Below are 72,089 nucleotides of genomic sequence, written 5' to 3'. Positions count from 1 at the left end.
CTTCCTGAACTATGAAAGACCCACTGAAAGAACATTCTAGTAAAATATATTTTCTGTAGGCCATTGATGTTCGATTGAGATGTGTACACATTTACTTCAAGAAAATAAAACAATTGAGGAATTAGTTATCACATTTAAATTTTAATTTAGGGTTTTTAAGAGGACATCTCATAAGGCGTTAAAATACAAATCAAATATTGGAGAGGAGCTCTGAACCATAAAATTAGAATATCAAGTTCATTTATTTCTAACCTCTTCCTTTTACAGTTGGTGACATTGAGACCCAGAATGGTTATGTACTCAAGGCCAAATACAAAAAAGGAATGCTTGCAAAATTAGTTTCAGGAAACAGGCACCATATTCTTTACGTTCGTCCTTCACTGTGTAAACTGAGGACTGTTCTTGCTGGGTCTTTATTATCACATCTTTGCGTGGACTAACCACGATCCACGTTATCCCGTGTCCGAGTGCGCTGGATAGTCGATGCTCAAGGAGTCATCGTATCATCGACTGCATGGAAAATTTTTACACCTTCATTGCGGAAGGCTTTCTGGGATATCACATTTTCTGCCGAAGTTCTTTATACAGATTGATGAATACACATTTGTTAACATTACCTCAGGTCCTTTTGGTTGAATTTTATCTCTGATACAATTAAAAACAAACAAAAATACCATAGCAAATTAATGCCATTAAGCCTTTATACCCTTTTGTTTCTTTTAACTGATAGATCAAGGCCCTACCTAACAGTTCATTTAGACACATCACTGGGTTGGGGGAAGCCTGTCCACTGATACTTTGTTATATTGCGATCAGAGCAATAGGATATGATAACAAACCATTTTCTGAATCGCTCTAGTTTGAAGAATTTCCAGAATTGGCCAGCTCTAAGTGGCTTATTATGTACTGCTGAGCCTCAAGAGGTTTTGTTCTCATTTGGTAGAACCCTCAGAATATTTAGAGCAAGAAATAGAAATGGTGAAAGTATCATATTAACAAGTCAAAAAAAAAAAAAAAAAAGGAAAAGCAATTGAATGGTCACATCTATGAATCCAAGAAAACAAGTTTACAGAATCCATTTGAATACTCAAATAGTAGAGCTGGAAGCTAGATGGCCAAGTTGTGTTCCAAGCTGCAAAATTGTCACATATATTTTCTTGCAGCATTACAGGAATGAGTCTGGCAGACAATCTAAGAACTTCAATGAGTGCCAACAGCCCAGATACCCACAGAGCTACTCCTCAAAGTGCCAAGAGAAAATCCATTCATCCAGCAATAGCTGTATCTGTTTGCAAATTAATTTACTTGAATAAATTCCCATTCCCCAGAAAACAAATTCAGAGAGGACACATACCCTGCTGATAATCCAAGTAAAGTGTGTTTTACAGATGGGAGATTAATACGGCCAAATGTTTGATGGCACTTTCTTTAAAAAAAAGGGAAAAAAGTATTCTTCTCACTAATAAAAAGCAGCCATTAAAATGAAAAACTAACAGTGGATGGCTGTTCTAATACAGGAAACAGTATTTTAGAAATGGAACGGCATATCATAACTCCTGATTTGTCGGGGGAGATGTTGGCATGTCCTGACTCCTGATTTTCAGTATGTGTTGTGTGTGTGCTGTGATGGACACGTGAGGCTGGGTAATGAAGATAGGAATAGTTCCAGTTAAGAGGAGATGAAGGCCATGAGTAAAGAGCTCATCCTCACAGTCTCCTCAAATAAAAGACAGTAAAAGTATTTTTGAGTTAACAAGCTATCTTTCTCTCTATGCATTAAAGTATCCATTTTTACCTTTGAATCAGTCATTGCTTACTCAAATGTGATTTAATTTCTCCTAACACCTAACAGAGATTATTCTATTGAGAAGCAAGAGAGTTTGATGGACTGAGCAGGCAGTAAGGAGGGAACTACAGGAATAGACAGCAAAAGGCAGGCGATGTGTGCATACAGGACACCAGGGAGCCAGGAAGTGAGTGAGAAAGGAGCATTAAAATTGAGATGTGAAGAAACCAAAGGAAACTGCACCCTTTTGGCCAATGTGGCATGAACCTTTTCCTGAATACCACCTGTGCCTCACTTTAATAAACTGCTAATATTCCTCAATCAAGTAGATAATATTTATAGCTCTATGAAAAGAATAAATTCATAAAATGCAAGAGGTGGGGTAAAAGATCATTTAGTAAGTGGAATATTCTTTTTATAAAACAGGTACATCTAAACTAATTGGAGCCAAAGTTAGTTTAACTTATGACAGTTCACATAGTTCAGGAAAATGTGATTTTTAGGATTGTTTTAATAAATGGTATTTTATTACTTTCAAGTGCAGACAGCAACTAGAACTAGGTTTGCAATTAGCATATCAAATGTCCCTTGGGGTAAAATCACCTCTCTGGAATCAGGCAGCCCCATAACTTGTCCTGTACCTGGCAATGTTCCTCTCCCTCTCATGTTTCCGAATACATCCTAAGCAGGCAGACGAGAGGGCTGGGGGCCATATGGACTAATCCCGTCTTGGTTGGTTCACATTCAGTGAGGTCCAGACCCCTGAGGTCACGTCTCACCCCTGCTGTCTAATATCCACATAACTCTGAGCACCAACTTCCCTGACTCCATCTCCCATCTATCTCTATCTTCTGAACCCCTTTCACATTTGCCCTCTGAAAATCCCCTATGTCCTTAATTTCTGCTGTGACTTTTTTCTGTCACCTTGTTTTAATGAAACCTGACTCTTCTCTGATGTTTTACCATGAAGCCCTCACAAGCGGCAGCTGTTTTCTCTCCCAAATACCACATACTGTTGGATCTGAAGATGAGGTGGGTGTCCTCTTTGAGTTCCACTGGCATTCCCAGACCACGTGTTCTCCCTACAAACACCCAAGTTTAATCTCGTTATCTATACATTATCTTTCCTTAATGCATCTACTCCTATCTTCAATCCATCAGTCCTTTTCACAATCCTTCACCCAGCTCATGTCTTCACTTCCTTCTTTACCCAGTTTAAATTCTACGGTCAATCTTTGTAATCACTCTCTTGCATACACTCTCGTCTCCCTCACCTACCCTCACCTTGTTGTACCTGTTTGACCACCTTCCTTAGCTAATCTTAACTCTTCCCCTATTCTGCCCCAGCACATGAGCAGTCAAACATTGCTGGAGAACATCACACACCATGTTCAGAGGCCGCCAACCTCAGTGGGCCCTGAATGCTGTCCGGCAGTCATGCTATATTTCCCTGCTTCCTTCATTCTTTCACTCTGCTAGATGACTATGTCATATCTTCCCCTCTTTCCTCCCATTTTAACTCTGTAACAATGTATATATACTTCACTTTCTCTGCCAATCCTATGAAGGCAACTGGTCATGTTCCCAGCTAAGGCTTGCCCTTCTCTTGTTCACTAAATACCATCTTGTCTTGTCTACTCAGAGATATTGCTCCAGCAATTCTCATTTCTGTCTCCTGCATGGGTAATTTTTCCCCCCTTTATTGAATAATTTCCATCAGCCTACAACATGCTGATATTTGTCCAATCTTAAAAAGGTTTCTTAATTTTCCCTCAACCCCACTTTCCTCTCTTGCTCCTTACCCCATTTCTCTCTTTTATGACAAAACTCCTTGAACTGGATTGCTACACCTGCTGACTCCAGTTTCTCTCTCCTCCTTCTCTCTTGAAACCATTCCAATGAGGCCATGATTCTGCCACCTCATTAAAACCACTCTTATGAAGGGTTGACCTTTGAAAATCATTGTTGGATGGTCTTTACATTGCTAAATCTGATGGTTGAATCTCAGTCTCCATCTGACTTGACCTCAGAAACATTTAACACAGTGCATTACTCTTTTCTTGAAACTCTTCCTTCACCTGGCTTCCAAAAAAATTTCCCTTTCCTAATTTTCTTCATATTCTTCAGCTGTTTTTCTCTCTCTCTTTTTTTGCTTTTGTTATTTTCTCCTTATCTTTCTGATCTCTAATAATGGAGTCCCTCTAGACTTAGTCCTTGGACATCTCATTTCCTATGTCTTTAGATACCATATCCACTTAGATATTTAACAGGCATCTTAAATTTGATCTGTCAAAGCTAGGCTCTTGATATTTCACCTTTTTCCTGAAACTAACCTGCTCCTTCCACAGACTCAGTTAATGGCTACTTTATTTTTCCACTTGCTCAGGCCAAAAATCTTAAGAGTTTTCTTTGTCTTCTATTTTTCTCTCACATCCATTATTGAACCCTTAAGCAAATTATAATGGCTCTACCTTCAAAGTATATCCAGTGACCCTCGCCCTTGTTCATCACAACATTATCACTCACCCCGATGATTATAACAGCCTCCTAACTGGTTTCCCCGCCGCTCTGCAGAGCGGTTCTGCTGAAACGTACAGCAAAGCACGTCCCTCCTCTGATGGAATCCCTCCAAGGGCTCATCTCTTAGGAAGGATAAAAGCTGAAGACTATTATGGCCTACATAGCCTGACCCTGCCTTAGCCCTCTGACCTCCTCTCCTCTCACTCATTTACCTCCAGCTGTACTGGCCTCCTTGCTATTCCTTTCTGTTGGCCAAGAACCTAGAAATGGCATGTAGTAAGCAATAAATAAATGAATATCAGTTGAGTCAGTCAGATTTATTGTTGCTTACCCAAGCACACACAACAAGGAAATCATTAAGGCTTAGATTTGAATTCTGAACTACCTGGCCCCCAAATCTATGTTCTTTCCTGTGAGTCATGCTGTGAGTGATGCTACTTTTACTTTTTGAGGATGGCTCTGAGAGTATCACTTTAAAATAATTACCGAAAACAGATTTTCAGCTTTTTAGGGTTCTTAGAAAACATTCTTTCCTGAGTTTACACATCAACCATAAAAGGCAGAAATTTCCGATATTTTTTTCCTTGAAAGTGTGTGTTGAATATCTTGACTCTTGAAGACGTGGTTGGCTTTTTTTGTTTTTATTTCTCATTTGGTAGCCTTGACCTGTATCTTACCTCCCACAAATACAGAAAGCAATTATCTTGTTTTTTCCTTAGAAAAGAATATGGGTTTTCTACCATTATTGAACCTCTTATAGATTTTGGTTCAAAGAAAACCTTTTGAACTTATAATAGGTTTTGAATTCATGAATCCTGAAATGAATTTATGGTTCTTGGATAACTTGTCTTAGAGATGGAGAAAGGAAAGAGGGATCCTAGCATGGAGAAACACGCTAACCGGGGTTTCAATAAATAAGCACTGATTCTTCCAGCTGCTGCCAGCTCAGAAAAGATTAGTCAGAGGGCTGCTTTCTAGTATTCATACTCGTAAATTACCCTTGGAATTAGAGGACACAGAGCCTTTTTGTAGTTAAACAGGTTACAGCCAAGCAAAAGGACACATATAACACAATACAGGTGTTTCTCTCAAAGAAAGGATGTATTTTCTTTCGGATCTAATTTTCCTTTCTTCTCTTCAACTTCCTCCCCTTCCTATAATGACTTCCCAACAAAAGCAGCTTCCTTGGAGAGGCTGCTTCAGATTCCTAGCTGTGTTGTGACTCCGGGCACAACAGGAGCCTCTTTTCTCTCCCAGCTGATAATTTTGTCAGGAGACCTGGTGTGAAGAGCATTCCTCTGTGCCAAGCCCCCTGCTGCTGAAGGACCCAGCCTCTGAGATGAACGACTGGGTTATTTTGTTCTCCTGGAGTGCTTGTTGGGTCACGTGGTGTCTTTCTTTAGAGAAGAGACTCTCTGTTGTTGTTTTAAACAACACAAGAATATGCTCAGGGGCCAATGAGGAAATTTGTTTGTGAGAAAACAATTTATTATTTTAAATAGTATTTTTAAGAGGGATAATTGGCCATTTTCTGATCTTTCTTAAGGAAACTGCATTTCCATTTCTCCCACAGACTGATTCAAGATAAATGTGTTTGCAAGTTTAATGCGACTCATGCCCTTTGGAAGTTTCCTGGCTTTAAAGATGCCTATTCTACGAGAATCACAGACTTCTTAGGAGTTCTGGAGGGCATAACCAGTAAAAATGATGGCAGTGTGGTGCCTAGAGTATGAGACTCAAATGCAGATTCCTGAACCACACAAGAGCTTCTGGGCCACTTCCCAGACCTCATTTTGGAGATGGCTCTGCTGAGTGTGACTCTCTCACATGAAATTACATGTGAGGCTTACTCTCTCCTTACGCTGCAGGAAGAGGCAAACAGGTGGAATGAGTGGCTTCATTTTTCATTTTCATGTTTAATTGAATTAGACGATCAAGTTTACTGCTCGGTTTGGAGTCTTGTAAAGACAGCCTGTTTATCCAAAAGGTATATTGGCTGTTTGAGTGGCATTGACCTTTGCAGACTAAAGAAAAGAAGAAAGAAAGAAAGGAAGGAAGGAAGGAGGGAGGGAGGGTGGGAGGGAGGGAAGGAAGGAAGGAAGGAAGGAAGGAAGAAAAAACTAGAAAGATTGGATGCACATCAAGGGGAAACTCATTTTTTAAATTAAAGTAAAAAACTCACTGTAAAGTAAGTCTTTTTGGGGGGAAGTTATTTCTATAAATATTGTACAGCTAAATTCTTAATATTATCTGAGTCATTATCTTTTGCAGTGATTTCACGACCGGGGGCATCGGAATCACGTGGTCGGGGGGAGGCTTGTTAGGACCCAGTTAGCTAGGTCCCACCCTTAGATCTCCTGGTGTAGTGGGTCTGGGATGGAGCCAGAGAATGTGCATTTCTGGCAAGTTCCTAGGAGATGCTGATGCTGCTAGTCCTATGCCCATACTTTGAGAACCACTGATGTAATCCATTGCACAAAGTTTCTTCACCCTGGAATGTTTATCATAAATTACCTGGAGGATGATATGCTTAACTCTTTGACACACATAATAGTCCTTTCTCTCTACAATTTATATGAAGAGTTTAATCATAAGGCATATTTAATATTTAATTAAAACTAATTTAATTTCAAAGAGTATTTTAGAGATGTGAAGTGGAAGACAGTATGGAGTAAAGCAATAATTCCCAGGTTTGAGAAATGTATGGATCCATTTAAGTTACTTATAATAATGCTAGTTTATGCTGTAAAAAACTGGGTGGATGCTCATTAAGCTTATGTAGCTTACAGATCTATAATTTATAAATGAATTATATTTACATATGTAGGGGAGGAGGACATTTCCTCTTCCCAAATGTGGGTTCGTCTGGCCAGAGAACGAATTAAATTCACATGAGACAGAATAGCAAGAGAAAATTAAACAAAGCTTTATGAGGAACCATGGCCCGGGGCCTTTCTTCCCGAAGGAAGAAAGGGCACTGAAGAAGTGGGATGCACAGAGTGGTTATATACCCCCAAACAGGGTGTTTCACATGTGATTGAAATGTCCCTCCCACAATAGTCAGAAGATTGCCCTGTCGGCACAGTGCTTGATGGACACAGCAGGTAATGGTCTGCTATCTCGGAGGGCATAGCAGGAGGCAAGTCTATTGTCTGGAGTTGGGCAGTCACAGGTGAGCGCAGCAATCAGTTCCTTCCCTAAGGAAAGATGCTTAATCCTTAAAGAAATGCCAACATTGGGAGGGGGAGGGAAGTTAGTTACAGGAGGTTACCAGAGAAGCACAATAAAATGCAGATTTAAGTCCTTGCCTTTGGTATTGATGAAGAGTTTCTAGAGAGAAGGTCATCTCCTTTCTTCTTCCTGGTACAGAGAGGGAGGCACCTTTTACAGATAGAGATTTACCTTACAAATGTAAATGTGTCCTAACGAAGGGCAGGTTCCATTCTTCAGAGCCTCCTTCCCTGTCCCAGTTTATCAAAAGCAATGAGCCTCAAATAATCCTGATGCCAAAGAGACATATCTTGGGGTGGCCAATCTCAGGTCCCCATACATATAAATATTAAACATAAAATAGATATAACATATAAATAAGCATGTGTACACAATAATATAAAATTGTGTTTTAATGTAATATAATTTGAATTCAAGTTGAACTAAAAAAAGTAGAAAAACAGATTCAAATTAGCAACTTTAAATTAATGTGGCTGATGATGCTATTTTGAGGAAATTAAAGCAATATCTGGATTGTGACTACAGCAGGATCTTCCTTCATCATGTCATACCATTGTCCACATTTTCCACTTCTTTTAATTTAAACTCCTGAGAAATGTTCATTCAGCCAGTGTAACATGCCATGATTTGGCCTTTCCTTGATTATTACATTATTTACTTATTAGGTCTGCCTGGGGTTTTTTTGTTTATTTTTTCTTTCCCTAAGCTCTCAACAATTAGATAGTATTATCTGGTGCTAATATAAGTATCTATTCATCCAAAACTATTTATTTTGTGTCTTTGTTTGTTTGTTTTGGAAGCACTGCTTTAAGTATGGGAGAAAAGAATTCCAGAGGAGGAAACTGCCCTCCAGGAGCTTACTGCTGGGGGCAAAGTGGGGGGACAGAAGAGGTGAAAGGCCAGACTGGAGAACCAGGACCAGCTGATCATGTGGAGTCGCATAAAGTGAGGTGCGGGGTTTGGATTTTCTTTGAATGGCAGTGGGAAATCATCGGTGATTTTCTTTAGGGGATGTACATTATTTTAAAAGCCTGGCTACTTTACAGAGAATGAACTGTAAAAGAGGAAGATTGGAATATGGATGTGGGCGCTAAAGCTGTGGCAATGCTTCATTTAACTTTTTCATCCAGGTGATACACAACATGCAAATATCCTCGTGTTAACTCAAGATAATCATCAAAATTCAAACATACATAAACTTATTTGATATGTAGGCAGAATGCAAATTTCCTACCAGTTTTTTATAATAAAAATAAATACATTTTAGATACTATAGGGAGCTCTGAAGCCCCTCAATGTAACATCAGGGTCTTTGTAACAGACTGTTTTAGAAGAACCTGTACCAACTTTGAAGTCAGACCTACTTCCACTTAAGCAAGTTGCTTAACTTTGCAGGGCCTCTTTCCTCCAAAGTGGGACTAATGGTGTTTCTTACTCGGGCTGCTGTGAGATGTTGCGGGGGTGGGGTGCAGAGTCATTGCACTGAGCTTTGGGCTAGTCACTTAACGTATGTTTACATATATTTGAAGAAAGGTGTCAAGAGAAAAAGGTAACACAAAGTAAAAGTCGGTTAAACACTTCACAATCAAGAGGGCCAGGCAGTTACAATTATCACAGGGGAGGAAAGAAGACCAGGAAATTGAGACCGAGTCAGGATCAAGGTGCCTTTCTCTCAGTCTTGTCCTCCTCCTCGTGCTTTCCAAGCATGTTATTCAATAAGAAACTCTCTCTAAGGGGGATAAAAGGCCTTTCCAACTCTCCAAGAGGAATCAGTTCAGTTCTCTGTAGTTATTCTTGCTTTGTAGATAACAAAATTTTCATTCAAGGGGCTAATCCATTGTTCTAATTTCCATGCTGAACTCGAGGTCAACCCTTGACTTGCGTCGTCCCTGGGCCACTGAACTCTGCCTCTTCATGGAATTACAGTGGTAGCAGTTTCATAACCATTTGTTAAAATCTGTGCAGCTGACTTCCGTTTGCTTTTAAATTATGCCACAATTCTAATAACTGTAATGCTTTTCTCTAAAAATGTTTGAAAGAGACGTCTCCCAATAGCCCTGTGAGATGGGAGCACCCAGATCAATTTTCAGAGATAGGGGATGAAGGATGGGGTAGGAGAGGAGGTGAAATTGAAAGTATATTCTAAACTCTTTTACTGCCCTACATATTTGAGAAAAATTTATAATGGAAAACTTCATTGTGAACACTATTGCAGAATATATATTTACAAAGACAGAAACAATTCTTATTTTGTCCAAATAACACTAGGTCTGTTCAGTTGCTACGCTGTCCTTGCAATTACTTCTGTGATGACAATGAATAAACTTAACTCCTCCACCAAATATGCTTAAAGATAATTTCACACCCCAGTGCAATGCAGCTGCTTCTGCCATGGCCAGTGTTTAACAGCTCAGAGCAAGAGCACATGGGAGCATCCGAAAGGAAGCACAGCAGACTATTTCAATTTGAAACTACGGCATCAAGAATATTGTGTGTTATCTCCACATTCAGATGTGTTTTTCCCCACTGAACAATTCGAAAGGGACGAGAAGTCCTAGTTGTGGTGTGTTTAGCAAAATGTTTCTAATAACTTTCTAAATGAGTTGGGCTTTGCGAGATCATGATACATTTTGCCTGGAGTCTTTTTCTCTTTTAATTTTTAAATTCAGGTATGTTTGAGTGTGTTTCCATTTCATGTACACTTAGCCTACCAAGCTGTAGTATTCGAAGAGTTATTTGATGTTGGAGAAGTCCTATACATTTTTTATAAGCCATGTTAAGCATTTCTCTTTGAACCATAAAGTTGTATTTTTGCTGTTTCTAAGTGGAACTCAGACTGTAAAAATAATGTAGAGTTCTTAAATGCAAAATAACTAAGAGGAGAAAAAATGTATCTCAAAATCTTTTGTTATCCAGTAAGAGGATATCCACTGACAAAGAGCCAGAGGATGCTTCATTCTTTAATATCCTCTAGAAACTAAAGGAATTTGTAAAAGACCCGTCATCATAGCAATAAAGCAAACAACCAGTCACTTGATTGTTGTATCAGAAGATCCATGTAAAGTAAAAAAAGGGAGGGGGAGGAGGTAAATTGTCATTCAATATCACTCATGCATTTCTCTCTCCCAGCCAACTTTGTTGATGGAATCTTTCACTTTTGAGATAGCATATTCTTTCTTGAATAAAGGGATTGAAATTCAGGGGCTAATTCAGTTTATTGGTCCCTTCTCCTTCTCTTTCCTTCTACCCAAGGAACTAGTCACTGTCTTTTACTGATATATTTAGAAAATGTAAAACCTAGGATAAACCAGACAAGGGCTTATTCTTGGCATTTTCAAGGAACCAGGTTTTACTATTAGTGTATAAAAACAAAGCTTTGAATGAACTAGCTTAAACATTTTCACTGATGAACATATAAACTTTACGATGGAGAAAGTGAACCTGCCTGCTCTAATCTAGGACAGGCTTTGACAAGTGAAAACCAGAGAGCTGTTCCTGCCGTGGGAATGTGGACAAGATAGGAAAACTGGAGATCAAAACGAGGCCTACCCACAATGAGAGATGCCCTTTCAGTGGTGGTCAAATCTGGCTTTTGTTTTTGGCACTGCAGTCATTCTTCAAAATGTTCTTTGGAAAGTCGGATACAGGAGTTATGGTCTGATTGGGGAAGAGAGATTATAGGAAGGGCAAAGTTCTTCCCAGTTGACTTCTTTCTTTCAACAACTGCTCCTAGCCAATCCCAGTGTTCCTGAGGGGCTGGTTTGAGAACCACTGTGACCAGTGCCAACTTTCATTTTACAGGTGAGGAAATATGAGGAAATCTGTTGAAATGCAGCAATTTTTATCCATGTGGCACTAATTAATATTTTTTGGCAGAAACTAAGTTATTTTACACTGCACTATGCCAGAGGTTGACAAACTTTCTGTAAAGGGCCAGATAGGACACATTTAGACTTTGTGGACCATATGGTCTCTGTTGGGACTACTCAACTCTGCTGTTGTAGTGAGAAAGCAGACATAGACAATACAAAACAAATGGGTTGGCTGTGTTCCAATAGAATGTTATTTATGGAAACTGAAATTGGAATTTTATACAATTTTCATGTGTTACAAATTATGTTCTTATATTCTTTTTCTTTTTTCCAGCCATTCAGAAAAGTAAAGATCATTCTTAGTTCCCAGGGCTGTATAAAAATAGCTGTCAGGCCATATTTGGCCTATGGGCTATAGTTTATCACCACTGTATTATACCACCTGTTTATCCAGCTTTAATTGTATTTTCCATGCACTAACTTAAAATACTTTAGACTTCTTTTTGGATTCATTAAAAGTGTCCTCGATTTTCCATTGATGTCTCCCATTCAACCACTCTACTGCCCTGATCGGCATATTCTTTGCATTTTCTCCCCCAGCCACATCTTATTTCTCCATTGGTTTATGTGAGGGTTCAGAGAGTTTGTTGAAAAGTTACAGTTAGAATTTTCATGACCGTTTTGCCACTGAGCGTGTGAATATATACTCAATTACAATCAGAGCTAAACTCAGTTCAATTTCCTGTCCATATCCAACCCTCCCAATTTCAGTGATGCTACTGAGTGAGAAGACTTGATTTCCTGCCCTTTCAATGCTCATGATGCTGTTGCAGGATATACTCTGCTTCATTTTCTCACATGTTGTTCTCCTGAACTGGATTTTCCTAAAAGGTTGAGGGTCAATAACACCAGAGGGAGCAACATTTATAGTAAGACTAATAAAATAATTAACATTTATTCAGCAACTATTATGAGATACAATACTACGTAATAGTTAAGGGTGTAGAATCTATCTGTGGACCTCCCGGGATAATCCCAGCTCTGCCACTTATTAGCTGCGTGAAGTTGGGCAAGTTATTTAAGTTGTTTCTGCCTCAGTTTCCTCATCTGTAAAATGATGATGAAAATGACAGTATGTACCTTATAGAGTTATAGAACCAAATGATTTAATATATGTGAAACTCTTTAAACAGTGCTGATGAATGGTAAGTGCTATATAAATATGACAGTATTATTATTTTGGGCTATATATAATTTCATATTTACTCTTTTCGTATTCCCTCCCAATTTTTCTATTTCTCCACCGCATAGGTAAGCACTATTAACTGTTCAGTGTGTTAAAATCTAGACATTGTCTATGTATATGATGACAATAATAGTTAAGAATTATTGAATACTTGCCATAGAAATCAGGCTCTATTCTAAAGTCTTTCTATACATTGAATAACTTAATCTTTGTAATAATCTTCTGAGATAGATGCTATTAAAATGTATTTAAAGATGAAAGGACTGAGACACAGAGAAATTACTGTAGCTGGTCCCAGGTCACATACCTGGTAAATGGAATCAATCCTGAAAGCAAAGTAATTAAGAGTCAAACCTGACTAGATGTAGGTTGAAAGTTCATATGATCATATAACTGAAGTCCAAGTGTCAGGTGAATGCAGGCTTTTAGAGTTCCTGCAGTATTAAATCTAAGAGGCATGTCTTGAAACCTAGAAGAGTTAATGCTAAAGAATGACAAGAAAGTACTGCTTCGCATGGTGGGTACAAACGCCACAGAATTTATTACCTTAAGAAGTTGTGGAGGCTTCTAGAGGCTTCAAGAGGACACAATAGAGATGTTTAGGATTTCTAACCTGACCATGTAAGTTGCTCATTTTGGGGGAGGGCAATAATATATCTTCCCCCCCAACAAGTAACATTACTTGTTACTTCTCTAGGTTAAAGAATGACAATATAAATAAAATATGCGACTGACTTAGAATAGTAATTTTATATTATTTTTGTCTTATTAATTTCATGCTCACATTTTTCTTTTTTAAACTTTCTCCCTTTGGTTACACTCTGATCAAATTCGGGGCTGTCGGATCAGCAGGAGGTGGCAGGACACTCGTAAACATATTGGATCCCAGCTTAACAGACTCTAGTGTACCAACCTCATGGAGAGCCTCTGTTCCCACGTCACCCACAGCTCTCCTTGGCAAGAGGCAGCCTCAGAAGATTGACAGTTAAGTTTGTGTCAGAAAGGATTGTTTTGGGAACATCTACAAAAATGTAAACACCCCAGTGGGACAACTTCAGGCGTCTTCAACAATCATGGGTTTGAAATCTAGAGGCATATTAATGTGTTATTTGGCTCAAAATGTTTCCCACTATGTTTTCTTACAGTTTATAAAGACTGCAGCTTCAAAAGACATTAATTAATCGCTGACAATTTTACCAGCATGTAGTGGGAAAAATGAGCAAACAAAAGCTAAAACAATTTTGGCTAAATAATAGTGTTGTTTAAAAATACTTTTTTCACCTTTAGGTATAAAGCATTTCATTATAGAGTTTTCAAATATTCCCAAAGATTTACCCATATTTCAGCCTACAAAAGCATAATTTTCTTCTTTTCCTCTTGTTCCCAATTATCTTCTCTTTTACAGTAAAAGCCAGGTAAAGATAATCTCTTAAAATAATAATTGGTTGTAAATTAGTCATTTTGGTGGGTTATCTTGCTCCACAAACCTGCTTTCATTTTGTGGTTCCTCCTTTAATGAATGATATCACTCGAGCTAGAAACCTTGGAATCAGTTTAGGAGTATCCATAGCCCACCAAATCCACACTGGCAAGTTGACTCTACCTCAGAAACGCATATCTACCATCTTATAGTCTCTGACCTTACCCAGAGCCCGATCATTACAGGAATTTTTAAAGACAGCTTCCACGCCACTTCTCTTTGAAAGCCTTCCTTAAGTCATCAAAGTAGAATTAATTACTCCCTCATCTATACTTTTATGCCATATCTTTTTTAAAAATTAAAACAAAGATATAAGCAGGCACTAGAATTAGACGTGGGTTTGAATCTCAGCTCTACCACTTATGATGTGCAGGTGATTTCACTTCTCTGAGCCTCAAAATATATCTGTAAAACATGACATCATGAGGTTTTTAAAAAGATGTAATGAGCTAGCATAGAGGTAGGCATATTATAGGTGATCAATAAATATAGTTTCTTCCCAATACTCATTACAAACTCTGCCATCTGTGATATAATTGATCACAACTGGGTGTGTGATTGTGTGTGTGTCTTGTGTGAGCTCCCTGAAGACAGGGACCTTCCAGTATATAGTTAGCGTTAATAAATATTTGCTGAGCCTGGTCTTTTCAGTTAAAGATAGGTTGAATGACTTACTTTATTAATTTTTTACTATTTTACTGTTATGTTTTTCTCTAAGAATTAAATGGCAAAGTCAATATTTGTGAAATTATCTGAGCTATATCTATTAAAATAATCAAAGTGAGAACAATGAATAAAAACATTAGCAGCATTGGGTTTCCTTTTCTTAGGTCAGATGTTTGGCATCATAAAAATTGTATACATATGCATGTGTGTGACACAGAAACTATATACATATGTGTGTATGTAACTGTAAAACTAAGTTATTTAAAGATAGGTATTTTATATTGAAAAATATGAGCCTTAATGTTAAAATTATAAGTCAAAGTTCTAAGAGCCCAGATCCATTAATATTAGAAATGAGTAGTAGAATCTGATGTCAGGAACTAATGACACCATATTATAAGGAACATATTTTAATTAAAAGTAAAATCCACAGCCTCTTTGCTATGAGTACTTTCATGGTTGCCACCCAGGAGTGAGAGGAGGAATGAGGAAGAGAGCCCCATGCAGCATAATAGAACTTCTCCAATCTAAACGAACTTACTTCAATAGAGACAGTTAACTTTAAGTGTACTTTAAAGAGACTCCCAGACTGGCTATCATCATTTTCCGAGGACCTGGGCCTTTTTCCTGTAGCTCTATCCCTTTTTTCTAGTAGGTCTCCAAAAAAAAAAAAAACAGTTTCTTGAGGGCCAACATCATATATACCCTGCTACCTCCTGTGTCTTATTCAGGCTGCATATTCCCTGAGCTCCAATCGCCACCCAAAAATCTCATTGCTTCTCTTTCCTGTCTTTTGGTTTGTGTCTTTACTGCATGGACAGCCTATTTCTCCTGGTGCCTGAACTTTATTAAACCAGTATATCTATGTCTCTCTAGTTGTCCAGAGAATGCTACACAGATGACTGCATTCACATATGATTTCAGATTTCGAAGGAAAGAGAAACCAATTTGTGTCCTTGTAAGCAAGAGCATCTTGTAATAATTTATTATCCATTATGTATTTCGGCAAATTTTTACGTTGCTAATATTGTACACTTGGAGAAAAGTTGGAAGGAGATTAAGAGGAATTCCCATATACCTTTTCCCCACATTCAGCAGCTATTGTTTACTTTTTGTTCTGCTTCCCAGGTGTGTGTTTGTAAGTGTGTCTCTATACCTACATATATAGTTGATTATATATCTATATCTATGTAGTTGATTCTCACTATTTGTAGTTGTTCTGTTCTATAAAGGCACCATGAACACTGAATTTGTGAATACTGAACCATAGCTCCTTGGGGAAATACAATATTAGGTTCCTGTGAGTCTCTGGTCACAAGTGTTTTTTTTTAATCAACTGATCAATACATAACTTTTGTTTTATGTGTGTTTCTGTTTAAAGACATCTTATTTAATGTATAATGTTTTCATTAACATTGAACTTACGACCAACAGCACTATAACTCATGCCTGCAGGAAGCTTATTTAATGCACATAATTTCTCTGTAAGACACACAGCCTGCTTGAGCTTAGGAACGCTAGACAGCACTTCTGCGCTGCAATTGGGGGCCATTTCAAACAGCAAAATCGCCAATGAAAAGCACAGAAATGCAAAAAACATCACTAAATAGACCATGAAGAGGAGACTTGTTTACAATATGAGAGCTGAAACAAGGAGGTAGAGTGTGTCTTTGTTCCGTGTCAGCTGGGAACTTGAAAGTTAAGAGACTCAAATTTTCAGGCTGCTCTTTCCGTGTCTGGGAATGGTCAATAAAGCACTGTGAATATCTACTTTAGGGTTACAAATAAATTTAATGAATAGGCAAATTCACAAATACAGAATCTGCGAATAATAAAGATGGGCTGCATATATATTTGATGCATATATTTTTGTATCGTATCTTTTCCTGAACCTTATAAGAGTAAATTGGAGACATTGCATCTATTTATTCATAGATACTACATTGTGTTATTTCCTGGGAACAAAGGCATTCTCTTTCCCCTATATAACCACAGTACAATGATCAAAGTCAGGAAATTTATTTGTGATATAATACTATTATCTAATCTACTTTCCATATTCAAATTTTACCAGTTGCCCCAATAATGTCCTTTACAGCTATTTCCTGTTTCCCCGTGGTCAGGTAGCCAATGTAGGATCACGCATTTCCTTTAGTTGTCATGTCTAGTTTTCCTTGGTCTAGATCAGGTCCTTATTCTTTCTTTGTGTCTTTTGACCTTCATATTTTTAAAGAGCACTGGCCAGTTATTTTGTAGAATGTCCTCTATTTGGGCTTGTCTGGCTGGCATTTCTTCATGAGATTGGCATGTTACATTTTTAGTAGAACTATCACAGAAGTGATGTTGCATCCTTCCCAATGCAGCATTTTGGAGGCACATGCTGTTGTAGTTTTTCACTTGGTTAAGGTGGTGTCTGCCAAGGTTTTCTACCATTTTTTTCCCTTTGAAATTAATAAGCAATTTGAGGGGGAGGTACGTTGAGACTATACAAATATCCTATTTCTCATCAAACTTTCACCCACTAGTTTAACTATCTTCCTATATTTGTTAGTTGTAACATAAGGAAGAACTTCCCCTTCTTTCTCTTTTATGTACTCTTTAATTTATTTATATGTAAATGAATTTTTGGATTTTTATTTTATTCAATGGGTTATAAGCCATTTCCATCAATATTTATTTTAACATTCAAATTGCCCAAAGTTTGGCCAGTGGGATCCCTTTCAAACTGACCTGTATTCTTTTGATGTGTCAACAGCATCCTTTGAGAACTTTCTTACTTTATGGTGCAGCAAGCATGTTGTAGGCTTTTCCCCCCAAAATCCTTGCCTTCTTTTAGTGGAGAATGGTCCTTAGAAACCAAGATTTGGATGCTAGTTATGTTCAGTGCTACTGATGGATCATTGCCTCTGGTCTCTTCATCAGATAGCCTATGAAATATACGTGTGTGGATGTATACATGCCTACGCATGCACACACACACACTCACACATATACAGACATATCAGATACATCCTTTCTCTCTTTCTGTGATTACAATTACTCACGTTAGACTGTTTGGTATTGTTCCTTATGTCACTGAATGCTCCATTCTTTTTCTCTCTTCTTCAGATTAGATAGTTTCTAATACTGATGTCTTCAAGTTTGCTGATCCAATGTCTTCCATCTCTGATCTTCTGCTAATCTCATTCACTGATTTTTAAAATTTCAGATAATTTACTACTGAGTCTTCATTTTTCATAGTTTTATTTCTCTGCTGAAATCCTCCATCTTTTTTTTTCTACATTTTCCTTTGAGTCCTTGAACATATTTATAACAAAATAACTGCTTTATATTCTGACATCTCTGTGTATTTCAATTGGTTTCTGATGACTAATATCTCACTTCACTGTAGATCATATTCTTCTATGTTAGCTTTTCTAGGAATTTTGGTTTATAAACAGAATATTGTGAATAAAACATTCTAGAGAGTAAATTTTGCTATCTTCCCTGAAGAATGTTTATAATTGTTTTATCACAAACTAATCTGGCTGGACTCAAACTCTAAATGCTATCTTCCTTACAGTTGACAGTAGCTAAAATCTCTTTTCAGTCTGCTACTTTCTGCTAAACATTCAGGAGTCTGAGCTATTTTTAGATCAGGGGTCAGCCAAGGATTTGGGGAGATTTTAAATGCAGAATTTTGGACTTTCCCATACTGTGGCTCTCTCTTTTCCATGTTTTTCTTTAACATATTCTAGGACTATGGCAGCCCTGAAACCAAGCCAGTAAGACTCAAGCCTTTTGCTTAAGGTACAGACATCCCATATTGTATGGATGAGGACTTCCTTCAGAGGAAAGCTGCATAAATGCAAACCTACCAAATGCATTTTCTTATTTCATAGGTTGACTCTTTTCCAATTTCTTTCTGCTTCTGACCACTTGTTTTTTCAATTTTGTACAGTGTTTATAATTTTATCTGCAGGAGTTTTCATCCTTTATAAGCTACTGCCATCACCAGAAGCAGAACTCCACTAACTTTTAATGAAATAATATTTGTTGTTGTTTTCTAATTCTAAAAATAGACATTCCTTGTAGAAAAATTAGACAATACAGAAAAAATAGAGAAAATAATTTGTAATGCACTTACCCAGAAATAACCATTATTGACATTTTGAAATACATTATTATAGTTTTCTCTCTCCCATTTTCTCACACCCATACACACACAAAATTGGCATATGTCTACTACTTTGTATCATGATCTTTTTCATTTATCATATCATGAATAGTTCCATTTGATTATGTATATTTTGTAATGACATTTTAATTATTAAATAATATGCTTTCTTATGGATATACATCATTTATTTAACCATTGTTGCGGATCACTTAGATTGATGCCAATTTTCCTTGTATTAAATAAGGCTGTGAAACACACCTTATACATTAATCTTTTATGGTATGTTGGATTATTTCATTAAGATTGATGTCCAGAAATAAAGGTAGTACATCAAAAGTATAAATATTTAAGGATTCTTGCTCATCCTTGACTGTTTTCTAGAAATTTTTAAAACGGATTTATTACACTTAAATTGGCTGTGTATGAGAGTTTTGCCTCACCGCAACTTCTATACATGCATGCATGCATTATTGTAAAATATTTCCAATTTGACATGGGAAAAGTGGTAACTCATTATAGATTTAACTTGCATTACTAACCAGATTGAACATTAAATATGTTTATTGGCCACATGTAATTATCTTCTAAACTATCTATTTATGTATTTTGCCAGTTTTTCAATTTGGGTGCTGTCCTTTTCTTATTGATTTGTAAGAACTCTTTATGTCTTATTTACTAAGATCGACTATATGCCAGACACTGAGCGACTGAAACTTTGTGGTGAACAAAATCATACATAGTTTTCTGCTTCTTGAATCTTACACACCAAGGGTTATATGAACTTTACTTATATTCATTAACTTTTGTCAAAAATATTTTCTATCAAAGTACTCCATGAATTTGATAACAAATCGAGCAATATAGAAATACTAGTTCTACTTCCCTCCTCATTCCCAGTTCCATTCTTCAGAGGCAACCTCTTCTGGTGCTTAGTTCCATGGTTCAAGAAAGCATGCTTGTTTTTCTCTTTCCTTTATGTAAAAACACTAGACAATATCTAATAACCTCTAATATAAAAGGTAAATCTTTTGTACTATTGCCTTCTTTCCTCCTTCTCTTCTCCAAGTTTCAGATTTACACTATTTTTAGTTCTCTATTAGTTATCTTTGCAACTTAAAATAAGAAACTTATACCTGTGTTTTTTGTTGCATGAAATTTAAAAGTGTAATCTTATTTTGCAATATGAAGACATTATCTTTTCTCCCTTTCTTTGCCATTCATGTCTCATATCAACATGAAATGAATTCTATTTTTTATACAATCAAATGTTTAAAATTGTGCCACATTCAATTTGCTTCATATTTTTAAGTTATTTTTTGTTGTTCTCATATCTTGGAGAGCTTCTTGATTCTTAATTATAACTGTGTAGTATTGTATTGAATGGCTATTTCATAATAAGTGCCCCATATATAAACATTTACATTGTTTCCAATATTTTGCTATTATAAGGTTGAAATATATGAAAATTACTAGTTTTGGATAAAAAGTAATGGAATATTGGCATTTTCACAAATCAATCTAATAAAAAAGTGCCATCTTTAGAATATATTCCCAGAAGTGTAATTTTGATGAATTTTGAAAAATTTTTCTCGTATCATTTTGTATGAAGGTTTCTACTTTTTTCAAGCTTTGCTAGCATTTTTGCTCAAATTTTGGAGTTTTGATGATTTGAAAGGTGAAAAAAATGACATCTAATTTTAGTTATAATTTGCATTTCTGTTACTGTGAATGAAGACGAGCATCCTTTCATTATTTTTAAGGCCATTTTTATTTTTATTTTTATTTCCTTGCTGAACTGTATTTATGTCCTTTGAACTCTTTCTTTTTTATTGAAATATATTTGACGTATAACATTATGTTAATTTAAGGTACACAACATGTCAATTTGATATATTAATATATTGTGATCTGATTGCAATTATAGTGACAGATAGTACCTTATAATTATCATTTCTTTTTTTGTGGTTGGAATAATTAAGATCTAGTCTCAGCAACTTTGAATATTATAATACAATATTATTGTCTATATTCACTACATTTTGCATTAGATCTTAGGACTTAGTTACTACTAGTTGAAAGTTTGTACCTTTGAACAATATGTCTCATTCCTCCACCCTTAGCCCCTGATAACTACCATTTTACTCTTTGTCTTTATGAGTTTGGCTTTTTAGATTCCACATATAAGTGGTATCATACAGTATTTATCTTTCTCTGTCTAACTCATCTCACTTGGCATAATGTCCTCAATGTCCATTCATGTTATTGCAAATGGCAGGATTTCCTTCTTTTCTTTTCATTCCATTGTATATATACATGATGTCTTTATCTATTCATCTGCTGATGGACGCCTTGGTTGTTTCCATAGCTTGGCTATTGTGAATAATACTCCAATAAACGTGGGAGTGCAGATACCTCTTCCATGTCCTGTTTTTATTTCCTTTGGATTTATACTCAGAAGAGGAATCGCTGGACTGTATGGTAGATCTAGTTTTAATTTTTTGAGAAGCCTCCATTTTGGTTTCCAGGCATTGCTGCTCCAATGTTATCTTGTATCCAATGAGCTGATGAGACTTCTGATGCCAGATTGCTTCATTTTCCTCTGAACATAATTAATTTATTCTATAAAGAAGCTCTTAGGAATTTCTTTTTATTTTTAATGTTTTGCAATTTCATGTATTAAATGTCTCTTTGTGTTTCTGTTTGTCTTCAATCTGAAGAGTGTCCTTTTCAGCTCTGGGAAATTCTTGTCTATTATTATTTTGATATCCACCCCTTTCTACTTTCTTTCTCTCTCTTTCCAGAATTTCTACTAGCTGGACAATGGACAACCTGGATGGGCCTTTTTTTCCTCATCTCTTCCTTCGTGTTTTTTGTCTCTTTATCCTTTTGTGCTCTATATTTTGGGAGATGTCCTCAACCTTATTTTCCTGTCATTCTTCAATTGTACAATAATATGTTTAATCTCTGAGACCTTTTTCATCTTCTCTAATTGTTCCTTGTTCATAGCTTTATGTTTTTGTTTTATAACTATAATTCTTCCTCTGATCACTCTGAATGTATTCAAGGTTCTCAACTTCATTTCCTATTTTCTTAACCTCCCATAAGACAATTTAAAATGTTTGTTTATTTTGTTCTTTCTCTTGTATGCTGCTTACTTTTTTTTCACATACCTGGCATTCCTTATTTCTCCACTCACATTTAAGAAAGATAATAGATTTTCTATGCTGCCAGGAAGGTAAAATGCTTTTCTAGATATTTTCTCTAAGGAGCTCTGTGTAGGGCCACTTTGGCAGGCGGAGGCACCTGACCCAGGGGCAGTAGTCTGTAGACCCCATTCTCCAACCCAAGGTCAACATCAATAGCATTTTATTCAGCAGGAGAGGGAATGGAGGAAAGGATGCTTGCCATGAGAATCTGACTTTTGCTCAACATTGGTTTTAATTCCTTTAGAGAATAGCCTTTAGAGTTTTGCCTGGGGAGATAATGCTGGCTGATTGTGCTCTGCATTTGACTTTATGGGATAGGGGTAAGACAGAAGTCCTGACTACTCTAATTGCCTCATATGTAACTCATTAACCAGTTTCCTGTAAATATAACTATGTTATAATATATGCTTACCAATGTCATTCCTTGGATTCATGCTCAATTATGCTATGTCACAGAGGTGCTTGGAATCTGGCTGTGTGTGTTAATATAATTGCTTTGAACTCTCTGAGCTTCATCGCTAATTTATGAGTAGGTTCTGTTCATTTTTTATTAATCCTCTCTCAGCCTTCTAAATAGTTAGAAGTCTTTAACTTTACCTCTTTCTCTTTCATCTTAGGGAAAAGGGACATTCATTTCCCCCAAAATGAAGCATCAATATCTTTCTCCTTTTTATCTTGGATTTTGGCTTTTTCTTTACAATTCTGGCAAACTGCCTCTACATTGAGGACCTAATTTCAGTGATCCTTCCAATTTACTTTTGGCTTCACAGAAAGCTTAATTAACAGGAAATCTATGATGAAAATGTAACACAGAGGACGTCAGAGGGAACAAGCAAAAATGAATTTTAGACTAGTCTACAGATCACTCATCAACAAGTGATCCTTACTAGGATCATCAAGACACTTAGAGACTCACAGTCTCTGGAATTACAAAACAAAGCATGTCTACTCAATAATAATAGGAAGAAAGAAAAACTGCTGACACTGTTTTTGCTAAAAGTCCTGCTCTTCCTTGTTTCACATATGCACAATGTGGCAGTGTTTAAAGCCTAAATCTTCTGAATGAGCCCCTTGGTCGTTCTTTTTCTCCTAGTCTCCTTTTGTGGTTCCTGTTGTCACTGCATATTCCACTGCTGTTTCCCTTTATTGCTTTTCTTGATTTTAGTCCAGTTCTGAAATTTCTTCCAACAGCTGCTTCTCTTCTCCACCAAAAGTGCCCCCTTGGAAATCTTGATAGCTATTCCATTGTATTCCTGTCTTAGGCATCTTCCTATCCTACATCTGGACACTGTTCACTCAGAGATCAGAAACTCCATGACTGAGCAAGTGTATAAAGATCCAAATTCAAGGCACAAAATCTGTTAATTCTCAACAATTAGTTCTAACCATTAGCTCATGAAATAAAATGCACGTCAATATTAGGACTCTGAATAGAATCGTATACTTGGCCCATGCAAAAGGACGTAATATGCCATGCAAAATGTTGAGCACAAAAGTGAATGCAGAACAGTATACGCTGGACAGATTGTGAGGTTTAATTTAACGATGTAAGTGGATAGAGGAGTGGTAACAGTATAACATCACTTATAAATGATGCTAAGAATTTCAGGCTTTGCTGCCTGTGGTTCCCTCTGATGAGAACTATTTGTTAACATGGCTTGTACTGGTGTCAGACAACCAGAGGGCACCTCTCAGCTGTCAATTTCCCTAATGAAGGAAGAGAAGAGCATGCACTAGGTTTCTGTATTGACTTTTCAAGAACTAGTGCAACCCTCCAGGTGCCAACCTATAAATACTTTTGAAAACAGGGTTTAGAGTCTCTTTCATATCACTACTTTTAATCTATTCACACCAATATCAGCCAAGTAAATAGAGCAGAACATCAGTAACAAAGCATGTTTTTGACTGTAACACTCTAAAATTTAACTTTATTGTGTATCTTTATATGGCTTTGTGTGGAAAGTTGGAGAGGGTTCCCATGACTGGTAAAAACCTTGTCTCTCTGAACTGCTTCATTTATACAGATTCTTTCCATAACAATTGTATGATTTTAAAAAATTAAACTACCCTTCTTTGCCAAGATGATAGCAATCTTTTTTAGTCTGTCTTATAATTTGTCTCTAAATGCCTGTCTTCTTAACATGCCGATCATTAGAGTAATGCATATTTGATGAAAACGGGTAATAAATAACATTTCAAAGCCTATTTCTAGGCATTGATTGATGTACATATTGTTTTGTCTGCTGTGTTTAATGGCCACGTCTTACTTTTTCTAGTTTTTTAACAGCACCCACTGAGGAGTAAATGAGAACTGACCTGTTTTGAAATCCTCTTCCAGAAATAAAATTCTCATCCTGTTATTTTTGTGGCTGGGGAGGGAAAATGGCACACATATTGCCATTCATTTGCAAATGCAAGTCACCCACTTGAAAGTCTATTCACTCGGAGGAGGGCACGATCTATCAAACAAGATCAAGGGTACTTTTTATAGACTCACAAACATCTCTCTTTATGTACATACATAAAAGGAACTGATAAGAATAGAATTTTCCTCACTGGAAAAAGTCCCCTAAGTAAAGATACTCAGTTCTATGAAATTTATTGATCATAAAGGGGAAATGCTCTAGCAAAAGTGCCACTAAGTGACTCGGGCTCTATTGATACGTAACACGGATATGGCTTGGTCCTATTGAAAAATTCTCTTGTGCGCTCTTTGGGAAAAACCAGTTCAGACAAATTCTTAATGGGCACTTTACCCATTCTTATATCACGTGCGGATAGTCACTTGGCTGTTTTCCCAGGGATATTAAACCCCCTGGGAAAGGACAAGGCTTTGCTTGGGGTCTCAGTCTGTTTCTGCTATTGTCGCCTACATGAAGCCCTGGAAACAAGTCTGGACTCACACTTGGGCTCCGTTCTTGCTGGGTCCAAGCCACAGGTCAGTGTGACCACTGGTAAGATTATGTGACAGCAAAATGGAAAACATATAAGTCCTACAAATAGTCTGACTCAATCTTTTTTTTTTTTTTCTCTTTCCGGCACCAACTATTCATTTTTTTCCTTATAAGAATAATCTGTGAGTTTGAGTGTTGTGCAATTGCTGGGTTCGTTTGTTTATTTTTTTCCTGCTGACTTACTTTTTTTTGCAATTTAATATATGTCAGATAAGGGAACATTGTCACCTATGTCCAGGAAAGAAGAATAAAGAGGGAGAAAAGAGTCAAAGCTCGTGCAGATACGTAACAAGCCTGTGTGTAAATTAAATCTAGGAAATGGTCACCTATATACAGAATTTAAATAGGTCATCTCAACATTACTTCACATTCTAAAATATCTGAAAGCTGCCAAGAATTTCCTACTTTAGTTGATTGCTGACAATGAGATAGGTAGGTAAGATTTCTTAATTTCATTTTTTCCTTTTGGAAAGATGTTTGCTTTCTTAATTCTTATTTAATCCCTGTATTGGATAAACAACATACTTTGGTGAATATGGTGTAGGAAATTATTATTCTGGGATCCTTCCATGAAATTGTTTCCAAACATGAGCCAATGAGGCTCTCCAGTCTCTCTTTGTTCACTATTCTCCTATTTTGCTACTTTTCCTCCTTTGGCCTATAAGCCTCTAGATATAGCATAGATTCCACGGACACTTTTCTCTTCAGCTATCCTCATGTAATGATGTAAAACAGTTTAATTCACTCTTCGTTTGTTGGTGTTCATTTATTTGCTAGCCTTTTCTCAGCCACAGTCAATTTCCATCATTCAACTAATCCATCAACCAATCAGATTAAAAATTATATATTTACTGTTAATACATGTCCAATGCTAGGTACTGTAGTGAATTTCAGAAAAGTCTGATATTGTTGTGGTCAAAAATGGACACTTTACCATATGTGACTCTCACCTGGCCACAGAGTTGATTCTCTGGAAATCCTGTGTGTCATGCTAGAAATTCACAGCTATCAGATCTATTTGCATTCCTAAAGTGTGCACTATCAGAAACAAGAAAGTGACTGAAAAACTAAGCATTTAGGTTCAATAGCAGTTTAAATTTTAAGGTTTTAATGTTTTCAAAATATACCCATTAGTATTTGATTTACGTTTATCGATCATCAATATGTACTTAAAAATGATAATAAAAATTCTGGCAGGGAATTTGTTAAAACAGATAATGTTTTTAGCTTAAACAATGTGAAGTTTAACAAAGTGTTAATTCAACTACCATGGAAGAGAATAAAGAGATCTTGGAAATGTTAGATTTTCCCTTTTAGGTTAAATTAGAAAAGAAATATTTAAATACTTTAAGGCCTCAATCGCTGAGGTTTAAGGTTTCAAGTTGGTTATCTCCAGGGCCTTGGAGGTATCATTTTGACTGAAATGAATTTGGTGACACAATCTAAATTGATGTCCTAAATAACAATTCTTTTGATTGTATAAGATGCCACTATAGTGTATTACTGCTCTATTATTGTCAAATTAGAACTTCTGCTTAGAAAATAAGAATTATGCCTGCTTATGTGTATAATATATATGTAACATATATAAAATATAATATTATATAACAACTCTTGTGGGGTGGTCCATTGAAGTTGCCCCCTAGAATTATACAATAAAATTGAAACACAAAAGAAATAATTTTTTGTGCTGTCAGTCTCAAACACTAATTCGAGCAGGTGCTTCCTTTCTCTCCTAAGAATGCTTTTTTGCTGTTGTTACACTTTAAGCATCATTGTCATTTCCACTGAGGCCTTAAGAGAAGTATTGATTTTCATTACCTTTTGTCATTAGATCTTAGAACCCGACCTACCTTGAGTGAACTATGAAATTTGAATATGTGATATGAACATGTAGGTATATTCGCTTGTAGGAAAATTGTCATCTTTCTGGCCAGAAAGTACATCTCTCAGAACTGTGATACTATCTACAATTATTAAACAGTCTGGGGTAAGCAAGGCAAAGGAAGAACAGAATAACATCCAACTTGTAATCATCATCTAGGATAGTAACTGTCTTAAGTGGTAAAAAATTACTGGCAGTGCTTTCTAGAGCCATTAGGAGCTTGCTGCACCCTGGAGTGCTGTGAGCCATAAAAGCAGAGTGGAGATAAACACACCCTGGGGTGTCATAAGCCATGAAGCACAGATGTGTTCACCCATATTATGATAACCATTGCTTAGAGAAATCCTGTTTTTAGTAAAAGAAGACAAAGAAGGAAAAATGCGTTTTCTTATTCAATAAAGATATAGCGATTTAATCTCTCATTTCTTAAGCATCTGGGGCAACTAGACTGGTAATTTTTACATAGATATATCTTTCACTTTAGAAGCCCCTTTCAGTATTTCAAAAGTTCCTCTTAAAGTGAAGCTTTAAGACCTGACTGTATGTTATGTACAATGACTGCATAAAGCAAACCAAAACTTCATGCTTAGCATTAGAGAGGCTTTAAAAAAGCTATCTGGTTGATCAATATTGCTGGACTTCAGTTAAGTTCCACTTGATAGAGGAAAAAGAAATAACAGAGTTCCAATATATTTTTCTCAATGTGGAATTGATGTAGCCTAAGATTTTAAAAACAAAAACAGAACCACAGAGCTACGGTAGGAATTTGCCTTTCAGTACAGTGTGTTATTCAGGTCAACAATATGAATCTACCTATTTTATGATTCTTGTTATTATGAACAAACAGACTTACTGTTATTATAAGCAAAAAATAAGATGAGTCTCAAAATAAGGGAGACTTGAATGCTAATGGCTCCTAATTCTTATCAGTTCTTGAATGTTCTGGTGTTGAAGTAGGTCTCTTCAGATAGAATATGTTGGAACTTTTTTCTTCTTCTCCCTTTGGGTTCTACTTCCTGTACAGTATGACATTTGTATAGATGGCAGTGACTTTAGCAGATGTGTCCTTGGATTTGTGCTGAGGGAACTAGATGTGACTGGATTCTACTTAAAAGGATGTGTAGAGGATCTGGGAGTACTCAGGAAAGGAAGAGCAATGTAATAATTACAATGTGAGGGTGGGGAGAAGCTTTCTAAATACCCAAAAAATCCATGATTTTCTCCATAATATACTTAGATAAAAGTATGTTATCTTGGACTAATAATAACAATGTTCAATGGCCCAAAACTCTAGAGCAGGATGTTTAAACTTATGACCTATGAACCACCCTGAAACTATATTAAGTTCTGTTGTTGTTGTTTATTCATTATTTTAGAACTTAGTTCTATAGGTTTGTCATATTTTCAAGAGTCTGTGACTCAAAAGTGGTTAAGAACCAGAATAACTCTAGGACACAAAGTTTGTGTTGTTTTCTAAGAAAGCATTGTGGAAATGGAAGTGAGCATTCAAGGTAGATTGGAGAACAGAATTTGACTGCTATTTGAGCAATTCATTCCATGGATCAAGGATGAGATCTCCCATCAGAAAGGTCAACAGAGAGTTTCTACTGGACTCTGTAAAACATGACCATTAAAAATGAGTTGTCACTTCTGGTTTCCGGTTTCACATGCAAGGAGCTTAGAAGTCACCACTTCATCCTAACAAGAAGTAAAAAGCTGAACAAACTGAAAAATCAACAAATCTTCTTAATCCATAAGAGTAATGATGTCATAGGGCAACTGCGGCACCCAAAATTGGAGAGAAAGACAGGGTAATACAGAGAATCACAACTTACTGGAGCAGAAACTCACTAGTAGAAACATCTGTGGAAACCAGTGCCAGGGTGGGATAATTTGAGCTATAATTGATGAATTGCTGGAGGCTCAGTATGGACAAGTCTGAGGGTTGTAGGCTCCAGGGGGGACAAGTCACAGGGGGCCCCCCTACACTTTGTTGATTTTATCTCCAGGAGTTCCACCAAGTTCTCACAGTAAATACCAGAGAAAAATGGCCACGTGCTTCTGGCAGGGGGAGAGGGGAAGAAATTTTTCTTTTGAAAATTTTATTTTAAAATGCACATCAAAATACATGAGGCGAAAACTGACAGAACTGCAAAAGACATATATGAATCCTCTATTATAGTTGGAGACATCAACGTTCCTCTATCAGAAATGGACAGATCCAGGAGACAGAAAATCAGTAAGGACATAGTTGAGCTCAACAACACCAGAAATCAACTAAATATAGTTGACATCTATAGACTACTCCTCCAGCAACAGCAGAATATGCAATCTTCTCAAACTAACATTCCTCTCGTGGAACATTCACCAAGGTGGACGACATTCTGGGTGGTACCAGAGACTCAGGTGCTGTATGTTTCTTCCTGACTTTACCTGTCCTTCCCTCTTCCTCTTTCTATCATCAAAACTAGTAGGGGAGGGGGGAGGGAATTATATGAACTAAGAAATGCAGTTTTCCAGTCAACAACTTAACTGTGTCCACACTGTGTAGTAGGTTTTGGTGATGCAGGTGTGAAACTGATGAATGCAGAATTTACAGTCTGGAGGGGAGTCAGGCTAATAAAGGGTCACTTACCATAGAATGCAAAAAGTTGTGATGGGAAACTACTAATGAAGTTAAGCATCTTTTCATGTGCTAATTTTTTAATTGAGCGAAATTTCTTTTGTGAAATACACCTTTGAGGGGTTCTTTTTGAGGGGGGGGAGGGCTCATTTTTTAATTGTGTTTTTGTCTTCACCTTACTAATTTGTGGAATTTCTTCATATATATATCCTGGATACTAGTTATCTGTCACTGTAGTAGGTTGAATGATGACCCGCCAAAAAATAGTCTATGTCTACCTGGAACCTGTTAACTATGACCCTATTTGGAAACAGACTTTTGTAGATATAACAAAGAATCTCCAGATGAGAGTCTACTGGATTAAGGTTGGCTTTAAATCCGATGGCAAGTGTTCCTATAAGATGAGAGGAGAGAAGTGAGAACGAGAGAAGGCCATATGAGTATGGAGGTAGAGATTGGAGTGATGCAGCTACAAGCCAAGGAGTGCCTGGAGGCACCAGAAACTGGAGGAGGCAAGGAGGGATCCTTCCCTAGAGACTTTGAAGGGAATGCAGACCTTCCAACACTTAATTCTAGACTTCTGGCCTTCGTAACTGTGAGAAAATGCATTTCTGTTTGTTTAAGCTTCCCAGTTTGTGATAATGTGTTATGGCAGACTTAGGAGACAAGTATAGCCACATATGTGTTTCAAATCATATGATCTATGAATGATGACAGTCTTTCATTCCTTTCCAATTCTCCTACCTTTCATTTCTTTTTATTTCTTCATGCACTGTCTAGAAACTTCAGCACAAGCTTTCTTTCACTGCTATGTGCCTAATGTCTAGAACCGTGGCATATTCCTGTGTTCCATAAATAGAAAGGGTGAACCTACAGTAAATATTACATCTTATGTTACATTTTACTATGCAAATATCATTGAAAAGATTGTCCAGAACAAAATGGTAATCAGTGTCCTGCTTACAAGATATGTAGAAATGTGAGAGATTCATGTCTTCCAACTCTCTCCCAACACGTCTATTTATTCATTCAAAAAATGTTATTAAGGGTTAGCATCCCATACAGTAAATGCTCTCAGCCAATGAGCTGACTATAAAAACATCCTGATTTAAGTGGCTAGACCTATTGCAGTGAAATTGTGGGAAAGTTTTGAAGAATGCAAGTTTAAAAAGGCTTAGAGCATTTCAACGTAGTGATTGAGGAGGAAGGACAGAATGGAAGTCTTTTGACATTGTTAGTGGCTGCAGCTAAGCCTACAGGTCTAGGAGAACTGACTACAATCTATGAATAGCACTGATCCTAAGAGGAGCAGCTCCTAATTCCAGGAGGATGACTCCTATGCTAATACAGTATGTCTATATTCATAACTAATCATTATGTATTGAGTTGTCTTCCAGGCCACCACCTTCTCTTTCTCAAGAAACCTTACCGATGCTAACTCCTTTTCAAAGATTTATTTTATGACTTCCTTTAATAAATGAATTAACAGATATTTATCTAATGGTTCTTGAATTCAAGGCATTATTCTTGGTGCTTTGAGGATATGAAGATATATGAGGCATGATTTCTCCCCATAATAACTCACTTTAGTCAGTAACATCATAGATACTCCCTTATTTTTTTATTCATCGTTTACACATTGGGTCACTCAACAAATACTTATTGAGCTTTTCCTGTGTGACAGACGTTGTTCTAAGTCACTGAGAATGTAACTATGACTGTTTCCTCTCCCAGTGAAAAGGGTCTCCAGAAAGGCTTCCAGAAAGAGGTTTTTTTTTTTTTTTCCCGAAGCTTACAATTTAATGAGAATAGGTAGAAAATGAACAAGGAAATACATGAATAAATAAGGTTAGTTTAGGGAATATTATTATGAAAAAATAAAACTCGATGTGCTAGAGAATGATGATAGCGTGGTGAGGAAGAGCAAGTGAAAGTTGGATTAAGCTGACTTTCTTGTGGATGTGATCAACAAACATTTAATTACAAGCCATGCTCTGCCTTGAATGGCCTGTTAATTTTTCATTTGCATATCATTGATATTGGAAAAGCATCCTCTGGGTGGATGCTTCATGAAGAGGTGGTATATGAGTTGGATATTTACAGTGAGCAAATGAAAGAAACATAAAACCTCTTGGGAGTGTATAGTCATCATCATGAGCCAACTGTAACTCAACAGTTAATTGTTGAGAACCTCTAACTTTGTCATTGGGCTCAGAGTTTTTATATCTTATATCACAGAGTTTTCTAAGGTCATCATCCTGTGGTTATAAGGTTACAAAATAATGTATAAGAAATAAAAATTAACCTTTAAAATGAAAATACAGTCACTAAAGAGTAAAATAAGGTATAAGCAGTGAACATTCTAGAGGGCAACATTTTACTGTTTTCTTTTAGTAACTGATTAATGCATCAGATGGATGAGTTGAAAGACTTCCATCTACATAAGAGTTTTTACCCACCTGGCAGTTTTAAAACCAAATGAAAGAAGCTGCTTGAGTATGTTGCTGCCCCGTTCCTCCCTGGGTCAACTTCATAGCAGCCAAAGTACAGCCAGACTTGAGCAAATTGAGGGTTTGTACTTTCAAGCCACTGCTAAATTATTCATTTTAATGGAAGTTATAGCATCAATCAGAGACATAGTTTGGATCTCCAGCACAGACATTATCTCAAGAAGGTTCTTACTGATATGTGTCAGACATGTTGTGCTTCATATTAGCAGGAGAGGATTGAATAGGCGTTAGGCAGTTTCTCAAATCAAAGTTGAAGTATGTGATTATGTTGCTGAAGAACATTTTCAGTTTCTTTTGCGTATCTCACATGAAAACAATGGTGATATTCATACAGCTCCCCAAAACACTTCTAAAAGTTGTTAGCATTGTAAGTGCGTTGCGACTTTTAATCAGACACAAGTGAGCAAATTTCATGAGGTAGTCATGGCTAAAATACCAAATTTTATGGTTTGTCACAGATTAATAAGCAAATAACACTAAGCCTGTGCAAACTCTTTTTCAATAACTTGAGAGATTATCAAAGATTACACAGGGTATGTTTAGCAAAAGAACAAAAACTAATAAATATGAACATCATTCTGTGAGCTGTGCCTCATTAATTCTGTACACACCAGTGAAATTGGAGTAAAGCAAGCAATATTCATTGTATAATAAACAGGAACTTACATAGAGGGGTTTTTGAAATACTATTTTCCATTAATAAGTTAAGAGAATAAACGAAATTGCTATTTTAGTAAAGTGAATTGTTATTGTCTGCATTTGGCACTTAAAATACTGTTGTGAAATAAAGAATTAACCTCATCCAAAGAGAGATCTGGCCTTTGCCCTGGGCTACTGAGAGGTTGTGTCTAGTTTCCTGCAAGGTCCTGCCTCATGGGAGTATTTTTGTTTGCCTGGAGGCTTTGGTCATTGAGCAGACTAACAATGTGATTGTTGATGGGGTCTTTGGGTCATGCCATGTCAGTTCTGATGTCCTCAGGAACTGGAGACTAAAGGTATTAGCCTAACCTCTGGGGAGCCTGGAGACTAATGGTGAGCCATGCAGGCAGTATGTGATCAAGGTCCTCTGGAGACCAAAGGCTCAGGTGAGCTTCCCTGGTTGGCAATACTCCATGTGTATCGTCACACACTGCAGCTGGGAGAAGGTGATATTGTCCAGACTCCACAGGAAGAGAATAACTGGAAATTCCATATTTGACTCACGCCAGGACTTTGCCTTATGTATCTCTTCCCTTGGCTGATTTTAACTAGCATCTTTTCCTTGCAATAAACTGTAATCATGAGTATAATAGATTTCAGTGACTTTTGTGAGTTTTTCTAGTGAATTACTAAATTTGAGGGAAGTTTTCAGAAACCCCCAAATCTGCAATTGGTGTCAGAATTGAAGGCAGTCTTGTGGGGGCTGTTTCCCCAGATCCTACAGTTTGGCTAACTCTGGGTAGCTATCTAAGACCAAATAAATAATACTATAACAACTAGAATAACGAGATAAAATCAAATAACGTACACTCTTACATGTATGCACACATACAAGGTAAAACAAAGGTACGTATATTTGTATACTTTGTTAAATTGTCATTTTTGCTTGCCCCAAATCTCTTCCACATGTTTTCTAATAACAAAATTCCTCTTTCCTAATGGTTATACATTCTGTACCCACCCACCTCCCTGTCCCAGGGTAGTCACATGACCAGCTTGGTTAATCAGAATCCTCCCTGAGGCCCTGACTCCTAGAATAAAATTATTGGTTTATATGATCAAACTAGACCAAAGTCCTCACTGAGGTTTGTCTGCTAGGCCTGCTGGGAAAAGATCTCTCTTTTTATCTAGAGTTGCCGCAACAACAGAATATGTGCTTGGAATTCTGGTAGCCTTTTTGGCTTCTTTGCTACTGTGTACTACTACTGCCGTGTAAAGAGGTGCTACTTTTAAGGATGGAGACCCCATAGAGGAAAGAAATATGAAGAAACAAAGAGAAATTCAATGACGCATCTTGATTTCTTGGGTCCTGTACTCATTGCGTTTCCTAAGTATCTGAGCCCATGTTTTTTCATTCTGCTTTTTGCCAGAGCAGGTTGAGTTTTTGTGCTTTTTCATGTCACAAACTCATAGTGGATATTGTTGGCAATGTTTATATATATATATATAAAAGTTTTCAATTTTCAATTGTGTATATATAAACACTACTGACAGTATCCAGTATGAATGTGTGTATGAGTGTGTGTGTGTGTATATATATATATATATATATATATATATATATATGATTTAGATTTACAATAAAATGGAAAAGAAGATACAGTGATTTCTTATATACTCCCAGCCCCCACACAAGCATAGTTGGAATCGTACAGCATTCATCCTTTTCAGATTGGTTTCTTTCACTTAGTAATTTGGATTTAAGTTTCCTCCAAGCCTTTTCATGGCTGGATAGCTCATTTCTTTTTAGTGTTGAATAATATTCCATTGTCTGATTGTACCACAGTTTATTTATCCATTCCCCTACTGGTGAACATCTGGGTTACTTCCAAGTTTGGGCAATTATGAATAAAGCTGCTATAAACATCCATGTGCAGGTTTTGCGGTTGACATAAGTTTTCAAGTCCTTTAGGTAAATACCAAGGAGTGTGATTTCTAGATTGTATGGTACAAGTATATTTAGCTTTGTGAGAAACCACTAAACTGACTTCCAAAGTGGCTGTACCATTTTACATTCCCACCAGCAATGTATGAGAGTTCCTGTTGCTCCACATCCTCACCAGCATTTAGTGATTTCAGTTTCTGGACTTAGGCTGCTCTAATAGATGTATAGTGGTATCTTGTTGTTATTTTAATTTGCATTTCCCTGATGATATATAATGTGGAGCATCTTTTCATATGCTTATTTGCTATCTGTGTATCTCTTTTGGTGAGGTGTCTGTCATGAACTTGGTCTCATTTTTAATTGGGTAGTTTGTTTTCTTATTGTTGAGTTTTAAGAGCTCTTTGTATATTTTGGACAAAAGCCATTTATCAGATGTGTCTTTTGCAAATATTTTCTCCCAGTCTGTGGCTTGTCTTCTCATTCTCTTAACATTATCTTTTGCAGAGCAGAAGTTTTCAATTTTAATGAAGCCCAGTTCATCAATTATTTATTTCATGGATCTTGTCTCTGGTGTTGTATCATCACCTATCACAGGCCATGTAGGTTTTCTCCTGTGTTATCTTCTGGAAGTTTCATAGTTTTGCATTTTACATTTAGGTCTCTGATCCATTTTGAGTTACTTTTGTGAAAGGTGCAAGTTCTGTGTTTAGATTCATTTTGTTGCAAATGTCCAATTGTTCCAGCACCTCTTGTTAAAGGTACTATCTTTCTCAATTATATTACCTTTGATCCTTTGTCAAAGATCAGTTGACTGTATTTATGGCATCTATTTCTGGGCTATCTACTCTATCCCATTGATTTATTTGTCTATTCTTTTACCAGTACTACATTGTCTTGACTTCTGTAGATTTATAATAAGTCTTGAAGCCAGGTAGCTTCAATCTTTCAACTTTGTTCTTCTCTCTCAATGTTGTCTTGGCTATTCTGGGTCTTTGGTTTTCCATATAAACATTAGAATAAATTTGGTGATATCTGTAAAATTACTTAACGAGATTTTAACTGAAATTGCATTGAATCCACAGATCAGGTTGGGACAAACTTGACAGTTTGGTAACGTTGAGTCTTCTCATCCATGAACATGGAATATCTCTCCATTTATTTAGTTCTTTGAATTTGTTCATCAAAGTTTTGTAGTTTTCCTCATATGGATCTTGTACACATTTTGTTGGATTTATGTCTAAGTATTTCAATTTTGGGGATGTTAATGTAAATGGTATTGTGTTTTTAATTTCAAATTTCATTTATTCATTGTTTGTATATGGGAAAACAGTGGCTTTTTTATGTTAACCTTGTGTCCAGCCACCTTGCTATAGTCACTTATTAGTTTTAGGAGATTTTTTTGTCAATTCCTTCAGATTTTCTACGTAGAAGATCATGTCATCTGCAAACAAAACCAGTTTTATGTCTTCCTTTGGAGTCAGTATACCTTTTCTTTTCTTTTCTTGCCTTGCTGCATTAGTAAGTACTTCCAGTGCAATGTTGAAAAGGAGTGGTGACAGGGAATATCTTTTCTTTGTACCTGATCTTAGCGGGAAAGTTTTGATTTCTTATTATTAAGTATGTTGGCTGTAGTTCTTTTGTAGATACTCTTCATCAAGTGGAGAAAGTTCCCATCTATTCCTAGCTTACTGAGACTCTTTATCGTGAATGAGTGTTGGCTTTTGTCAAAGGCATTGTCTGCTTCTATTGATATGGTCATGTGTGTCTATAGTCAAAGAACAGTTACTTTGGGGAATTAAGTAAATAAAGTAAAACATTTTCACTCATTCTAGTACAGGCAGTGATGCCACAAGGGGTAACTTTGAGTGACTTTAGATTTTTTTCCCTATATCTTCCCACCAAGTTTCCCCAAATAACCAAAACATATGGGCTCTTGCCAAGCAAAAGAAGCTTTCAGAGTTTTCCTTAACACTAATGGCCATTCATAATTTCCCTGAATCCCTCTTAAAAGAAATACTGGAGCTCCTGTGAGCAATGTTAACAAGAAATTTCCAAACATTCTAAGATTTTATTTTTTCCCTTGAATTATAGTTGTAAATATAGACAGTTTTGTGCAGTCATGTGACATAGAGGTGATTTTTCCCCATAGACATCAGAAAGTTTGATGGGGTGGCAAACTTCTAGTTGAGTCTTCAAGAATTGGTATGAATTTGGAGACAAGGGAATTTGGGCAGAGAGAATTGCATAAACAAACCCATGGAGATAGGGAGATAGCCATATTTGGGTGCAGTCTGTTATAATCTTGGAATGTTAACAGGCAAATGGTGGAAAGGTGGGCTGGACAACTGAGTCGAGGCCAAGTTATGGTGGACACTGAATACAGACTAGGAAATATAATTTATTCTGGAGGGGATGTGGATTGGTGGAAATATTTTCTGTACAGTGATGACATGATCAGAACTGTACTTTAAGAAGATTAATTTTGCAGTGCTTTGTAGAATGAAAGAGACAAAAACCGGAAGATAGAGATATCTTTCTCATGTCTGATAATATATCTTTTAAATTCCTTTTTTAAAAAATGTCACATAGCAACGATGAGAACCTTAATTACATGGTGACTCCACTGTCAGTAGTGACTTTCACTTCCCATTTTCTCTGCTGATGAATGAAGGAAGCTTTAGCTGACCCAGTGAGAAGAATCACTAAATAGAGTCAACATGAAACTCAACTAATTAAGAAGGCAAAGACTTCTGTTATATACATAATCATAATACCTTCTGGTTATGTGTTATTAGTAATAATAATAGTAGAGGGAGGAGGAAAGGGAGGGAGGAAGGAAAGGGAGGAGAGGAGGGAGACAGAGAGACATAGAGAAGAAGGGAGGGGAGAGGGGGGATTGTATCAAATTATATCAAATGAATTTAATGGTAAGGGCCTTGAAAGTTTACTTTGATAAAAATTTCCCTTTATATTTTCTGTTTATCAAAGTAATAATTTGGAAGCTCTTGCATATCAATGTAAAAATCTGAGCTAGTCATTATTTCTTAGCTTTCTGGAGACAAAACAGGATTACACTTCCTGGTCGCCTTTGGTTGAGTGGGGTTGTGTGATGGTTCGGGACAATGAGTTTTAAGTGGAAGTCATATGTGTCACTTCGAGGCTGGGACATTTGATTGCTGATGTGTGATCCTCCAGAGCTCTCTTTCCTTCAGGCACAGATGGCGGCTGATCCCTCAGCCTGCATCTCTGAGACGCATTGTCTTTTACCAAGTCACATTTGCATCAACAACATATGAGAACATTGGCCTAACTGCACCCTTTACAATGTTGACTAACTTAACATTTTTCTAGTTTGATAGTTTGATAAGAAAAAATGTAACATCTTGCTGCGTTAAGCTTTTAATTTTTTTCTTTTTGCATTTGGAGATCACGAGTAAAAATTAGAAACCATAGTAAAAATTTGTAAGTTTTCATTCAAGTAATACATACACTTAATCACAAAATAGTACAGATGATTTTATGATTAATATGAACTATTTCTTGAGCTTTATATCCTAAACTTAATTATTACTCTTCAGAGGAAGCCTCTTTTTAAAATTGCTTCTATTTCAGATTTTCTTTAGGTTACTACAATCGCTCATATATTCTTTATCTTAATTCATTGATTTATCAACTTTATCTAATGACTCTGAGATATGTAAAATAAGGATTTAGCTCATTCACACTGGTCTATCCTCCACTCTCCTTTTTCCAATGTTTGGTATTTATATTTTGCTATTATCCTCCTGTTCAATTTTGTAAATGTATATAATCAGCTTAAATCATCCTTTCTTCTTTAATGGGCCATAGATTGTGTTCTGGTTATCTATCACTGCATAAAAATAATCCAAAAACATAATACATAAAAATAATAATTTTATTAATCTCAGACTCTGCTATTAGAAATTCAGCCATAGCACAGTCAGGACAAGTTGTTTGTGCTCCATGATATCTGGGGCCTCAGTTGGAAAAACTCAAAGACTGGTGAATCTCAGTTGGGTGATCTCACTTTGGGTTTATGTGGTGACTGCAGTAATAAAGTGGCTGGAGGTGGAGTCATTTCATGGCTTCACCATGCACATATCTGGAGGGTGATGCTAGTTGATGCTGGGGCCTCATCTGGGCCTAAGCCAGAGCATCAAGACAGAGTCTCTCGGTGTGGCTTGGGCTTCTGCATAGAATGGCAGCTTGAGTACTTGGACTTCTTATACAGTGGCTCAGGTCTCCAAAGTTGAGTTTCCAAAGAGAATGAAGAGAAAGCTTGTGCCCTTTTCTGTCCTACCCTTGACAGTTACTCAGTGCCACTTCTCTTTCATTCTCTTGGTTAAGTAGGAGTCACTACGGTTGGCCCAGAATCAAGGATAAGACAGGGGACATAGATCTTACCTCTTCACGGGAGGAGTGTCACATAATTTACAAATATGTTTGAAATTGCCAAAGTGACCTTATAAATATTGTTTAAGACCAGAATAAGTTGCATGTTGGAATTTTATTTTCTTCTGTACATGTCAAGTATCAGAAACACTGTGCCACATAAGGAAGGAGGTCAATTGGATTTTCCTTTCTTTCACTCCATCAAATGCTTAAAATAATATTACATTTTGTTTTGCTTTGTATTTTATATTTGAATCATGAATCTCCTGTATAGCTGTTTTCTTTTTCTCTCTTGAGTTTCTAATTGCATTTTTTGTCTTCCACAATTTGCCTTAATATTCTCCTTAATTTTTTCCCAGGATCTCAATAATACCTTCTAGTCACAGAATCTTTTTCTTTTCTCCTGGAAGCCTTTCTCCCAGGGTTGTGTGGGTTTTTTTGTGCCTATCTGGGCGGCTTCTCATTAGACCTGTGGTATAGCTGTCATGCTGAGATTCTTGTTTACTTCTCTCCTGCACTGGAGTCATCTAGACTTCCATTTTCTTGGTTTATTCTCTTTTTCTTGGAATTCATCTTCTAAGAAAGGATATCTATGAGGTAAATTGCTGTGGTCCAGGTCAAAGATGAATCTAAAGATGATGGAAACTTGAACCAAGGTCATAGCCATGGAGATGGGGAGAAGTGGTTGCATTCTTCTTGAAATGAGTGGAGCCAGCGTGAACAGAGAAGGTTAGAAATAACATTTGGGGCATGTTAAGATTGATTGGTCTGTTGAACATGTGGATGTCCAATAGGCTGTTGGATATATAAGAAATCTGGGTTGGAGACAAACTTGGGAATTGTAAGTGTAAGGATGGTATTTAAAATCATGATACTGGATAGGTTTCATCAAGGGGATGAACATACACATAAAAGAGAGAAAATCCAAGGACAAACTCCAGTGCTTTCAATTTAAACATCTTTCATGCCCTGAATCACATCCTTTCTGCCTGCCTTTTTTTCCAGCCATCGCTACAGCAGACAGCTGCTATACAGGTGCAGCCCAGCATAACAGACTTCGTCTCAGCTGCACTGTGTATCTTTTGGTTTTTCCCTGAATTCCTTTGTGCCCACTGCCTGGAAACCTGTGGTAGCTCACTTGGCCATTCCAGTGCATGTTCACACCAGGAAGTTTTGAGTTATAGTTAAAAGCCCTGAGGGAAAACCTTGACCAGTGGGATACATAAATACTCCCTTCATCAGCACTTTGGTTGGACTGTTACTAGGTTAATTTTGTATGGTTTCTCAGAAAGCCCATAGAAAGATCGAGCTCAGCTACCCAAAACAGTTATAATCAGTTCAGTAAATCACCCTTCATTTGACTTTCCCTTCTTCCCTGATTTGTGCTTCTCAGCCCACCTTTCCCTTTTCTTTGGAATCACCTGATGAAAATAACTACTTGGAGGCAAATCTTTGTTTCAGGCTTTGCTTTTGGGGGAACCTAAACCAAGGCAGCACTCTAACGTTAAGAGCTTGTGGAAAAGATGGAGAACTAACAAAGGAAACTGGGAAGGAGCACCAGGTGAGGTAGAAAGGAAACCAAGAGACCATGGTGTCCAGAAGGCAGCAAGGGAAGGGTATAAGGAGGAGGAGGGGTCATTACTGTGTCAAATACTGCTCCAAGTTAAGTAAGATGAGGAAAGAGGCCTGACCATTGGATTTAGCAACACAGGACATTAGAGATGTTGACAGGAGCAATTCGAGTGAATAAAAATGGAGGCAAAACTTGAATAATGCAGACTTAGAAGAGAATGAGACAAGAGGAACTGTGCACAATGGATAATGTCAACTTCTACAAGGAGAAAGAAATGGATAAGTAGCAGGCAGGTCTAGTAGCTTCTGGAAGAAGGTTTGTTTAAAGAGGGGAGAAATAAGCGTGGGTCTGTGTCGATCAGAAATGATCCAGTACAGAGTGAAAAGTTGATGATGAAGGAGACAGAGGGGAGGGTAAGCAGGCTAGAGTGGAGCTATCTAATTCCCAGGCAGTACGACCGGCTTTAAACAGAAGAATCTACGATAGTCTGTGAGAGAGCAGTTTGTGGGGCAGATGCTAGTCAGTGGGGAGACGTGACAGTGGGCAAATGTGGATGTTTTCTTCTGATTGATTTTATTTCCTCAGTGAAATAAGAAGGAAAATGATCAGCTGAGAATGGGAGTGGAGGAAGAGGGTTTGGGGATTTGAGGAGAATGAAGATATAAAATGGACATTGATGAGAAAGAGAGACAGTGAATAGAGTGTTGTTCTAATTTATAGGGAGGGATTTCTTTGCATTATACGATGTGTTTCCCAGATAGAGAGATCGCCTGTTTTCATGGTGAGTCAAGTTCTCGCCAACATTATTGCCAGCTCTATGCATTTATAATGCAATGGTGAGCAGCATAAAGGCATCTTAGAATTTAAATTGGGTAATGTGTGAATGCTGTTTAGACATTAAGAATATTTTTTAAATAAATAATTCTAGATACATCACAAGAAAATCTATGATATTTATTTATTTCAAAAGTTTTCTCCCCATTTCTCTGATATGCCTAACTGAATATTCAAGATGACAGCCCTGGTGGGAATAATTGACAGGCAGGCACAGGCACGTCACTTGAAGCGGTGGAGTTTGCCTCCAGTGCCTCCACGGCTGACCCTCAGCAGGGTTCAGATTGCCAGCATCTTTGACTTGGACCACAGCAATTGTCTCCTGACTGGTCTCACTACCTCTTCCCTTGCCTCTCTTTAAGCTTTTCTCAACAGACCAGCCACAAGAATCCTGTTAAAATGAAATTCCTATGACGTCGCCCCCCTGCTCAATTCCCTCCTAAGGCTTCCCACCTCACTAGGAGTAAGATCATGTGTGACCTACAGGGCCTCATCTGATTTGGACCCAACCGGCCTCTCAGACCTCATCTCATACTCTCCTCTCTCTCCCTCTGCTCCACCCACCCTGGCCTTCCTGTGGTCCCGCAAACACCTCAGGCCTACTCCAACCTGTAATCATTTGAATTGGTGTTTCTTCTGCCTGCAGTGTTTTTGTGTGTGTGAGGAAGTTTCACCGTGAGCTAACATCTGTTGGCAATCCTGTTTTTTTTTTTGTGCTTGAGGAAGACCAGCACTGAGCTAGCATCTGTGCCAATCTTCCTCTATTTTTTTGCATGTGGGGTACCTCCTCACCACTGATAAGTGGAGTAGGTCCGCGCCGCAGATCCGAACCCCCAAACCTAGGCCACTGAAGTGAAGTGTGTGAACTCGGCTTTGGGCCTTGGGGCCGACCAGTGCCTGAAGCTTTGAGTTCTCAGATATCCTCAAGGTTAACTCCCTCACCCCCTGCTCTTTGTTTAAATGTCATCTTTTCAATGATGTCTATACTAATCAACATATTTATGATGGCAGATTTCCTCTCTCTCCTTTACCCTTTGAACTTCTGTCTGTGTTTCACTGTTTCTTTTCTTTTCCACAGTACTTATGACCATTTAATATAGAATATAACTTATGCATTTATTTTGTCTCTTCTTTATTTTCTTTCTCTCCTTGTTAGTTTTGCATTCCAGGAGACCAATGTGCATGCCTGTTTTGTCCACTGGTACATCTCAAACATCTGTAACAGTGTTTGATTTATTAATGGTCACATTTGACAAGTGAATGAATGGATGCTCTGACATCTCCTCCTATGTCTGCCACAACCTGTGTGGCCTTCAAGTCTGGACTCAAGTATGGACTTCATCAAGTAAGGAGTTTGAGCACCTTTTAAAAATCAGTATAAAATATGTGAACTGAGCCTATTAGGATATTCCAACTCTAAAATTTTATCATTTCTGTTTATAAGACCAAGCTTGGTAAAAGTTTTCTGTGTTTCCTGAAATTATGAAAATTAGTGAAAGAATATGTTTCTGGGTGTTATATTTGGCTTAGAAATCTATACTATAGTGAACTGAATAAAAGTGAACTGTTTTATTTTTGGTGTATGACTGAGAAATGAAATCTACTTCTTTGCTTCAAATAAGCTTCGGATAAAGTTTCTAGGCTACTTTGCAGAAAACAAAATCTACTTTGTAAAATGCAATTTTAAAATAATTTAAGGTACCTTTTTAGGTGTTATGGAGCAAATTTGCCAGTATCCTCTATTAGACTTTCAGCAATAAGCAGTAATAAACTGAGATAAATTTATCTCATATATCAAATTTAGTATTACAGTAGAGAATGCTTTCAAAATGCCCAAGGGCAAAGAAAAAAATATTTTCATGAGTTTCAAGGTGCTTTACAAAGTTTAGGTGTGTCTATTTCTGCGTTCTCTCCAGAAATTTTCATCTCATTATAATTTCCACAAAAATGCTTCCTTTTCGAATTACAGTTGCTTCAACTAAAAGAATTTGAGCATGGTTAAAAGAGAGGCCTTGCAAAATTCAGTTGACCATTATCCAATCTGACAATTTCTGATAAATTTAGGACTATGGTGAGTATACACAGTCCTCGAGTCGTTACACTAGAAAGGCTATCGTTTTGCTCTGTATTCTCTTTTGAACTATGTCTAAAACCACGTCCATACAATTGTTGTTGAATTTGAGTAAAAAACATAATTCCTGGTCACATTCTCAAGGGAAAAATAAATATGACATTAATGTCAAGAATAATGTTTCTAAGACTTATTCTTTATGTAGCTGAGTGATACCGATGACTTAAATTAGTTTTGCAGCCTTCTCTGGTTCGCCTGGAGTCGTATTGGGGCCAGGCCTGTTTGCTTCTTTGCTAATGTCTCACTAAATGTGTTAAAGAAAATGTGCATTCCACAGAAATGACTCTCTGTTAAGTATGACTTCTGAAACAAGAAATATGTATACTCGTGTACATAATACTTAATGATGCTTTTAAAAATGTGTCCTTGATCTTACATCATTTTAGAGACAAGTGTAGAGACTATGTATTTGAATAGTTGAACATCCACCATGATAGAAAGAGAATGGTTATAAAGTTAAAGTAAAATGGAAAAAAAATATAATGAATTTTAATTAAATTGAATAAAGAACAGGAGACAAGAAAACTGATACTGTTAATACCACTGTTGAAGAGGCTTTGTACAATGTAAAATTTATTTAGATACGGAGTTGATCAGATTCTACTGGTTTATAAACTATCCCTGTGTTTAAAACAAAACAAACTGAAACAAAACAAAGACACATTTGAAAGATGTGATAACAGTTTCGGTACAGCAGAGTGCCCCCTTGGAATATTATGGCAGCAGTGCATAAAGTGCCATCCCCATGATCCCACATATACCATGCAATTTACAGAGGCTTTATTGGTCTTCAGTGAATGTCTTACACATTGGGAGAATGTGACTCCAAATATTTTTGTGTCTGCTGAGCTTCTCATAAAGATGGACCTATATAAGCTTGATATATTTCTCATTTGAATATTCCACATCGTATAAAATCATGCGTTTATAGTTCCCTAATGTACCACCTTACTGTTACAGCAGGATTTACGAATTTCCCAGAATATGTTACACCTCAGATCTTTCATTGTAATATTTAAAGCTAATACACTGTGGTGGAGTAGCAATTCTAACATCTATTCATCTTAACTGTGCATAGAATAATGTTAAAGGAAAGAATCTAATGCTCCTAGTGCCTATGAAATTGTTCCTAACAGCTTTTGAAACTCAATGTATTATGTTTTATTGAGAACTAATTTTAATAAAATTACATAAAGTGCTAACCTAAATATTCTACAACACATATACACTCATTTGTTGTAAATCAAGTATGAAAATTATTATTAATGTACTTGATGCATTCAGATATTGCATTAAGGCACTTCAATAATGGGCTTTTAAGATGCTTCGGTGTTTAAGGCAACACAATGCAGACTAATAGGGCACAAAAAACATACATAAATGATACATTTGTGTAACATGTTTAGTATACTCTAGAAAAATATAGTTTATCCTTGCCAATATTGTTATCTTTGCTTCAATGTGAGAGTAGATATCCTTTGAATAGGCTTTTTATAGTTTGTTTCTTCTAGAGATCTCTAATTATAAATTAGTTAATTTATTGTTTAAAAAAGCATATACATATGTTAGCAGAAAAATATATTTGTCCTTCTTTGAAAGTAAAAAAAAAAAATCCTACTAAATAAAATAACTTGAAAAATTGGACAAAAGTGGTTTTCTCAATGAATGTCTGCTTTTCTTATATTCTGTTGAATTTGGGTAGCCTTGGGGATCTCCTCCAGGAAGCTATATTGTCAGATATCATCACCCTTAATATATCACATTTTAAAAGTCTCTATGTAGAAGCAGAGTATGGAAAGGTTTTCCTTTTGCTTGCTGCCTCTTCTTATGATTCTGATGTTGCACCCCATTTTCCTGTATTTGTGAAGATATACAGTTGTTCCAGTCTCATGCAATGTTTCCTCTTTTTGTATTTGTGAGCTGTGACTCCACAAAAATGTACTGCATAACAAAAAGGGAAAGATTTATCTGTGTAAATGACCACTTTTGGTAAATCCACATCTAGGAAAACATTTTTCTGGCATAAAGTTTTCTGAAATAGTTCTTTACTGTGTCTTGATTCTAGTGAATTCTCATTGAGAAAGAGTTTCATGGTTGCCTTGCAACCATATAATTAGAAGATAATAAGTACATTTTCAGAGGTTGACCTCTTTTTTATTTGTGTGTTTATTTGTTTAAAATTTCTTATCCAGGTAGTTTCTTGTTTGGGGGAGAAAAAAATGTCAATAATCTTTGACATGTGCCAGCTTTTCCTAGAGGAAAGGCAAGTATTTGCCTGCTGACCTTTGGTCCTTTCCAACTCCTTATTTTTTCTTGGAGAGGGAAAATGAGAGATTTGTAATAATTAGCCACTCTCTGTAAACACTGCCTCCTGGATAACCTACTATCTTGGCCATGAAATATTGGTTTAAGGCATAGAAACAAACCCAAATTAGTGGAGAAGGCTTGTTATTTAGTAGGTACAGAACAATATCTCAATCAGATAAAATGCACCAGGCTTATTAGAAACTGGTGCCCAGGGAACCAGGAAGCTCAAGGATGAAGGCTGACGTTTATGGGTCCACACTGTATCTCATTTCTGCTTTTTCATATCTATCAATCTGTCTAGTGTTCGTTTGTTATTTATTCACTCACTCACCATTTACCAAATTTTTGTAGACCACCACTATTGCTCTCAGTTGGATACTAGATGCAGACTAAGTCAGGAACAAGAAAGAAGAACATCATTAAATGATTTACTAAAGAGGTAATGCATGTTTATAGGGGACAGATGCTAGATGAACACATAGCAAGGGTACTAGTACTAGTCAGGATTACCAGGACTAGTCTGGCAGAGAATAGATCTTAGAGAGCTCTGCAAACCAAGTTAAGGAGTTTAGATTCTTCCTGGGAACTCATTGCCGTTCCTTGGCTATTGATCATGAAAAACCAGCTAGTTTTTGTCTTTAAGATCTTTCCTTTCAAGAACCACAACTTTCTATGTTTTCTTAGTCTTAGTTAAAATTCTCAAGAAAGAATATGATTGGTTACTGACAAACCAACAGAGTGAATCTTCTTGAATCAATCAGCTGTGATTGCAGAAGTATAGGGGAAAAGATAGATTACAAATGTTCGTGTGGAATATAAATGGCTACCCACTTCCACCTCTTCACCAGTGATGTGTGTGAAGGCCAGGTCTAAGAGAAAGAATTAGGGCTGGGTGGGCACTATTACATAAACTACCAGATCTTTCTTGAGAACTTGCCCAACTTTTTTCTCATTCATTGATGAAACTCGTGTGTTGAAACATAGAGGCCTTTGCACATAGATTATTAGCATATTTTAGTCCCATGTTAGGTATTTGAGGGCTATTATTTTAACATATTTCATATGAAATTATTTCAAAGACTAGAAATGACATTAAAAAACCCATTCAAAATATCTTCTATGTATTCAACTAGATGTAGTTAAAACTCTACCAGCTTTGTAACTATGGGCCCTCTAAGACTAGTTCAAACTGACGCCATCTTATCAACAGAAGGTTAAAGTTGTTTTTCAGGCACAAGCCAAAAATTCAAGTCATGTAGACAGAGCATGTGCAGAGAAGAAAATCTTGACCTGAAAGAACATCCAAACCAAAGATTGTGCCCCCATGGAACCAAAGGACCAGGACAAGAATGGAACTTGAAAGTTGGACTCTCATCAGAAGTGAGGGATCCATTGTCTAGGAAGATCCAGTGTTAGAGCTCCTTCCACACCTCACCATAAATGTTTAAAGCCCTCCAATCAAAACCTGCTCTACCAGCTTCTGCATACCAGCCTGTTCCCCCAAACTCTTAAATTTTGCCCAAGCCCTGGATCAGGGAGACGGTTTTGAGAGCCTTGCCGCCTGTCTCCTTAGTGATCCACCTCGCAATAAAGCCTTTTCTTTCCTCAAAAGCTAGTGGTGTAATTATTGGCTTTTTATGCATGTAGGACAGAGAAGCCACTTTGTTGTGCAGTAACAGCTTCAGACCCCAAATAGAAACAAAAAGGAATTATGAAGCTTCCATCCTTGAAATTCAATGGCCTGATTGCTTATTAGAAGTGAGAGAGTAGGGGGTAAGCTGAAGAACCAGACTTGAGAAATAGAGTAAAAGATTGCTTGTAATGGTTAATTTTATGTCAATTTGACTAAGCCAGATGCTTGGTCAAACATTATTCTGAGAGTGTCTGTGAGGGTGTTTCTGAATGAGATTAACGTTTGAATCAGCAGTCTGAGTAAGGCAAATTCCTCTCCATAATGTGGTGGCCTCATCTGATCAATCAAAGGCCTGAATAGAACAAAAAGGCTGACCCTCTCCTGGGTAAGAGGGAACTCCTCCTGTCTCACTGCCTTCCAGTGGGGACATGGTTTTTCCTGCCTTCAAACTCAAACTGAAGCACTGGCTTTTCTTGGTTCTTGACCTTGCCAGCGTTCATACTGAAACTACGCCATCGGCTCTCCTGGGTCTTCAGCTTGCTGACCATAGATCTTGGAACTTGTAGCCTCCATAATCTCATGAGCCAATTCCTTATGATAAGTCTCTCTTTCTCTCTCTCACTAATATATACATATATTTATATATATGTAATACACACACAGACACACATCGTATTGGTTCTTTTTCTCTGGAGAACCCTAATACACTGCTTGAACGTAAAGATTTAATGAATTCAAGGAGTGAACACCTTAAAGATGTATTTCTAATTGGAATAAAGTATATTGAGAGTTGCATGAAAAATCAGAGAATCAAGGATGATTTTCAGAACAATATTGAACAGTAACTTTAAATAGTTGTAATTAGATTGCAAGCATTTTGTCAGGCCCTCCTACCATTGTACTATTTCCTTAGGTAGCTATATTTCCCTGTTTCCTCCAAATCAGTCCTATTGATTAATCAGACTGAGATTAACCTATGTGTGTACTATTTTAGTCCAATTTTTAACATCTAAATACTGATAGAAGTTGGATTCTAACTCTGATGTGATCCATTAGTACTTTGCCTTTTAGATTTGTGGCATCATTTAACGGTCGCCACACCCAAAATACGGAAAGAAGCAAGGCTCATTAAAGACAGTGTTTTTCTTTCTTGTTTATATTCTTAGAACCTCAGATAATGCCTGATGCTTAGTGGTAACTCAACAAATCTTTGTTCAGTGCATTTTGTGTGTTCTGCAGTGTGTGAAGTACTAGAATGTAGAGGCATAAAAGGGACATGATTTCTGCCAATATAGAGAGGAAGAATGAGGGAAACTATAATATCTTGAATATTTACTGTATTTCTGAGACTATGCTAAGTGCTTTAATATCATTTCATTTAATTCAGACGATAGTTTTATGAGCTTTGACACTTGAAAAGAGTAGCTGTTTTCTATTTCTCTCATTTGTGATTTCAAAAGAGAAGATGGTAGTGATGTGGATCAAGGCTGCCCCAGGGAGAGAAGCCCAAGGCATCCTGGCTTACATGCAGATCTATATGACCCGCTTCATAGCTAAAGTTATATGACCACCTGATAACCAGACCCCACCTGCACTGATACCATTTTAATGCCTTTTTTACATCATGTATCCTTTGTCTAGTAAAAATAAGTCACGTACCCATGCTTTATCAATTTAGCCCTAACCCTCAACACATTACAGCTCTTCACTGCCCATGGGTCTTGTCCCCATGCTATTCTCTGAATAAAGGACATTGACAATCCAAGAACTCTTTCTTTCAACTCTTTGGCTCACCGAACCCGCATCAGTAGAATCTATATTTGTTTATACCAAAGAACATATTACTGTTATATTTTCAACAAGATATAGTTACTGTATTTAGAAATCTTTTAGAGTTTTACACAGATAAGAGTATATTAGAAAAGACTTCTGTATCATTCAATGATACTATAGAATTATAGAGATAAGGGCACTGAAATATCAACTGAACAGAATGTAACGTACGTAATTTATTACAAAGGGAATACATCGGCATTCAACAGATTTTCTAGAAAGATCAAAAATGGTTATCTGTTCATGGAAAAGATATTTTTGATTAACCTTTCCTTTTTTTTCTCCAACCAGTTCTAGGCTTGCTTGTTTATTTTGTAAAATTAATGAGAAATGTAGCTTGCATAGGATTCTTATTTTTAAGGGAAAGATTTTATTTTTTAACAAATTGTATTACTGTAAAATTTTTTTCTTTTCTTGCAAAATACCTTTTGGTAAATGGATTCTAAGCAAACATGCTAGTTCTTTTTTTAATGTCCAGGGAAAAATGACAATGAGGTTGGAATTCAAGTAATTTCACTAAGAAAATTTATTTAAAGCTTTTCTCTTTGATGTAGATACAGTGACAGTTTTCCTGTCAGAGAGTAGCTAACATCCACAGTAGCATCTGATGTTTACAAATGCAGATTTTGGTTAATCACATTTTAAATTTTTAATTACATCCTCCCAGGTATTTAAAATGTTGCCCATTCCAGCAAATCTTCCCAAAGTTTGTTTAAAAAAAGGAAACTTGCTCAGTTCTGTGAATTTTTTTTTTTAATTTTAAATTTGTTCTAGGCCACTGGGTTTTTAAAATGTAAAACATAGTTTTTAGAGAAGAATTTGTAGACCTCATAATTTCAGTGGCAGAGTTGGGATCTACTGTTTAGCTGAGACAGTGAATGGATCCATCAAATTCTTTAAAATATGTCATGGAACTTTTGAATATCTCAAAAACATTTCTTTGAAACTATCAGACAACTGTTTGATAGGGCTTTCTTATTTGTTAAGACTCACAAATTCTATTTTTCTCCTCATGCAATGGTGAGCACAATGTGCAGTGTTGACTGGTCTTTATTTAGATAAGCTGGAAGAGCATTAGTTTTCCTTGGGAAATCATGCACATGCAAAATTAATTGAGGAAACCAACTGATTTCTTCTTTCCCGGCTGCAATTCAAATGACTCAGGTGTAATATAGTTCAGTTGAGAAAAGTCAAGCCATATAAAATCCTGCATTAAACAGTTGCTACTCACAGAATAAGGTGTTAATTGTCATATCATCATTAAGAAAATTAGCAATTTCCAATTGGAGAAAAAAAATTTCCTTTTTCTGTGGACTGCTGTTCCACTAATGTATCTGGGGTTGAAACAACTGATTTCAAAATTCTGCGTCATTTTCTTCTCAGTATGAACCTGTTTTCAAGAAAGTTGTTTTCTCAGTAATAACATTGGCCATCCTAACAAGTTAAATGGCAATTTTCAAGCAGAAGCATTTTCTAAACACTAGTTTCTTTGGTTTAAAGTGGTATGAAGCAATAAATGTCTAAGGAACATGGTATTTTGGATGAATTAGGTAAAGTTTTTTTCTCTTTCACGCATAGCTCATGCTCCACTAATCATCAAAAATGATGTTTTGTCAAAAACCATTGGACAATTCCTTGAATATTTTATTGTATCCAAAATAATATTCCCTTTTGTGGAGTTATTCACATTGTTCATTGAGCCTCAAAATTGTTTTTAATCATCTGAAACACAGAAGGTCTATCTGTCTGTAATAATCGCATCTCTTCACTTAACCCAGATCTAGATCATAAGATGTCCTATTATCTCCTCTAACCTCGTTTTGTGTGATTTATCCTAACAGCATGTACTTGAATAATCTGCTGCCTGAATTAGAGGTCAAACTTCTTCTTTCACTTCATTGAATTTGCTCTTTAATTCTGTTTATTTTATCATATCACAGTTTTATTTTTCAAATCCCGGAAGATGTAAAGCTAATTTTTCATTCAAAATACTGTTTATGTCATAATAAATCAGGCTATGTTTATTAATGGTTAATGCATAATGCATTTCAAATGAATTTAACATTCAATCCTTTGTATTTAGGTCAGTGTCTTTGTAATTTCCTAACAATTCAGAAAATTTTTTTTCTTTGACTTACCTGAAGTTTGACTAACTTGACCAATTCAATCATTTACTATGACTTTCCATAACACATGATTCAGCAGCAAAGAGTTAAAAACCAAATGCTACGGCTTCAGAAATGATTCACTAACACATTTCAAGGACTGTTTGGAACCGTTGGGGGGATAATAATCTTTAAGGTAAGGGAATTAGGACACAAATAAGAATCAAGGTTTGTTTCATTTTTGGAAAGAATGGTCAAGGAAGTCCTCTGCAAGAATCCCAGTTGTCTCGCTCTAAAATGGCTTGATTTCTGGAGGGAAACTGAATAGAAAATTGTATTGTTCGCAGAGTCGGTTAAAAGGTGAACCTGAGAACAGCTCCATACTCCGAGGGAATGCTTTTAGTGTTGCTCCCTGAAGTCAACTAATGGATTGAAAAAGGATTGGGAAAAGTGGTCACCAGAGGAAATCTGAGGACAGGCAGCTGCAGCTGAGCCAGCGCCAAGCACAAACCATCTAAGATGGAGAGGAGTATGCGAAGACACATCGGAGGAATCAAGAGCTGCGGAAGCAGCAGCAGTGCCTCTTTCTTTCTCCTAGAGATACAAGATAGAAAAATGTGCATGAGAATAGAGGGAAATATATAGGGGGGAAATAAAAACACAGTCAAGAGAGATTGATGAAAGGGATAACAGAACTCTATAAGGTATTTCACAAAGGAAAGTAAAGCTCAGGTAAAAATGACAATTATTGGACGTTAAACCATTGTAGAAAAGGATCACACACATACATTCACACATATAAGCATGTGACAAGAAGGGACAAGATAGGAACTGAAGAAGACAACAAATATAGCAGTACAGAGACACTGATCAAACTATATCCTGCATGATTAAGACTTGATGGACTACCTGAAACATCTACTTATAATATATTATAATGTTAAACTATTTGGTTAATGCAGTAATAGTGTGTGCAATTTGCAATATTTCCTTTTTAAAAGCAGAAACACTTTTAACAAAATTAAGGGGGTAAATCTACTTGTTGTTTCCAAGTTAAGAGGGGCCTTACTCAGGTACAGCTTGAGATGTTCCCTCTTTTTTCAGACATTATCTGTATAGAGTCAATGCAGCACCTTCAAAGGAGCATGGGTTTTAGAATCAGGCAGACTTGTATTCTGCTGTATAGTAGCTGTGTGACCTAAGCCAAGTTACTTAACCTTTCATGGCTTCACTTTCCTTTCCTGTAATGTGAGGATCACAAACTCTCTGTCTTAGGGTATCGTGAGCTTGCTATATATAAGATATAAAATACAAGGACATACAATAAGCTCAAAAAAGGGGAAGCTTCTATTGTTAATACTGTTGTTTTAGCTTTTGTTTTAGTCTATTCAGGCTGCTATAACAAAAGTCTATAGATAGGGTAGCTTTTAAACATCAGAAATAAATTCCTCACAGTTCTGGAGGTTGGAAGTCCAAGATCAGGATGCCACCATGGTCAAATGAGGACCCTCTTCCAGGTTTCAGACTTCTCCTTGGTGGAAGGTGCTAGGGAGCTCTGTGGGGTCTCTTTCATAAGAGCATTAATCTCATTCATGAAGTTTCCACTTTCATGACCTAAGCACTTCCCATAGGCTCCACCTTCTAATACCATCACACTTGGCATTGGAATTTCAACATATGAATTGTGAGGAGACGCAAACATTCAGATCATAGCAGTTATTGTTATAGTTATTGAGAAGAAAGACTGTTAAATAATGTGATCATTTAGTAAGGCTCAGAGGGAGTATGTGGAACGTGAGGTAGTCCTGAAATTATGGGTAGGATATAGACTCCTAGAGAAGGGGATTAAAAAAAAAAAATCCAGCTAGACAAAGAAAGGTTGGAAAAGACACTGAAGTGGAATGTGTCTGGAAAGTGTCAAGCAGTGTGGTTCATTTGGGCGTTCGGAGGCATGACCAAAGATCTCTCTCTGAGATGCATTATGCAGTTTTCTTCTGTATGGATTGCTGAACAGTCAATTGGGTTGCAGTGATTATGATAGGTCTGTGATCTGCATGTTTTATATTCTTGTGGTGATTTTTCATTCTCAAGAATTTGCTGGAAGCAGTATGTAAATGCAGTCTCTTTTGTATTGCCAAGGTCTGTCTGTTTCTTACAAGTCAGAGTGAAAACCTACATCAAAATATCACTTGACTTCAAAGAACCATCATTTTTCACTTGTTTGTATCAAGGGACAGTGAACATTTGTGAAGGCTTCTACATTTATTTCCAAAATACAGCTTATACCTAGTTGAAAAAGCTGCCCAAATCCTCTGCATATATTTGCAAAGCTGCAGATAAGCTTAGAACTTTCCAAAATGAGGGTCTTTAGATGAGCATGACTTCTGAATTTCAGGTGGAACAGATCCCCCAAAAGGGGACATGGTTTTTCCCTAAGTGGGGCCAATTGGCTGAAAGCAAATCTTGGAATTGTGATGCTTTTGTAAATAGGCTGAACCGAAGCAAGGATTTTGAGATTAGATTAATGTCAGCCTTAGCTGGAATAATTTGTGCTCTTGAGCATCTGCAGCTGTGAAATCACTACAACATGCTCTAGTTGAGCGTGTTTCTCTTGCTCTGATCCCTGGTAGATTTCGGCTCAAACAGAGATCCATATGTAGAAACGGGTCACTCAGGAGCATAATGTGCATTTCTGATACCCTCAAAGCACTTTAGATTTACACATCAGCAAATGACTTACAATGAGGCTCAAAGAAAATACAATATTTCTATCTCTGGCATGAAGATTATTGACATTTAAGGGGAAATTGCACACATTTTCATTTTTAGTAACCTTTGAAAATAGAGAAACGTAAGTGGCATCTCTAGTAAAGGCCAATATTTGGTCTATATTTTTTCTTGTCAGCTGTTTACTAGAAGAGCAAAAGATAAGAATATAGGCCTAAGCACATCTTTTATCATTGTCTTAGTTCAGGCTGCTATAACAGAATACCATAGACTGAGCAGACTGAGTGACATATAAACAACAGAAATTTATTTCTCACAGTTCTGGAGGCTGAAAGTTGAGATCACGGTGCCAGCATGGTCAGGTTCTTGGTGAGGGCCTGCTCCCTGGTTTGCAGATGGCCATCCTCATCCTGCATCCTCACGTGGTGGAAGAGGTTAGAGAACTTTCTCGGATCTCTTTTATAAGGCATTAATCCCATACATGATGGCTTCATCCTCATGGTCTAATCACCTCCTAGAGGCCCCACCTCCTGACACCACCACATTGGAGGTTAGGATTTCAACATATGAATACTGAGGGGACACAAAATGTCAAAAATCTGCACTCCATTGGAAAAAAATATTCCTTTGGGATCAGCAAGGGCACGAGAAGTTACTAATCTATAATGGGAGGGGGAAACGGTATAGATTTTTCTTGACTGAAAATTACCAACTGAGTTTACGACAATGAAATGAGTCATCTGTGGAATCCTCATTTTTCATTGTTAGATGTCAAGCTTTTAAGGATCTAGGATTCTGAACTACAACTACGTGCGACAATGAGTGGATTAATCTCACACAATAGTGAGAGCCTGACAGAAAAGAAAACGTATTCTATATAAAGTCAAAAACAGGCAAAAACTGATCCAAGATGTTAGAAATCAGAATAATGGTTACTCTTGAGGGGTAGAGAAGACTGGAAGGGTGCAAAAGGGAGCTTTTGGGTGTGCAGATAAAGTTCTGTTTCTTGATCTGGATGCTAGTTACATAGGTATGTTCACTTTACGATATATCCATCAAGCTGTACATTTATAATGTGCACCTTTCCGTGTGTATATTATACTTCAATGTGACAGTTTTAAGAAATATAGGTTCTGTGAAACTCTCTCTTTGTAAGCCCATCAGCATCTACTTCAATATTGAGTCCTATGGCTGTGAAAATCTGTCAGTGGTGATATGGCCCTGTGACTGAAACACACTGCAAGTCCTTATTATGCCAAAGATGCTTGCCTTTCAAACGCTCTGGCTTCTTTACTAAGAGTGAGCCAAACGTGCATGTTAATAGAGCAATGAGAAGCAGAAAATTCTGAAGTATTCAGGACCAAATAAAACAACTGCAAGGCAAGTTTAGGGGCCACTTGGAAATCTTACTACCTTTCTTTAAAGCCAGATTTTTATAATATTTTTGTTAATATTTTCAGGACAAGGTAAGAAAATACACATCTGTATCAAGGCAAACATATAATTCTTCCATAAAATAGTGTAATTATAGGAAGAATATTATCAGGAGGTGATTTTTCATTCCATGCTATTTTTGGTGTCAAAATTAAATGAAAACTTATTTTTAACCTAGAAACATTATATTCAAGGAACTGAAACTGTCCTTTGGAAATGGGGGCATGATTTTATTTGTGGTCTGCCCATTTCTTTACCTAATGGGACCACTTTCCAGTCATCGTTATTCACAGATGTTGAGAGAGCTTATGTATAATTCACTATATTATGTACATGTTCAGAGAGTCAAAACCAGATCTCCATTTTACATGATGGGAGGATCAAATGCAGTTATGCAGCATAACACTGATGCTTTTCCACACACAAGGGGATTTCTCAGCATGGTTAAGATGACTGTCTTTACTACCAGTCACATCTGAGTCTAGGTGCTGGCACTTATTGACCAAAGAGAGAAGAAAGTCATGTCTTTCTGTAAAACACCTCTCTCCTAGGTTTTTTCTGTTGTTTAAATGACATAATACCTACAAAACTTGTGACAATGCCTTCCACATATTAAGTATTTGGTAAATACTCACCTGTAGGAGCTGCAGTGCTACTACTACTAATGATGATAATAGTAACAATTTCGTAGTAATAGCTAACATTTACACGTGGCAGAGCTATTATTACTACTCTTTCTACTTATTAGTAGTGGTGGTGGCAATAGTTGTATGCAGATTTAGAATATTATTCCAAATTCAAATTAGGAATCATTTGACCTAACATTTTTTAGAACAGTTCTATTTCTTTTATATAGAGATCTATATATATATAAAACACAGAACTACAACTTCATTATACTCAGCTCTGTTAATCTCTTCTCAGACCTTCCTTGAAGAAGAGAGTCTTTTTTTTTCCGTCAACACCATTATAATGTCAAAAAAAATTTCTCACTTACTTCTTATTTTAGGACTTATTCCATCAACAAATAGTTATGACATGCCTGTTACATGCTGGTTATAATGTTAGGCCACAGTGTATAAGGTGGGCAAAGTACCTGCCCTGGTGACACTTACATTCCAGTGTGAGAGAAAGAAAGTAAATAATTATGTAGAATACTTGCTGATTTTGATAATTTGTGTGAAGGGACTACATGGGGTGGGGCGATGGGGGCAGCAGGTGGCAAGCACTACTTTAGACGCTTAGAGTCGAGACAAGCATCTCTGAGGGGCTTGTGTTAAGATTGGGAAAGAGTGTGTCAGGAAGAAGGAACAGTACTAGCAAAGGCCCTTAAGTTAGGGCTTGCTCAGCACATTGAGGAAACACAAGGTCACTGGGCATGATGCCAAGTGAAAGAGAGGGAGCATTGAAGGAAATGAGTGAGAGAGGTGGAAGGGACAAGGGATGATGATACGGGCTTCTAAGAGTATTGCTGAGTGTTGTGGGTGGATGGGGACACAGTGATGTGGGTTTCGTAAACACCCTTGTGGACACTGGCTGTGGAGAGCCACGGAAGGCATAAGGATGAATCAGTATCCTGGGTGAGAAATGGTAGATGATTGGAAGAGGATGGACTCAATTCAGAGAAGACCATTTTGATTACAAAATAGACAAAAGCTATCCACCTTTTCATTAATTTGGATGAAGTGGTTATAGCAATGCCAGCTTTCCTGGTTTTGTGGTTAGTAACTGAGGTAGTAACTCAGTAATAACTATAACTCTTAGTGACTAGTTACTAGTAACTCGGTCAACGTAAATGATTTCACTGTTGTTCTTTAATCACAGAGGGCATGGAAGAATTAGCCCAAGTTCTCTCCTCTACTGAAGGAAGAATCTCAAATTTAAATTCATCCCCTACTATGGAATAAAAACCATTTTTTTATGAGAAAAAGATGAAAGCTTGAAAAGGGTTAAATAATACTTAGACCTGTTATCCGTTAGTGCAGTGCATAACTCTTCAAAACACTTTAATATGAATTAATTCATTTGATCAACATAATAATCCTAGGAGATAAATCATAGAACAAAGATTATCAGATATATTTTTTACCATTTTGTAGATGAGAAAACAAAGACTCTGAGAGGATACCTACTTTTTCAAGTTTCCACAGCTAGAAAGCGACTGAAGTGAGATATAAACCTTATCTCCTGATATTAGGAGTACTTCCTCTAAATGATGTGTAAACTGCCCCTTGTAGGGTGTGACTCTAAAGAGATTTCCAGAGTGTAGGCTGTGCTGTGTGGCCTGCATTTGGGCTTTTCTTTCTTTCTATCCTGGGCTATGCCTGTTCCCCATGGCCAAATTCAATTCTTTTCAGCCCACTATCGCTGCCTTTGCCGTAGAGGAAAAATTTGGGAAATATCAATATGCACTCATTAGAAAATGAGTTCTGATGACCTTTTAGTATTTGTTGTGTACAAACTGTAAGCAGCAGTTAAAGAGGAAAAGGAATTGGCATTGAGCCTTAATTATTGTTCCTGTTTCAAACCTTTAATATAGCTGTGGCTCTTGCTGACACATCTAAATGAGGTTTACAGAACCTGGAGCTGTGAATTCAGTGCTCATTAACAGAGTACTGACAAGACTGTGCAGTTTTCCTTTCTGCCCTTTTAAAAAAGAAATCATCTTAGATCTCAGATTTAGATGTTTTATTTTACATGTGGATTACCTGCTAATTTGGAATTATATTGTAAGTGTGCTCTTCTAAAGAAAAGCCTAAAATGAGATCAGAGAAGCATAGCAGGAGAGAGAATGGAGGTTGCGCTTGGTTAGGCTTTCTGAATTCTACAAGTCACAACCGTTATGACTAGTATGAGAACTCAATATGCCATTGCAAATTGTGCTGTCCAAGAAGTGTTAAAAGGCAGAGGTTTCCGTGTCTGGGGAATTCCACCTCCACGGATACCATGGCCATTGCCATCCTTTCCGGCTGCAGGTCTTTAGAACTGGTCTTCTGAACTCTAGGGTCTTCTCATTTGGAATTTACCTATACATCACTGTTAGCTTTGACCTCTAAAAGGGGCAGCTCTGGTTATATAATGTTCCCAAAATTCTGTTGCTGGTGCCCTGTCCTATAGTGAATTACATATAACTCCTTTTACTGGTTAACAGCTTTCAAACTATGGTGTCAGAACAATTAAGTCAACTAGTTAATCTCAAACAGCAAACATCAAATTAGCAGACCTGCTTGGCCTGATGTAGTTTGCATATTTAACGGGCATGAAATTCTCATTTAATAGACTTTTACAAGAACTACTGTGGTGTCCATGTTTCTACAATGTCTGGAATTTAGGTTTTCTGAAAAAGAAAGTGACTGCTTATCTCTATTGTGTCAGTAGAGCACAGAACACAGGAAAGAATGAAGAGGTTTATGACAAGAAATACATAGATAAGGAGTTGAGTTCCAGTGCAAAACGAATGGAAAAAGATGTCATGACTGAGCTAGAAGTAAAAGGTGACAGGTACTTGCCAGCGTAGTAGACAAACTTTAAAATGCAATTAATGAAAAACTGCAGCAAAAATCTTAACACTGGGCAATTACTTAGAGAATAAGAATTTTCTGTAATAAGGAGCTTGACATAAGGAAGCAATTATCCTTGCATGAAACCATGTGAAATAAGAAAGTGTGTGAGGACCAGAGAAGGATCAATAAGACTTAGATTATCAAAGAAGAGCAATTCAAAACACAGGAAACAGAAATGGTAGTTTCTTGACCATTCCCATTTCCTATCATGAACCTGCTCTTCAGTAAGAGGAATTGTAGACAGATATTGGAAATGCATACTCTAGTCATTCTTGTTTATAATTGATGTTTACGTGTACTCTATAGTTCTTATTTCAGCCATTCTCAACTCACCTTTCTCTAGTCCATGTAAAATTCTGAGGATGAATACAAATTTGGTTATAAATATATATTGTGCCCAAAGGGTATGAATGCAGAGTGGACGTAGAAATAAGGCACACTTCATGCCTGTTACCTTATCAGAGTTTATTCCTATGTGAGTGAGCTAGGTGGTACAAATGCATTCTCAATTTTATTTTATATTCCGTTTCTTTCCTGTGTGATTGATCTCATTAGGGACCCCCTCATATCTCAATAGTTTGCCATGATCTCCTGACACACAGGCAATGTTCTCATCTTCATACTTTATTCCAATGCGGTGGCCAAGAGAATTAGCAAGTGGGAAAAATGCTAAAAGGAAATATTCAGTTAAATGCAACAGTACTTAATGTAAATTTCCTTGTCCTGAATCTCAAACACCTCAAGGAGGAGAAGATGAATTGCTAATTGTTCATTGAATAAACAGTTATTAATGTCTTATATGCCATTTACTTAGTTTGGTCCTAGAAACATTTACCTGAATCAAATAGAGTTACTGTCTCCAAAGAGTTCAGAGTCTAGGCAGAAGCTAGGTATGTAAATAAATAATATAACACAAGGGATAAATACTATAATGAAAAGATGTACAAGGTATTCTGATAATAGATTCATCCAGGCCAGATTGAGGAAGGATTTGTGACAACTTCACAAAGTGAGTGACCTTTGAATCTTAAAGGATGGACTCACAAAACACTTTTGAAAATGCAGGAAAGCAACATGATAATGTATGGATGTCTTACGCATACACACATATTCATATACATCTAAAACATTGTTTAGGTAGTTGATCCTCAAAACATTTGCATCAGGATCACCTGTGACACAAGTTAAACATGCAAAGTTTCACAGATCACAGCAAACTTTCTAGATCTAAGTCACTAGGAGCCAACTTGAATATCTGCCATTGTAACCAGATTCCAGGTGATTTCAATGCACATTTTAAATGAAGAAATGTTGTCATAGGAACTTAAAATAGGTCATTGTAACTGGTGATTATAGGGAATTTCACAAGGGATATGAACATTTTATCTTAAACATATCATCCTGGTAGCCAGATAGAAGGCACATTGGAAGTATTTTAAGTTTATCAAAGCATGATTATTACATAATATGAACTGTGGATATGGATCTGGGAAAGAAAGAATAGATTCCAGAAACATCTAGAAAAGAAAATCTATAAGATTTACTGCTAGATTGGAATGGGTAGGAAGAGTTCAGGGAGAAGGTATGTTCTGCGTTCTAGCATGACTCACAAAAACCTAGGTGACATAAATTATAAAAGGGAATTCAAGACAAGATAATGAGTCTGGGATGCTGATAGCATATCTAGGTGAAGATTAGCATCAAGCAGCTAGATAGGTTTCTAAACTTAGGAGAAAGACCTAGATATCTGGAAGTTATAGACTTATAGATGTCAGTTGCATTGATGGGATTTTAGAAAGCATGTCCTTAAGGTGAAAGACAGAAGGTCAGTGGAGCTGTCCAGAGTACTAGCATTCAAACTGTGCGCTGAAAAACCAGGTGGAGTTAATGAGCATGGCTCATGGCTAAAGAGAAGTGGGAGAGAGGGACTGTAGGGAGTAGGGAGCTCCAGCCCTGCCCACAACTCCACTCTCCACAAAAAATAACAGTAGCACATTGCCCCAGGTAGAACTTGTTGTTGGACAAATATGACTCATGACTCAATCAAAATGCGACTTTACTTTTAATTGCCCCTTTAAATGTGTTAAAAAGAGGTATTTTTCTTTGGCCACTTATTGAATGCTCCTATAAACTGATATCTTTTCTCCTTAGTTGTAGGTAACAAAGGGATCTTGGTTAATATTAATACTAATAATAAGTCATAAACATAATCTCAATTACATAATTAGAATGTTAATTCCTTGCTCTTTTTCAAAATTCCAAACTTGATGTAGCATGAAAATCTTCTCTCTTCCCTCAGCTGAGCCTGTTTCAGGTTGGAAGCTTGTATATTTCTTGTCATTGCCTCCCCAAGCCAGCTTCTTGAGGTTCTGTTCCCTCTGGGACTGGCAAATGGGAAGGGAAGAATAAGAAAAAGGTGAGAAAGTCTTCATTGAGGCAATTCCCTGGCAATCTGGCATCTCATTCTCTAGTCCCAAGATACTAGGACTGGCTTCTTTCTCTGATGGGGCACTGTCATGGGATCTTCAGCAATTCCCTCGTGGGACCCTCCAGCTGTAATATTTTTTGCCTCCATGGAGGCAGCTTCTTCCCATCCACCTCCACCTCTTTCCTCTGCCCCTGGGCTCATCTCCAGCTTCTTGTTTCTGGGCTTCCTTCGGTGGTCCTACTGATAGGATTCTGGTCCCTCATGCTCACTCTTTCTCTCCTATGTGTTCCACCTATGGTCAATGGGAAACCTATACTGACCCCTGGCTTGCAGCTTCTGCAATTGCCTAGTGACCCCAAGTCAGCAGAACACTCTGGCTCCACATTTCTATCTTGTGCTAGACTCCGCCATAGGACCTGGCCTCACTCCACTATCCCCATAACTGCTTGGGACAAAAGGAAAACTCTCCAAGGTGTCTTTTTGGAGGTCCCCTCAGTAGGTATGAGATGAGGATGCAGAACCCTGCCAAAGCTTTCCCCCAAAGGGGTTGACAGGATGCAAAAGTCCAGCAACAACTCTCTCCCAAATATACCTCATCATATTCAGTGGACTTTCTCTATATGCTGGTCCACTTTATACTCTGGATCCAAGAAAATGGATAAAACCATGAGGAACAGGTTTGCAAATTTTCCTTTACCTTCTGTTTTTGGTATTATGGCCTCAGAAGTTCATATCTGTTGTATCTTTGTGTCTCAGTTGTAGCTTCAAATTTTGTATCCAGTTACGCAGGTCATACTAAGCTCAGTCTAGGGAGTGGCAATAATGAGAGGAATGGAAGATAAGATTCCGCAGACTTGTGCAGTTCCAGATCCTAAAGGATATGGCAGATCAGCTTAGCTCCGGGGACCCTAGCTGAGGAATTACCACAGACCTGGATTCCCATTTAGCCTCTTTGGACTCTGAAGGTCTTGAGGGGGATTTAACAAAAGTCCAGTCGGTCTTCACATTGATCCCTTAGAAGCCCAAGACTGATAATGCCAGGGTGAAAAGACCAAGCCATAGACTTCCATAGGAATCCTGGAACATGTAGCATTCATATGACTTGTGACTTACTTTCAACATAGCACCATATTTTCCCTAAATGGACTGGAAGGTGGTGAAGGATGGTGTATTACACTTGACAGAGCAAGCACTGGTGGAAAAGAGAAAATCATGTAGAATGTACAATCTTTTTTTTTGTAGGGACAAGCAGACTTATCCCTTAATAACTTTTACATACATGTTTTCTTGTTTATATTTCTGTAGGCAACTCTAGAGTATACCATGATAATATTTTTAAATATATTTTTAGGGCCTTACTTATTATTATACTTCATACTTAAGGAGAAAAATCTCAACCAAAAAATGAGGACTCTACTTACTTCTTTCTTTGCTATTGATGCCCTCTGAGAGAGGTCGAATATACTACGGACAGTTTAATTTTAAGAGACACTTAATTTTCATTTATCATTGGTATTTTATAAGGCTAACTGTTTAAGTTTAAACTGAATTATGGATTCCAAAATAATTATCCTGGACAGATATAACAATCGTTCTGCCTAATATGAGTCTGAAACTCTATCCCTAGGTATAGTTCTATTAGGAGATATTTGCTTTATATTTTAAAGCTTTTATTTTTAAAATTAATTAATTAATCAATTTTGGAGGAGTCGGTAGTTGATGGAGTATTACAGGATGATCCTGCTGATGTTGACAACTATGATTCATTGAGTACTTACCATTTTCCTAGAATTGTTCAAAGAAATTTACATGAATATGTTTCTTTAATCCTTATAACAACCCTATTGATATCTCCATTTTACAGATGACAAAACTAAATCATAGAATGTTGCAATTTTTGTTCCAGTATGTTGTGAATAAGGGGTGAAAGCAGAATGCTAACTCAGAGAGTTGGCTCCCCTCAGCCTAGGCTCTGACCCTCTATGTCATTGTGCCTAGTTTTGAAGCTGCCAATCCTAATTCATATTTTCCATCCAATATTCATTATTTGAATTTAGCAATTCTTTCAACTTTCATGGTTATTATTTTGAGATCCATAAAATGAAAAATGACAATTATTTTTCTTCTGCTGTATCTTAGATGAGCAACAGAAGGTAATCTCCAGCCCTCCCCCTTCAGACTCAGGAGCACCCTGTCAGTTAACAAGTTACCCTCCTCCCCTCTCTCAGCAGTGTGCCTCTGTTTGGTCCAAAAGAAAACTATTCTCCTGATAATGTGTCCATTGAAGCTTCTGGTTCAAATGACTTTTCAACCTTAACAATAACATGGGGCACAGACTTTGCATCCACAGTCAGATGTAAATAGTGCCAGTTTCTCCTACTATGCTCTTCTGGACCCAAGAAAGGCCACACAGTTTAATAGCCCACAAAATTAAGGAAGGATAAACAATTTTTGAGCACTCTGTGAGATGACGCTTTCTTATCCTTTTTCTTCTTTGAATGAAAAGCTATATTTAAAGAATAATATTATTAACACCATTGTAACTACCTTACTCTATCTCTTTATCATTTCATAGTATAGTATATAAATGTCCTCCTTGATATAACAGATATGCTAATATCAGTTACATTGCACAGTAATATCCTTTGGAATATTACAGGACAATAATAATACATGCCTGCTCAAACACATTTATATCATCAGTTGTAATAATTCAGTTGATACAAAAAGTTATATGTCAACGTGGCTTTTCTCTTCCTCTCATTTTCTTCCATGGTTCTGTGCCTTTGTGTTATAATAATAATGGCTAGAAAGAAAATTCTCTCTCACTATTTAATACACCATAAATTTTCTAGAAAATTGATGCTGTGTAATTCATAGATGACCTACTTCTTGGTGAGGATGTGTTAGTAAAGCAAGTCCTCATTGAGGTTTTTCTTAAATTTAGTTTGTGGTGAAACCTAACGTCAGCATGAAGGCCAGTCTATGAGTGAATATCTTCCACTTTGGACGTTCCTTTTGTTTCCTTGGACCACTTGCTCCTCACTTTCACCCCCCTTCAAAGAAAATAGAACAAATGTAATCATTTACTAGATGACAGAAAAGACCTAAAATTGGTTTCAGAAAAACTCATTATTTTCAATCACAATAAAATAAAACTGAGTATTAATAGCAATGTGAGAAATTAAAAGGTAAAACAATAAAACCCAGTCATTTAGAAGTCAAAAAGAAAAAAACCCCACAAGTCGCACAGTTCTTTCCCATTTAACTATTTTGTCAAAGAGAAAAACAAAATAGCAATTATGGATCATAAAAATAAATGCATACTGGGACTGCTAGAATGACTGCGAGGCTCTCAGTGGACACATTTAACATGAAAATAATTAAACAACAACAAAAACAACAAGAACAAAAACCATTTTAAATCTCTGGAAAATGTCATAAGGACATACAGCAAATGGAGACATATTTATTCAAGAAAATGAACGAAATCTCTGTAAGAACAGTGTGAGTCTGTTGCATTTGAGCAAAGACCTGCTCCTGTTCTTCCTCCCTCTCCCTCCACTCCATGTTATGTCAGCTCTACCCTGGAATGTGTGGTCAAGAAGATGGAGACTCTCTCTTCCCATAACTTCAAGTCTAAATCTGATGTTTAATCCAAGGAGGGGTAAGCCACTGATATCACTCACATCTTCACCCCCACCTCAGCTCCATGCTGTTGAAACTCTATTCCAAGCAAACACAGCCAAGAGTACTGGGCTTCCTTCTGCCATACACCCAACCCTCACTGCCAGGGTGGAAGCTCTACTCCAGGCATGGTAGGTCAAGAATGCTGGACTCCAACTGCCCCACTCCAGTTTGCTCATAAATTGATGGTTTCATTCTGGGAGGGGTAAGCCAAGAAGACCAGCACCTACCATCCTTCCATTGCTGTGGACCACTTGTAGAGGGAGGTATCATTCTGTGAGAATCTGGCCGATTTTCCTGCCTCCAGCAATGGCACTGTAGTGTAGAGGTTTTGCCCAGGGAGAAAGGCAGGCTATAATGACTGAGATCTCCATAAGTCTGCCCGAGAAGACTGACTTTATTTGGAAGAGAGCATAGAGAAGTTTATGCCAAAGTGTACTTTCAAAAACAGTGGAGATCTTGGAGTTGAGCAATCTTAATTGCTTCTCTTAAGGGGACTGGTAGCTCCATGATACTAATAGCAACAAGTAAAGGGGCAGACCAACCAGAAGATTAACAAAAAAACCCGGAGTAAGAAGATCCCTCTGGGATACCACTTATCCCCATGAATCCAGAAGGCTGTGCATAGATGCTAGGCTGTAACTGGGAACAACCAAAGTGGAAAGTAAGGCAGACTTGAAGGCATTCCCCAAGTTACATACAGATCCATCAACAAAGGATCTTGAGCCTTAGTGGCTCAAGAGGCTTAAGAACAACCTCTAACCAAACATTGGCTGAAAAATAAGCTACTCTGGCCCATCAATAACTTATAAGAAGCTAGGCTTCAAAATAAAATCACACTCATCTCTGAAGGTTTGGAATGCTGTGTGCATGCCTTACCTACTAGTCCCTGACTAAAAGTCAGTCAAAGTCCCAAAGGCCCTGAATTATGAAAACAGTCTGCAAGCTACACACACATGCAATAGGAAAGAGAGAGAACCTAACTGGCTAAGAGGACTTCAGCACAATTTCAGATCAATAAGTGATTTATGTGGACCCAGGGGCGCACCCTAGGAAGGGGGCTAAAAGATAAAAACAAGGAAAAAACAGTGAGCTGGGACACTGGAGGCTGCACACTTGCAGGGGAAATGACCTTGACAGATTTATTCCTGCCAAGTCATTAAATACATAAACACATAACCAACCAAATAGCAGCCACAACAAGAAGTCTAAGAAGGGAAAGATTGATCAGTATCCAGAGTTGCTGTACTGCAGTATCTACAGTGTCAACTTTTCAACAAAAGTTATAAGACACGAAAAGAGACATGATTCATGCAGAAAAAAAAGTAGGCAATAGAAACTGCCTTTGAGGGGGCTCATATGTTGGACTTAGCAAAAACTTCAAAGCAGCTGTTATAAATATGTTCAAAGAACTAAAGGAAACCATATTTAAAGAATTAAAGCCAGATATGAGAAAATTGATGCATCAAATCGTTAATATTAATAAAGACATAGGAATTATAAAAAAGAAACAAATGGGTACTCTGGATTTGAAAAGTACAAGAACTGGAACGAGAAATTCACTTGAAAAACTTAATTGTAGATTTGAGCTGATATTTGAGAAGAAAAAATCAGCAAGTCTGAGCATAAATAAATAAAGATAATCTACCTGAAAAACAGAAAAAAAACTAATGTAGAAAAATAAACAGAAACTCAGAAAAATGTGGGACATCATTAAGACCACCAACACACAATAGGAATACTAGGAGATGAGTGAGAAAAAGGGATAAAACAGTTATTCAAAGAAATAATGGCTGGAAACTTTCTCAAATTTATTGAAAACATTAATCTACATGTTCAAGAAACTCAACAAACTCTAATATATTTGACAATAACAATTCAATGGAACAGAATGGGAATGAAGCTATATTGGAGTAAGAAAGTGATACCAGATGGTAACTTGAGCAAACTGGAAAATGAAAAGAACCCAAAATGGTAAAATAAGAAAATGTATCTATAAATATTTGTGTGCTCCTTTCTTCTCATAGCTTCTTTAAAAGATGTAATATTTTATAAAGAAATAATTATAACAATGTATTATTGGGTTTGTAACATATATAGACACAATTTGCATAATAATAGTAGGAAAAAATAGGATGAGGGAATGGAGCTATCAGAAGTAAAGTTTCTATACCTTACTGGGACATTTAAAAAATGAACATAAATTGCATTGGGGGAAAGAATAGCCTTTTTTACAAACGTCACTAGGACAACTAGATATACATATGCAAAAGAATGGAACTAGACCTCTACTTCACGCCATACAAAAAATTAAGTCACAATGAATCAAAGACCTAAATGTAAGGATTAAAACTATAAAAATCTGAGATGAAAGCATAGAGGTAAATCTTTGTGATCTTAGATCAAGGAATGGTTTTTTACGTATGACACCATATAGATAAGTTGGAGTTCATAAAAATTTAAAAATGTTCTACTTCAAAGCATGTCATAAAGAAACTGAAACAATATCATGTAGCACTGGATAAACTATTTGCAAATTATATATCTCATAAGGAACTTGTACCCAGGATATACAAAGAACTCTTACATTTCAACAATCCCCAAATAGCTCAATTAAAAATGGACAAATGTTTTGAATAAAAATTTCTCCAAAGGAGATATATAAATGGCCAGTAAGCACATGAAAAGCTCAAAATCATTAGTCATTAGGAATACATCACAAAATCCCAATGAGATTACACTTCATATCCACTAGAATGGCTATAATGAAAAAGAAAGATATTGGCAAATGCTGGCAAGGATGTGGAGAAATTGGAACCCTCACACATTGCTGGTGGGAATTTAAAATGGTGCAACTACTTTTGAAAATAATTTGACAGTTTTTAAAATGCTGTATATAGAGTGACCATATAATCCAGCAATCCTACTCCTAGATACGTACCCAAGATAAATGAAAACATATGTCCACACAAAAACTTACACATGAATGTCCACAGCAACATTCTTCATAAGAGCCAAAAAGTGCAAACAACTCTAATGCTCATCAACTGATGAATGGATTAAAAAAATGTGGCTTATTCATACAATAGAATATTACACAGCCATGAAAAAGAATGAGACACTGTTAGAGGCTACAATACAGATAAACCTTGAAAACAGTGTGCTAAGTGAAAGAAGCCAAACACAGAGGCCACATACTGTATGATTCCATTCATATGAAATAGCCAGAATAGGCAAATGTATAGAGACACAAAATAGCTTAGTGATTGCCTAGATCAGGTGTTTGGGGATAGCATGTAGGGAGGGGAAAAGAAGAACAACTGCTCAGGGCTTCTTCTGAGATGATGAAAATGTCATAATATTTGAAAGTATTAGTTACAAAACTTTGCAAATATACTAAAAACTATTGAATTGTACCGTTAAAATGGGTGAAATATACGGTATGTAAATTATATTTTAATAAAGCTGTGAAAATTCCAGCCACAGAAATAATACGTATATTCTGATTCTCATTGTCATTGAATATATTAAATAGAAACATATCAAATCACATATAATAAATCACTGGGTGTTCATGACATAGAGTGATTTTCATTTTTCTTTGCATTCCAAACTTTTCACAGTGAATAGGAATTACATTTTCAATTTTCTTTGAGAACATAGACCTTGTTAAAGTTTGTGGTTTCTCTTTAAGTTGTAATAAATGTATAAGTTTGTTCCATCAAAAAAATTGCTTTTATCTCTGCTTTAGGACTAGAAATAGCGCTTCACTGTTAGGTGAGGCAATCATTCCTGGTCTCTACTCCCCACTCCCAGGTTTAGATAAAGGAGAGTGTAATCAGATAATTATGGGCCCCAAATGAAGCAGCCTGTGTCTACTCTCTCAGGAACACCTCAAACTAGATTATGTATTTGAATACATGGATTTCAAATATGGCACTAAGCTCCAATTTGAGAGAGTGGAGTACACGGGGTCAGTATTTTTTTGTTTTGAGTGTTGAAGAAGAAAGAAAATGCCTAACTTCTATGGCTAAGGAAGGGAAAGATGAACCTGGTGGCAGAAAAAGACAGAAACTCCAGATCCTAGGACTCTGAAGCCAGAATCATTCTAAGACAGTGCTTTTTCAATGTCTGCTCCCTTGAGGGAGCGGCTACATGATACCTAAATTGAAAGATCTAGGAATAAAGGAATGGTGACCTGGGAATCTGGGAATTGGGAAGCAGCACACTCGACTAATTTGAGCTCAGAGGCTGAGCTGTTGTTTTCTGTTAAAGGTCATCAAGAGGCCTGGGCAGTAAGTCAGCTCATAACATAGCCCTGCAGCAACAATTAGCCCCAGGAAGCCCACATTCACGGGCGATACTGGAGGCGATGTGAACTACGGCAAAAGGAGGTTAATTAGACATCAGAGCTCTCTCTCTTGACTATGAAAACCCAACCAACTCTTTCCTAAATTGGACTGGACATAAGCTGGGAGTGTGTTTGGGGAAGAAATGTGGGGAGTGGAGTTGCTCATTAAGGAGATAACAGGACATGCCAGCTAGTCCTGCAGGCAGGGACTTCGCAGTTTTGATTTGGAAAAATAAAAAACAGTGATAAAATTGTCCCTGGTGTTCTGAGCAGTGCACATGAGTGACACAAACATGATCTACATATCTTTCGAATGTTGTGTTTTTCATTTTGTGATTGATATTTTATACTGTGAGTTTACTACCAGTTCAGTTGGGAAGAGGCGAAATGAAGCAGAAAAAAGGTGATGTGAGAATGTTATTTTATAATTAAATAATTTATATGCACCTCTTTTTTTCCTACAAAAAGTAATTATACTAAATGCAATATGGTATGCTGAATCAGCTCCTGGAACAGAAGAACAGCATTATTGGAAGAACTGGTGAAATTCCAAGTCTGGAGTTTAGTTAACAATGATGTCCTGAGGTTGGTTTCTCAGTTTTGACAAATGTATTATGGTAAGATGTTAACAATAAGAGAAATTGGGTGAAGGGTGTATGGGAGATCTCTGTATGTCTTCGCAATTTTTCTGTAAATATAAAATAATTCCAAAATAAAAAGTTGATTCAAAAAGTAATTATGACTCACATGCTGTCTTCAGCATGTTCTTCTCAAAATTCCCAGCTGAGAATTGTGAAAGTTTTAGCAAAGAGCTAATTCATGTGAAATTTTAAAACACTACAGACTCAAAATGTTGGCATATGATTTATACAAGTATTCAATCTAGTTGCTTCTTATTCTAAGGAAAACTCAGGATGATTTAATATTTCTTATAATTGATTAAGTAGGGACTACAAGGGGACACGATTAAACCTACAAAGGTAAGGAAATCCATCAGTTAACATAGTTAAATTTAACTCACCATATCAATTACAAATAAGCTACATATTTGCTCTTTACAATTTACTTGGCATTCATTTTGCGACTAGAAATTTCCTCTTGTATTCTTTTTTCGCATGTCTGAGCAATATTAATTTTGCAGTAATTTTGCTATAATTTTTAATTTAGCAACCAATGACAACACACGCAGAAAAGAATATCTATGCAAAGCATTCTGTCATGTTCTCTTTGGCACCCTTTTCCCAAGTCATAACCCAGTTTTACCATCAGGATGAAATTTCTAACCTTCATTTTTCCAGAGTATCTACTCTGGAGGTGAACAAATGCCTTATAAAACAGCCCAATGGTGCAATTGTCATTTTAGTGTTAGAGGAACACCAGAAAGTGCTAAAATTCTACATTAGATACAACATTTTATTGTAACTATAAACTTGCAGTGGCCTTTAGGTATTTCCTACAGTGGTAGTAATGATTCGTACTCGGCATTTGCCAAGATATAGAAGGATGTCTTATAGTCACATTTGATAAAGCAAGTATAAGGAGATTAAGAGACCAGTTTAGGGTAAATTGTGTAGAAGATAATGGTACATCAAATATCCAGTGCCACACTTCAATAAAGTGCTGGCAATTTAACATGTTTCATGGCAAAATACGCTATTCCAAGTTAAATATTACTATCTATGATTTTCAAAGTACATAGTCATACCCTGAGCAGTCTTCTTAACGGGTGACAACATACAGAAGGTTATCTTTCCACTTTTCCATTTATACAAATAGCTTGCAAGATAATTCTAGGTTATGTGATTGAACTGAGCCTAAAAGCAAATCAATACTCTAAAGGTTTAAAGGTTTTAGTTAAAGGCTTTAATACTCTAAAACCTTTTGCTCACTCTAAACTATGAAATTCTTATTTTAATTTTATCTTTCTCTGGAATTTATACTCCAATTATTTTTCTATACTTTTTGATAACATAGAAAATCACTGAAGTAAAGGATTATTTTCTGAAAAAATGAAATCCTCATTATTCTTATTGCTTTAATCAAATGTACTATATATGTAGAATCCTCCTCACGATTTTTTGCAGTAAAAAAATTAACTTCACTATAATCCTATTATTTATTATGCATTATTTTCAAATAGCATTGATTATTAAAAGTTTTCACATAGATTTTATAATTATAATTATAATGGATAAATAATATTACATCAAGTGAGCTACTATGCCAGAATTGATTGAACTGCTCATCTACTGTAGATCATTTCGATTTCTTTCAACATTGTAGATGACATTGTAACTGGCATTTTTATGAAGCTATCTTTTTTTTTCGTATAATTACTTTCTTAATATAAATTTCCCAGAAGTGGAATCATTGCCTTAAAACAGTAGCTATGTTATAGTTCTTGAGAT

This window comes from Equus caballus, chromosome 8 (genome assembly GCF_041296265.1).
Source record: "Equus caballus isolate H_3958 breed thoroughbred chromosome 8, TB-T2T, whole genome shotgun sequence".
Taxonomy (NCBI): domain Eukaryota; kingdom Metazoa; phylum Chordata; class Mammalia; order Perissodactyla; family Equidae; genus Equus; species Equus caballus.
The sequence above is the reverse complement of the archived record's forward strand: the minus strand, read 5'-3'. Positions refer to the sequence as shown.